Here is a 72,089-nt window from a genome sequence, read left to right as displayed (position 1 = left end):
AGAGATTGAGGAGGAGGTAGGCCGGTTGAAAAACAACAGAGCCGCTGGAGCAGATCAACTACCAAGCGAGCTTCTAAAATACGGTGGAAAAACACTGGTGAGAGCACTACACTGGGTCATTAGCAAGATTTGGGTGGAGGAAGTATTACCGGATAAATGGATAGAAGGTATCGTGTGTCCCATCTACAAAAAGGGCGACAAGTTGGATAACGGGAACTATCGCGCGATCACACTACTGAGCGCTGCCTACAAGATACTCTCTCAAATTTTATGCCGCCGTCTATCACCGATTGCAAGAGAGTTCGTGGGGCAATATCAGGCTGGATTCATGGGTGAAGGCGCTACAACGGACTAGTTGTTCGCCATCCGCCAGGTGTTGCAGAAATGCCGCGAATACAACGTGCCCACACATCACTTGATCATCGATTTCAAATCGGCGTACGATACAATTGATCGAGAACAGCTATGGCAGATTATGCACGAATACGGATTCCCGGATAAACTGATACGATTGATCAAGGCGACGATGGATCGAGTGATGTGCGTAATTCGAGTATCAGGGACACTCTCGAGTCCCTTCGAATCTCGCAGAGGGCTACGGCAAGGTGATGGTCTTTCGTGCTTGCTGTTCATCATTGCTTAAGAGGGTGTAATAAGGAGAGCGGGGATAAACACGAGTGGGACGATTTTCACGAAGTCCGTTCAGCTGCTTGGTTTCGCCGATGATATTGATATTATTGCTCGTAAATTTGAGACGATGGCGGAAACGTACATCCGACTAAAGAGTGAAGCCAGGCGAATCGGATTAGTCATTAATGTGTCGAAGACAAAGTACAAGATGGCAAAGGGCTCCAGGGAGGAATCACCGCGCCCGCCACCCCGAATTCATATCGACGGTGATGAAATCGAGGCGGTTGAAGAATTCGTGTACTTGGGCTCACTGGTGACCGCCTACAACGACACCAGCAGAGAAATTCCGAGGCGCATTGTGGCAGGAAATCGTTCTTACTTTGGACTCCGCAGAACTCTACGATCGAATAAAGTTCGCCGTAACACGAAGTTAACCATCTACAAAACGTTGATTAGACCGGTCGTCCTCTATGGGCACGAAACATGGACCCTACGTGCAGAGGACCAACGCGCCCTTGGAGTTTTCGAACGGAAGGTGTTGCGTAACATCTACGGCGGAGTGCAGATGGAGGACGGGACTTGGAGAAGGCGAATGAACCACGAGCTGCATCAGCTGCTGAGAGAACCAACCATCGTCCATACCGCGAAAATCGGGAGGCTACGGTGGGCGGGTCACGTCATCAGGATGTCGGATAGCAACTCTACTAAAATGGTTCTCGAGAGTCATCCGACCGGTACAAGAAGAAGTGGAGCGCAGCGAGCTTGGTGGGTCGACCAAGTGGAGGACCCTACGCAGAGTGCGGAACTCTCGTCGTGCGGCTCCGTGGTCGTGTGGCTAGGGTCACCAAACTCTTAGTCGCATCGTGCTGAGGAGCGCGGGTTAGATTCCCGCCGCAGCTGTCAGGAAAAGTTTTCGGCTGTGCCACTGGGCGTTGCATGCTAGTCCGTTGTCTAGTGTCGTGCTTCCTTCAAAGAGCGAAAAGCTCACTGGAAGCATTGAACGTGTCCGTGTCTTTTTAAAAAAAAAAAAAAACTGGAGACAAACAGCCATGGACCGAGTGAATGGAAGCGGCTACTATGTACAGCAGAGGCCACCCCGGTCTTAGCCTGATCGGTAAAGTAAGTCCTTACGAAAGATTCTATTAAGGAATCCCAGGAGGAATTATTGAAGAAACCCGTGTACCTTCTGACGGAATCTCTGAAGAAATCTCTGGAGAAACAGTCGTTTAAATAAATTGACAGGAATTATTGGTGAAATATTATAACCCTAGTCGTGCATTGGGGCCATAAAAGCCCAGAAAGGCACGCTGGGCGTGCACTGTGTCAGCGGGATGTAGTTCAGCTAATCCACGAAGAGGATTAAGGAAATCCTGTAAGCATATTCTTTCTATGTAAATTCCGAAAAAAAGAGATAAATTCTTTATCGAAATAATAATGAATGAAATATTAATAATTCATTGAAAGGTATGTATCCCCGGAATAGTTCCTAATAAGGCGCAATATTGAAGCAATTTCCATTTATTTTTAATCAAATTTTCAATTTTTTTTTTCAGATTCCTAAAAAAAAGCATTCACCGATAATTTGTAAAAATGATTCTTGAGGGAAAAATCTGTGATGAAACAAAGTTTCATAATTTGATTCAGGTACATTGTATTAAAAATTCTACTGCAAAGGCGAAGATGGTGGCTCCCATAATAACTTTCTTATTCCCTATTGGCCAGTTAAACACAATGATGAGTGAAATGATTTCAGCAAAATTCCCGTAGCTGCTATGTCATTTGTTATCACAAACTGGACATGTATGGTAATGTGAAGTTGATAGCACTTTTCTCATATTGCATAAAGTTTGTCATGGGAGTGTCGTCCCTGTCGGATGAACTTCATCAATACACCATTTCTTTAGTACAACACTATTACCAGCAAAAATCCAGCTGGTTCAAGTGCGTATTCTACGACGTGTCAGCTGGAACCGATGACGGTTGGTTCGGAAACCTGCTCTCGTCGCCTCAACTGGAAAATGTCACTAAATTCGTTTTAGATCAATACTATTACTTGGGAGCATTCAAAGCAGACCTGACGGTTGTCTACGTGGGAGATCGTGACCTAAGTCCTTCAAAATGCCCGTTTTTAGTGCAGGATTTTTTTGCTACTTTGCATACCAATTCTCCCTTATTAGTACTACTTAATACTTTGAGCTATAAAGTTTTCCAGAGTATCGGATATATGCTGACCGCTCATCAGTTCGACAAGGTAACCTACGTCGGAACGAGGGAGAAAATAATAGTTCAAATGGGACTTTTTGGAATTCCAATGCAAATAATGGTGAAATTTCCCCACCCAAAAGATTTGATTCGAAGCAATATTCGCGATTCGCACGGAAGGCCCATTATATTCACATGTATTGCCCATCCATGGAAGCCAGCACAAGATTGGATATATGAAACTGCCTTTTTCTTAAACACTAGCCTAATGTTAGGAGAACAAGTCTGTACAACAGCGACGCCGCCAGATAAATGTTTAATAAGCTTATTTTCGTCCGGTAACATTGATATAGCAATTGATCAAAGGGATGCATCAAGGCTTCTGTATACAAGAACGATCTTTAGTGTCTTTCCTATTTCTGGTGTTATATTGGTGCCTCAAGCCAGACAGTTCAATGCAATTGAAATGTTCACAAAGCCCTTCACGTGGGGAACGTGGGTTCTGTTTTTGATAACGTTTACGCTGATCGCAACCATAAGTTTTATCTTTCCTACACTGTTCAAAAATGATCCAATCCTGCTAGTAGTATGTGGCTTTCAAAGGTATAATTTACATCACGCCTCTGCGAAAGAAAAGATGTTGTTGCTTCCGATGATTATTTTCTTTTTTCTGATGTTCAATGCATATGGAACAAAAATGATCGCATTCATGACGAGCAAACCATCTATTGGAAATATCAAAACCCTGGATGAGTTGGCCAAGTCGGGTTTAAAAATAACAGCTGACCTCCTAATCGATAGGAATTTGGTAGAGGATAGCTTGTTGGGATCACAGATGATTCACAAACCGATTGGTCCTGACAACGTAAATCTAGATGGTGTTAATGCACATTATACTAATGACTTCGAGGCTTCTATATTGGTATCGATGAGTAGAAATTATGACTTTGAATTTGACCGACCCAAATATGCAATCATTGATCAGAAGACAGCAACTTACATTGTCGGTTATTGGGTTGGAATGAAGAGCCCTCTCGCTGAGATATTGTACTATACGCAGAAAGTGTTTTTTGAATCAGGACTCTTTAATCTTTGGCAAATAGATCTAAGGGACTTGTGTTTGGATCACGATAGAATCGAGTATACAAGGAATGACGAGGACGATTCCAGAATGTTATCGTTCGATGATCTCATTTCAACGTGGATGGTGTTGATTATTGGGATACTGGTCAGTGCGGCCATCCTTGGTCTTGAGTTACTAATGAAATATTTCATGAGTGGTGAATAAACTTACAAGCGTCTTCTGCATCAGTGCTTGTGATTAGAGATGTAAAGCAAAACATTTTAAAATCAAGACAAGAATGAGAGAAAATAAATGGTTACCGTTTGTTCGATGCGTTGTGTTTGATGGGTTTTCTTTTTTTATAATTTAAATAGATCAAACCAGCTATTAATAAACCAAATCGTAAGACAGTACTATATTTAAAAAAAAAATAAATAAAATAAAGCACGAGTAAATCAGTGTGAAACTCACAATAAGTAAATTTGTTTGCTATCCCATTTCTTGATCATCTGAAATCTGTATTCGATTGTGTATGCACAGTAGTGTAGATTTTGGTTCGGAACCAGGTTTATGGGCCCCATGAAAATAAGCAAAGCAAAGCAAAGATAACCGTACACAGTTGCTACTCCGTGAACAATCGAAGCTGCACAGAGATCAAATGAATGGAGCTACACACTCTCAATGTGCACAATTCGAGAGTTCAATATTTTAAAGTCAATAACGGCGCCGGCCACGTCCTTATGGTCATCGGGAAAAGGGAAGGAATGTTAGTTCGACAACCGTTGTTACTAGAAACCGTGGAATCCACAGCATCCCTCGGGAAGGAGTATTTGTTAGTAGGGTAGGGTAAGGTGTGGAACTTGGAGCCACCTTTGGTAGGTGATATGATCCACTAGTTATATGAAAATACACGACACGGTCTTCATCCCGATTATGATTTATTTTGTCGCGATAGTAAGAGCAATGCACATACGTCAACGATCGATCTATATTAAACGCGTCATTGCATTGAACTTAGAGTAGGTATACGAAGAATAAACTTTCAAGCTTAGATGGCTTATTTCGAATTATGTATTTTACTAAGAGTAGACCCATGTATTACCTGTGATCGACAGCTGTTGAGGTAATTAAGCCAATTATTTTAAATTTGCTCAATGATTGTTGTGAACTGCAATCACTTCCTTCTAACATTTTATCGCTTCAATATTAGGCCTACAGCAGAGCCACAAGATGAATTAGCATGAATAACAGACTCCAGCAGTCCTCATGAAAACGCATTGACGAAATTACCCCAACTTCTTCTAGTTTGTAAAGAAAAAAACTCGGAATGATCTCACCCAGTTCCATGTCGTCGGATGACCGCAACCACTCCTTAACTCCTTCAATTTTCTGCAATACTGTTTGCTATCAAATGTGCATCCATTTTGTAAGTGTTCGCAGTAGAGTGTCCATTTCCCGGCCAATTTTCGTGTCCCGGGATTCGGGACAAAATACTTAGCTAATCCCGGGAAATCCCGGGATCCCGGGATTTTTTAAAATTTCAATAAAACCCAGAAAATTGATTTGTTTAGCTTTTGTGCAGTTGAAATATTCATTTTTTAAGTTATGGTTATTTCTGTATCCATCACAAGAAGTAATATAAAATGTCTATACAATGTACTGCACTACTACTTGATGTACAAATGTCAATAACGAAATACATATAAAAGTATCAACGTTATGTTCGCCAAGAACAGTCTGTTTTCAACTATTTAATAGTTAATTTATTGCAAGTAATTTTCTACCAATATCTAAAAGTTTAAGAGAAATAATTATCATAATCTGTATTATATCGCTACGGAAGATGTTTGTATTGTTGATATGTATCGTAAAAATCGCACTTCAATATAACTTTAGAGTACCTTTTGAACTCTTGGTTTCCGAATATTTCAATACAAAAGGTTGGACTCTTTTTGCAATTGCGGTTTTCCATAATTTTAAAACTTTTGTACTTGTTATTGAGATTCATTAATTCTCTTCTGAAAAATTCAAATTATTTACATAATATAGGAAAAGTTTGGTCTCACATTTCCAAAATTACAATGTAATATGGTATGTGGGCTATGTCCAGTTTGTTCTTGCTGCTACTGAATAAACCAATAAATAGAAAAAGATGAATGAAATGCATAACATGATACCAAGTTTATCATTAATGATTGATTTTTTTTTTTTCAAGTATGACCTATTGCCCAAAGCCCGATGGTGGTGTGTGAGAAAACCGCTCATATTTCGAAAACGAAAATGGCCAGATAAAGTTTTTGCCTTGGTATTTGGCAGTTTTATCTACAAATTGTCTTCATCCCGGGATTCCCAGGATTGTCGGGATTTCTGAAATGATATCCCGGGATTCGGGAAATCCCGAAATCACTCAAATCCCGGGAATTCTTGTCCCGGGATGTCCCGGGAAGGACACTCTAGTTCGCAGTTCAGTGTGGAGTGTTTTTGAGATTTTGTATGAATTGGAACCGTGTATTGTATAAAAAGTGTAGGAAGTGTTCGTATATGTTGTGTAGTTTTCTCCGTTAGCTAGATGTCTGCTAGACCGTAGTTGAACAGTCTACCATACTACGCCACCAGTTTCCAAAACCCACCACCAGAGGGACAAGCAAATCCTGTTGGTAGCCTGGAAGGAATGGACGAAGAAACAAAGATGGACGGGCTAACGGACACGATGATGAGAGAGGGACACGACTGATCTAGGTCGCTGGCCGAGTATAAAGGACAGTGACCCATTTGTACTCCATGATTCTTGAAAGATTGCCAAACGAACCGTCAACTTAAGAGGTTGTAGTGAACAATCGTGCGGAAGGTTGTACCCGCATTGAAAGAGTTAAAGATATAGACGGAAAAGCAAGTGAAGCGTAGAAAGACAGCAGGTAATTGGTTCTTCCTCCAGCAAACCTATATGATCCTAACACGTTTACCCGGATCCATCGAACCCCGCTATTTTTGGTTAGAACTTCGGTTCTGGCTGCTGAAGGATACCATCCCCACCCCTATGTTGAGGCAGTTCCGGCAAATCGTAATCGTCGTAACCGAGTCCGTCAACATACTCGGCAGCCCGAGACTACAAGGGCCTTTGAAAGTCGCCATCGCTACCCCGAAGGATGCCGAAGCGCAACGTTTGGAAGGCCGCCATCGTAGAAGATCTGGTGGAAGCTGGTGGTAAAAGGTGGAAGATAGAAGGGGCCCCGATAAGAAAAGGAAAAATCAGGTTAGAGTAGATATAAGAATGTGGGAAAGAGGAAAGTGTAAGAAGAAGAAGAGACCGGAAAAGTCCGGGAATAAATGTGTAAAATGTGAAGTGACGTGAGTTTTTCTGTACGACAGTGCGAATATTCCCTGCCCGCGAATAACTGGTCGAGAAGCATGCCGACCCTGAGGTGTTGTTTCAGGGAGTCTCAGGAAGGCTCCCCTCTTGAGCTAGTCGGCAGTTACAATTTTTATCACTTCACGAAGAAGGACAATGTGCATCTGTCCCAAACGCGTGTCGCTTTTCAATTTTTCCTTCTAACAGTGCAACGCGACCAAGATTTTCATCGCAACTGCCACAAACACGCGTCACTTTTCGTTTTTTTTCCGCCGAACAATGCAATCCGATCGCGATCTCCATCGCAACTGCCCCAAACATGCGTTATTTTCCACTTTTGCCTTCGAGCCTCAAAATCAACGCAAAGAGCTAAAATAAAGCTTCTCCTTCTGGAGGAGTAGCAGATCAGCCTGTCTTGCTGTGCCGAACAGAGCGGATGAATCTTCGTGAACCACCGGGCTCGGAGTAGTAGACCAGTCCATCTTTGACTTGATTTGTAAAAATGACACTTGAGGGAAAACTCTGTAATGAAACAAAGTTTCATCATTTGTTGCAGGTACATCGTATTAAAAATTCTACTGCAAAGGCGAAGATGGTGGCTCCCGTAATATCTTTCCTTATTCCCTGTTGGCCAATTAAACACAATGATGAGTGAAATGATTTCAGCCAAATTCCCGTAGCTGCTATGTCATTTGTTATCACAAACTGGACATGTATGGTAATGTGAAGTTGATAGCACTTTTCTCATATTGCATAAAGTTTGCCACGGGAGCGTACCTGTCGGATGAACTTCATCAATACACCATATCTGTAATACAACACTATTACCAGCATAAATCCAGCTGGTTCAAGTGCGTATTCTACGACGTGTCAGCTGGAACCGATGACGGTTGGTACAGAAACCTGCTCTCGTCGCCTCAACTGGAAAATGTCACTAAATTCATTTTCGATCAAAACTATGACTTGGGAGCATTCAATGATAGCTTACTATTCAAAGCAGATTTGACAATTGTCTATGTGGGAGATCGCGACCTAAGTCCTTCAAAATGTCCGTTTCTAGTGCATGATTTTTTTGCTACTTCGCATACCAATTCTCCCTTATTAGTACTACTTAATACTTTGAGCTATAAAGTTTTCCAGAGTATCGGATACATGCTGACCGCTCACCAGTTCGACAAGGTAACCTACGTCGGAACGAAAGAGAAAATAATAGTTCAAATGGGACTGTTTGGAATTCCAATGCAAATAATGGTGAAATTTCCCCACCCAAAAGATTTGATTCGAAGCAATATTCGCGATTCGCACGGAAGGCCCATTAGGTATACATATATAGCCCATCCATGGGAGCCAGCACAAACTTGGATAAACGAAACGGCCATTTTCCTAAACACTAGCGTAGTGTTCGAACCACAAGTCTGTACATCGGCGACGTCGCCAGACAGATGTTTAATGAACTTATTTTTAACCAGTTACATTGATATAGCAATTGATCACAGGGATGTATCAGTGCTCCTGGAAATCTACATAAGAATGCTCATTTGTGTTTTTTCTACTTCTCGTATTGTTTTGGTACCTCAAGCCAGACCGTTCAATGCAATTGAAATGTTTACGAAGCCCTTCACGTGGGGAACCTGGCTTCTCTTTTTAATGACGTTTGTGCTGATCGCAACAATAAGTTTTATCTTTCCTTCGCTGTTTAAAAATGATCCAATCCTGCTAGTAGTATGTGGCTTTCAAAGATATAATTTGCATTACGCCCATGCAAAAGAAAAGATGTTGTTGTTTCCGTTGATAATTTTCTTTTTTCTGATGTTCAATGCGTATGGAACAAAAATGATCGCATTCATGACGAACAAACCATCTATTGGAAATATCAAAACTCTAGATGAGCTGGCAAAGTCAGGTTTAAAAATCACAGCGGACCTCCTACTCGATAGGAGTTTGGTAGAGGATAGCTTGTTGGGATCACAGATGATTCACAAACCGATTGGTCCTGACAACGTAAATCTAGATGGTGTTAATGCACATTATACCAATGACTTCGAGGCTTCTATATTTGTATCGATGAGTAGAAATTATGACTTTGAATTTAACCGACCCAAATATGCAATTATTGATCAGAAGACAGCAACTTACATTGTCGGTTATTGGGTTGGAATGAAGAGCCCTCTCGCTGAAATATTGCACTATACGCAGAAAGTGTTTTTTGAATCAGGACTCTTCAATCTTTGGCAAATAGATCTAAGGGACTTGTGTTTGGATCACGATAGAATCGAGTATACAAGGAATGACGAGGACGATTCCAGAATGCTATCGTTCGATGATCTCATTTCAACGTGGATGGTGTTGACTATTGGAATGCTGATCAGTGCGGCCATCCTTGGTCTTGAGTTACTAATGAAATATTTCATGAGTGGTGAATAAACTTAGAAGCGTCTTCTGCATCAGTGCTCATGATGAGAGATGTAAAGCAAAACATTTAAAAATCAAGACAAGAATGAGAGAAAATAAATGGTTACCGTTCGTTCGATGCGCGTTGTGTTTGATGGGTTTTCTTTTTTATAATTTAAAAAGATCAAACCAGCTATTAATAAACCAAATCGTAAGACAGTACTATATTAAAAAAATAAAATAAAATAAAGCACGAGTAAATCAGTGTGAAACTCACAATAAGTAAATTTGTTTTCTATACCAATTATTGATCATCTGAAACCTGTATTCGATTGTGTAAGCACAGTGGTGTAGCTTTTGATTCGGAACCAGGTTTATGGGCCCCATGAAAATGAGCAAAGCAAAGCAAAGATAACCGTACACATCGTAGTTGCTACTCCGTGATTGACCAGAACAATCGAAGTTGCACAGAGATCCAATAAATGTTGCTTGAGACTAGCTTTTTTTCCTTCTAAACCATAGGGGGATAATCTGCTCAACAGACACCCTAACAAAAGGTTAGGGTAGTGTAGGTCTGACAGGCCGTCTTCTACAACAAAAGTAAAATCCAGGACTACTCTCTCCTCGTACCCACTAAACCATTCCTATGGTCGCCAAACCCTACGTCTCTCCGGAACCACCAAGAAGGTATTGCTTCAGAGAGGGGCTAGTGCACATCGCACCCTCAAGGTTAGCTGCGTAGCCTAGCAGCAACGACAGTGGTGTCATCGTGGTTACTCCAAGTTACTCTATGAGTAACCAGCTTTTGAAGTAACAAACATATATTTTTAAACTCCCAGTATGAGCGCTCTCGCAAAAATAAGAAACACATATAACAAATTGCTTCTTGGTGAAACTAGGAATTGTTTCCGCCCTACTGTAGATAAAAAACGGTTTTTTCGATAGTTTTGCGCCCTGTCGTGTACAGAAAAGGCCGTATTTTCAGTAAAAGGTAGAGCGGCGCCTAATATTTTGAACTAAGGTAGTGGGAGGGGTAAATCCCCCAAAAGGGTTGAGTACGAGCTTAGAAAGCCTTTTATAGGCGCCAACTTGTGACGTAGTTGGAAAGGGGGCGAAGCTCTGAAAAGTTGGACAAAATGGAACTTTTTTCAGCCTAATGCTTTAATTTTCACTTAATATGACATGTATGCGCCCTCCCCTCATATATCTAAGAAAAAAAATGCTGTAGTTTCAGCGCCCCCGTTGGTGTAAAGAAAGTTCTTTTATAGATTGGGGAATTCGGAATGTTTTCTTCCCCTTTTCTAGGTATGAGAATATCACCTCTATGGTTTTGCTTTTGATATGGTAGCGCCCACAAAATAAAATTTTCCTTTTTGATATTTAAGCTTATGTTAGCGCTCCCATTCTCTAAGCAGGGGACGTCTACGGCCAAAGTCTACGCTCCATACAAATTTCGAAAATTTTGTATGGGCAAAAGTCTACGAGGGGGAGGGGGGTCTGAGATGGCCAAAAAATTGAATATTTCGATAAAGTAAGTTATCCTTGTGAGTTTTACCCTTTTTGTGCTCATACATGGATTCCTTCAGAAATCTTTTCAAATATGTACAACAAATGCTTCGGAGATTCTTTCCAGCATTTCTTCAGAAATCTATTCACGAATTACCTCACAAACTTCTCAATAAGCTCACTAAAAAATCTATCGAAGAGTCATTCGTAATTGTTTCTTAAAACTCTTACAGGGATTAATTAAGATATTTCCCTCGTTATTTCTACGAAATGTACCAAAATATTATATTTTGCAACTCCGCACTATAATATCTTTTTTTATACTTGCCTTTTTGGTATCGTAACGGCCTACTTTTCTTCACTAAATCAAAGAGTTGCATTATGGTTCATAATGCAACTTATTTCGGTTGCATTATGAATCATAATGCGATTGTTTGATTGGAAACCAGAATTATAGCACGGCTTGCTTGATTCAAATTTCGTAGAATGGAACGCATGGACGCTGACATTCAGTCATGGGGAAGCACGATGGTACTGTTTAAATGAATTATATTCTACCATTTTTTATTTGTCATTTAAATTACTATTAGAAAACTAGCATGGATTGCTTTAAAAATTATTACATATTTTTTTTCGGAAATTCTTTAGTGATTCCTTCACAAATTCATTGAGAGATTCCTCCAGAAAATTATCGAACGATTTAATTTAACCCTCGAGCAGTCGCGTCTTTGACTACCTGCAGCGACGCCGCGCTCACGCTGTGTACCACATGCGCGCATTTTTCATGGTGCGTGTACTCAGTACACGACGCGACCGCTCCCGGGTTAAAATCATTAATGGATAATAAAAAAATCTGCCTGAAATGACTTTGGAAATGATTTTAGAAATCCTTCAGGGATCGATCAATCTACGGTCTTTAACATGGTGACAGCAGAGGAGTTATGTCAAACACACAACGCAACGGTGGCACTATCTGTTCAATTCATAGCGGCCATTTTATTGTTTTTCATGATCTATTATTCTATTGATTCCTTTGGAAAACTCATAGAATTTGCTCCAAAGTTAAAGGTTTCCTCAGAAATAATTTGGGGAGCTTAAAAGAACTTCCTTGGATTACTTCCGATATTGTTCCATAGACTTCTTCACAAAATCCTCCAGGATTTTTTTTTTCGGAGAGTCTAAGGAACCCTCAGAAATTTATCTAAAAATTACTGTAGAGAAGGTTTCCTTAACCTTCCTATTGCATCACGTTGGGAACAGCTCGCTGGCATCGTGTACGTTTTGGGCCAAAATTGACTCTAATGCCGAAAAAGAGTTGAACATTCCTCAATAGTTTTTTGCGAAAAAAATGTACGAGATTTTTTTTTCAGGAAATCGCCCATGGATCCCTTCAGAAATGTATTCAGCGACTCTTTAAGACAAACAAAAGTTCCTCCACAAATATCTCCAAGGATAACTTTAGAAACTCTCCCACAGACGCCTTCAGGAATTATTACAAATATTTCTTTAGAAAATCTTCAAGAAATTCTTTTAGAAATTTTCGTGCAGATTATTTAGAAAATTCCAAATAAGATAACTACATAAATTTGTTCAAGGATTCCAAATCCAAGGTAAACTTTTATGGGTTTCTTCGAAAATAAATTCATGGATTCCATTTAAAATTACTCGTGGAATTCGTTCCTAAAATCTACAAAGGCTTTTTTCAGAATTTCTTCCAGGGATTCCTTAATGAATTCCTCCAGCGCTTCCTTCAGATATTCCCACATGAATTCCATCAGATTTTTTTTCAAGATTTTATTTAGGTAGATTTCTTTCTTAAACTTACAGAAATTGTCTTCTCCATTTTGAAAAGGATTAATTTGAAAATCATCGGACAATTCTCCTGGGATGACTTCAAAATTTTCTATGTGAATTCCTATAGAAACTTTTCCAAGGATTCTTTCATGAATTCTTCCAATGGTTTCTTTAGAAAATTGTCTAGGTATTCTTTAAGAAACTCGTTCACGTATTTCTTCAGGAAGATCAGCAGAGATTTGTTCAGGAACTGCTCTAGGGATTCCATTGCAAATTCCCTCATTAAAGTATCCAGAAATTTCTTCAAAGATTCATTCAGAAAATCCTGCAGGAATTCCTCCAAAAATTTCTGCAGGAGTTCATTCTAAGATTCTATAAGAATTCCACCAGATATTCTTCCCTGTATTATCACAGGAAATTATCCGGAATTTCTTCTTGGGATAGCCTCAATAACTTCTTCATGGATTCTTCAAGAAATTTATTCAGAAATATTTTCTAGAAATTTCTATGAAAATTTTATTAGAAATATCTCAAGATTTTTTGTTATTTTTGCAGACGCATAAATATGCGATTCACCAGTTATTTCCACAGATTTTTTTCAAGAATTCGTTCACTGATTTCTCCAGGAACATTTCAATAAAATCATCAATGAATTCTATAAACCATTTCCCGGGAAATTTCTCCAAGTACTTCTCAACTAAATTTTTTTCAGTAATTCCTTCAGGAAAAAAAGGAAAGATTTCCTTGAAGAAATATTTTTATCTTCAGAAACTTCTTTAAAATTTTAGGCATTTCTTCTGAAACTTTGACAAAGGATTTCTTCAACAGTTCTTCCATGGAGTTTTTGCTCAGATGTTCCTCTAGCGTTTTTTCGAAAGCTCTTCAAGAAATTACATAAAAATAACTGGAGGATTATTTAAAGAATCCTGCTGAATGAATTTTCTTTAAAAACTTTCGGGGATACCTTTGACAACTCCTAAACAAATTTTGTAATTTTTTTAGGAGGATTCCTAAAAAATCTTGCAGCAATTCCTGATGTAATTTCTGAAGCAACTCTTAAAGAACTCCAGTGATAATACCCAGGAGAATACATGGGTACCTTAAAATAGGCACTTAATTCATAGAAAAAAGTCATTAGAAAAGTCTTAAGAAACTCTGCAAATAATTACAAGAAAAAAAAATGCTTGGGCAATTTCTGGAGGAATTCCTGGAGGAATTCATAAAGGAATTTCTGAAGTAATCTTTTAAAACATGCTTGCAGAAATCACAATCTAAGGTACTGGTAGAATCGTCGAAGAAATTCCTTTATAAGTTTGTGAGGGATCACTGGAAGATTTTATAAAGAAATCCTTGGAAGAACTCCTGAAGGAATTGTCAGAAAATTTTTTTATGCAATTTCTGAAAAGATTTGAGGAAGAAAAGCTAAGAAATAGAATTTAGAGCAATTTCTGCAGGAGTTGTTGACAGGATCTTTGAAAAAAAAAAATCTGAAATAATTCCAAAAGAAAGTTTTGAATTAGTCCAAATTAATGCCTGGGGAATACCTGAAAGAACCATTGGAGAAACCTATGAAAAAACTATTTTAAAAATCATTAATAGTAAGAAAAAAAAACCCAAATTAATTCACCTAGAGGTGATAGTGCCTTTCTCGTCGTATATGTTCTCACGATCTCTCCGTCGACGTAAGTCAAAGTGTTCCTGAATCCTGATATTTTTTAAGAAAAGCAAGCATTTTATCAAAGCCATCATTGAATTGACTTAAACTTATTGATGGTACATACTCCGACGTTGTGTTCAGCGTAAAAGCAGAGCTGAATAATATCAGATTTCTCAGTTGACTGCTTGAGTACCTTCACTAACATTGGGAGCTGATCAATATCAAGACGATTCTAACAAGCTAAGATATACCTTTTTACACAATCACAGATCACTTTGCGGTCTTCGATAAAGTTTTTTTCTGCACATTCTAGGTTATATTTCATTGACCGTTGGAAACAAGAACGTAGTGAGTATAGTGAGACATCTGTTTGTATGTAGGTTTAATATGTCAAGATTTTGTTCTCTTACACATATTTATCGCTTGCATTGATTTTATTTACTTTCTTAGTCCCGCCGAAGCATCAAACGCTGGTTGTGCAACCCTAGCGGTAATCTCTAATGTGGTATGAGCCTATTTTCTAGTTAATCGTTCCTGAGGTTATTAAAAAGTCGTGATGTGATGTGTCGCATGGTACATTTGGATACTTTCCGGAACAGGTTCCGGAGCACCACCGGGTCTCCCAAATATAGTCTGAGGCAATATCATTGCTAACGTACATCAGGTTACCTAAAACAAACCACGATTTGATTTATCTTATGCATGGGTACAAATCACTTTTACATTTGACCACTTCCAGTGGGACACCCAGAACTAGTTTCGGGACACTACCGGTTGTCTAAAATATGGTCTGAGGCTATGTTCTTACGAATCGATCATCGTGTTATAAAAAAAGGGTCTTCAGTTGGCCTAGTGGTTAAGGCTATGAATCGTCAATCCGGAAACGGCGAGTTTGATTCCCGTTCCGGTCGGGAACATTTTCTCGACTTCCTGAGCATAGTGTATCATTGAACTTGCCTCACAATATACAAATTCATGCAATGGCGGGCAAAGAAAACCCTTCAATTATTAACTGTGGAAGTGCTCTAAAGAACACTAAGTAGAAGAGAGGCAGGCCAAGTTCCAATGCGAACGTCGAGCTATAAAGAAGAAGAAGAAGTTATCAAAAAAGCTGCTATTTGATGTACTGTCAAACCCCGCGTATTCATTACTCTTTAATAAGACACTTTTTAACTTGTACCCCGCTCATTCGAAATTTGTTGAATTAAAAAAATGATCAAATGTCTCAGTGTAATACACTGTAAATACGAATGATACGATATTCTGATGTTACTTACACCCGCAGCGGCTCCTCGTGCAGCTGCTACTTCCGAAAGTTCTAATTTGATGCATTCCGACACCTGATCCGTTTGGTGATCAACCGCAGTGAACCTCGGAAGCCAACAATCGTAAAATGTACAAGCTATCAATTCGTACCACCACAATATCTGTAAGATTTGTGTTCAAAAACAAATCATACAATCTAAACAAAACTAAAATAGAGTTAGTTTATCGAATTGAAAGTTTACACAGGTAATTTAACAGGAATCATTGTCGAATCAGCGTGGTTTTATGGTACGACACGCATGGATTTGATTCAATTTCACATTTACAACTTTCGGTTCACATTTTACCACTTACCGATTGTCCCTGATGTGGTCTTAGACTAGTTTCATGCAAATTCTTAATCAGTTCTCCTAAAAAGTCGGAAATTGATGTAATGCATGTATGGGTTTGGTTCATTCGTGCATTTCGCCAGTTCCGGTGAGGCACTCGAATCTGGTTCCGGAACACTACTGACCTTGCTGACCGTTCTTCGCATTATCGAAGAAGCCGTTATTTAGTGTGCTGCGTGTATGCGTTTGGTTTTTTTTTCTACATTTGACCACTTCCGTCGGGGCACCTGGAACCGGTTCCGGCACACTAATGGTTTTCCAAAGTATGGTCTATGATTTGTTTTGTTAACCGTTCATCAGCTTACCTAAAAAGTAATTAAATGTGTCGAATTTATGGGTTTGGTTCTGCTTTACATTTGACCACTTCCGGGGCAACCGTAATCGGTTGCGGAACACTACCGGTTGTCCCCAATATGGCCGGAAACTTTTTTTTTTGTTAAATCAAGATGCCTTAACATCCGCGATTTGATGTGTCGCTTGCATGGGTATGGTTCCCTTTTATATTTGGCCATTTCCGGCGGAACACCCGGAACCGGTTCTGGATCACAACCGATTCATATATGTTCTGAAAATATTTTCCTGCTTACTGTTCATCAGGATACCAAAAAAGCCACGGTTTGATATGTCCCTTGCATGGGTTTAATTAACTTTTATACTATGCCACCTCCGGCGGAACATCTGGAACCGGTTCCGATATGGTCTTTTTTTTTATAGAATGAGAAAATCTGCAACAGATACCCAAGAGGTGGTTCCTCGGGTGATGTGGGGATCGACCCACTAAAAACTCATTCTCTCTCTTCCTTACCTTCGCGGTACGCCCGTTAGGGATGACTTCGAGAAGGGGGGGACCGTACATGAGTACACTCTAATAGTAAGCGTTCCACCAGCTACCGCCTTAAGTTGTTCACTCTCCCCTGGAGGCTCGGGTCCTGGCTAGTACTTAGACTACCCGTTGAACTCAAGCTCCTGGATGGGGAAGGGGGGCCAACTCAACTAGCTGTTGTTCGGCTCGCCATTTACTCTGTAGTTCAAGTACGATTCGAGAAACCGTGGAAGTAACGGAGTCCCACTTGTCCGCCCCCATACACATCCTTTCAACAATGTTGTCAGGCGTGATATCTCTACCGCATACCTCCTGCATACTCGACCTTTGCTCCACGAAACGTGGACATTCAAAGAGCACATGCTCCGCGGTCTCGTCGCAGTCTGCACACTCCGGACATGCGGGGGAGCCTGCGTGTCCGAATCTGTGCAGATACCACCTAAAACACCCATGGCCTGACAGAAATTGAGTCAAGTGAAAATTCACCTCGCCATGGGGCCTGCTCGTCCACTTGGACACGCTCGGTATGAGCCTGTGTGTCCATCTACCCTTGCTGTTTCGGTTAACCACTAGCGCCTTCGACCATGCAGCGGCGCCATACCGTAGTATGGAGACCGCTACTGCCGCGAGCAGCTTACGCTTACTCGAGACTATTGCCGAGCTGTTTGACATTATCTTTGACAATGCCATTATCGCCATGCTTGCCCTTTTGCAGGCATATTCTACGTGACTTCCGAATTTCAGCTTATCGTCGATCATGACCCCCAACTGCTTCAGTGAGCGCTTAGAGTTGATCGTGCATCCACCTGTGGTGACCACTGCCTGCTGTTCAGACTTGCGGTTGTTTACCACCACCACCTCCGTTTTGTGGTGCGCGAGTGCCAAATGTCTCGACCTCATCCAATCCCCCACTATGCCAATTGCGTGAGTTGCTGTCAGTTCCACTTCCTCTATCGACTCGCCGTATACCACGAAAGTAATATCATCGGCGAAGCCGACCAGCTTTACGCCCGGTGGAAGTTTGAGCCTCAATACGCCATCATACGCCGCGTTCCATAGTACCGGGCCCAAGATGGACCCCTGCGGTACCCCTGCGGTGATTTTGTAGCTCCTCTCGCCTTCCTCGGTGTCATAAATTAGCACTCTATTCTGGAAGTAGCTCTCCAATATCCGGCATAGGCTAACCGGGACTCCAAGGTGGTGTATTGCGCACTCAATGGCGGTCCAGCTGACGCTGTTGAACGCATTCTTAACGTCCAGCGTGACGACCGCGCAATAGCGGATTCCTGTTCGCTTCTTTTGGAGCGCTATTTCGGCCGTTTTGGTTACAGCCCTAATAGCGTCCACCGTCGATCGACCCTTCCGGAAGCCGAACTGGTTATCCGAGAGACCGTTCCAACAGTTTTCCGGCGGTGTCCAGCAGGCAGATAGGTCTATATGCCGACGGGTCGCCAGGTGGCTTCCCGGGTTTGGGCAGTAGAACCAATCTTTGCCATTTCCACCTCTCCGGAAATTCGCCTCTGTCTAGGCACATCTGCATAGCCATTCTGAACATGTCAGGCTTAGCCTCGATGGCCGTCTTGATGGCTAATGTCGGGATACCATCCGGACCCGGAGCCTTGTTCAACTTAAGCGACTTTGCTATTGCAATGATTCCGTCGTTCGTCACCGGGGCTACCTCGCTATGGCCGGTTTGGCTATAGGGAACGGGGGTCCATGGTCTTGTATCGTGGCGCGGGAACAGCGTTTCCACGATCTTCTGCAGCATCTCTGGGGAGCGTTCTTGGGGTGCTGACGCGCCCTTCGTTTTGGCCATGACTACTCTGTAGGCATCACCCCATGGGGTCGTGTTGGCTGCCTGGCAGAGATTTTCAAAGCACGCTCGCTTACGAGTCTTAATCTCTTTATTCAGTGCCAGTTTAGCCGCCCTGTAGGCCTCGCTTCGTTCAATTCTATTCTCATCGGTACGAGCCCTTTGCATCCTCCTTCTAGCTCTTAAACAGGATGCGCGGAGTTCTGCGATTTCTGGACACCACCAGTACACCGGTTTGCGTCCATTTCTGGGTAGGGATCGCCTTGGCATAGCGGCGTCACATGCACGGCTTAGGGTTCCGACTAGATCATCGCTGGATAGATCGTCGGTGTTACTCTCCATAAACAATCGCTCCATAAATGCCGGCTTATCGAATCGCGAGGTCAGCCATCCCCGATGACGGTCGATGACCTTCGGCTGTGGCCGTCTTCCTCTGTGTTCCACTCTGTATCGAATCGCCAGATGGTCACTATGCGTGTATCCATCGTCGACCCTCCAGTCCGAGCTAGGGTTTAGACCCGAGCTCCAGAAGGTCACATCAATGATGGACTCTGCACCATTCCTACTGAAGGTTTTTTTGTCGCCTACGTTCGCGACATCCACGTTTAGTCTAGCCATAGCTTCGAGTAAGGCCCAACCTCTCGCGTTAGTCAAGCGGCTACCCCACTCAATCGCCCAGGCGTTGAAGTCTCCACCGATGACCACGGGACTCAATCCCACCATTGCGCTTGTTAACGATTCCAGCATAGACGAGAACTGGTCTATCGTCCACCTGGGAGGGGCATAACAACTGCAGTAGTATACCCCGTTGATCTTCGCTATTACGAAGCCCTCGTGCGATGTGGAAACTATTTCCTGGACCGGAAAACGACCGGTTGTACAGATCGCCGCTAGCTTGGCCTTATCCGCTACCCAGTTTCCGTTATCGGGAGGGATGCGGTATGGGTCCGATAGTAGTGCGATGTCTGTACTTGACTCCGAGACTGACTGCCATAGCAACTCTTGTGCGGCTTCACAGTGGTTCAGGTTTAGTTGTGTAACCTGCATTATCGTTTGGAATTTCGACCTCCTCGCGTGCCTGGACATTTAGGCCCGCCCGTCGTGTGGCCCTTGTTCGCCGTGCAAATCAGGCATTTTGGTGCAGAGTTGCACTCCCTGGCGATATGGCCTTCTACTCCACACTTCCTGCAGAGCTTACTCCTGTCTGGGCCTTTGCATGCCCAGGACTTATGCCCTTGCTCAAAGCACTTGAAGCACGCCACTGGCGGCTCGTATATGCTGAGCGGGCACACTGACCAAGCTACCTTGATCTTCCCGACTGAAATCGCCTTATTCGCATCCCCTACGGGGAGTTTGAACGCGGCAATCTGCGTGCCAGCCGTACCCTTACGCAGGCGGATCGATGCACTTGGTACATCTATCTCACACTGCTGTTTGAGTGCGGCTGCGAGCTCCTCTGCGTCGGTAATCTCGTCCAGGTTTTTACACTGGAGAATTGCCTCCGCCGGCACGGTAAAGGCTGGGTATGCTGCGCAAGTCAGATCCCATTGTGATCCACTAGCCTCTGCCCAGCAACTCCTATCCCTACCTCCACGCGGTACCGGCCGGAAACTATGAGCAACCTTAGGGAAGATCGGGTAACCAACCCCGGTGGGAACTTTGGTCGTAGGCTGACAGGGAAGGGGGGGTTCGCTTCGGCAAACCTGAGCGTCTGTTCTCCAGGAGGAGCGGCTCACAACAGCGTCTGATCCCCATGTCAGGGGCGGCTGATCTACGTCCGAGTGCCAGGGAAGGACTCTAAGCTCAACTGTGCACTATGGTCCTCCGGAAAGTAGGGGGTTGGTGTCAGGCCCTACGAGCCAGCCGTAAAAAACCATTGTAACGGAAAATCAGCAACAGAACAACAAAGCAGCTGGTAAGGATGGTATCGCAGCTGAACTCATCAAGATGGGCCCAGAAAAGTTGGCCACCTGTCTGCATCGGCTGATAGTCAGGATCTGGGAAACCGAACAGCTACCGGAGGAGTGGAAGGAAGGGGTAATCTGCCCCATTCACAAGAAAGGCGACCATTTGGAATGTGAGAACTTCAGGGCGATCACTATTTTGAATGCTGCCTACAAAGTGCTATCCCAGATCATCTTCCGTCGTCTGTCACCTAAAACAAATGAGTTCGTGGGAAGTTATCAAGCCGGCTTCATCGACGGCCGGTCGACAACGGACCAGATCTTTACCGTACGGCAAATCCTCCAGAAATGCCGTGAATACCAGGTCCCAACGCACCACCTGTTCATCGACTTCAAAGCGGCATACGATAGTATCGACCGCGCAGAGCTATGGAGAATCATGGACGAAAACGGCTTTCCTGGGAAGCTGACTAGACTGATTAAAGCAACGATGGACGGTGTGCAAAACTGCGTAAGGGTTTCGGGTGAACTATCCAGTTCATTCGTATCTCGCCGGGGACTGCGACAAGGTGACGGACTCTCATGTCTACTCTTCAACATCGCTCTGGAAGGTGTGATGCGACGAGCCGGGCTCAACAGCCGGGGAACGATTTTCACAAAATCCGGACAATTTGTGTGCTTTGCGGACGACATGGACATTATTGCCAGAACATTTGGAACGGTGGCAGAGCTGTACACCCGCCTGAAACGCGAAGCAGCAAAGGCCGGACTGGTGGTGAATGCCCCAAAAACAAAGGCGCGACCGAGGATGGAGAGCGGCAGCCACGAACCGTGTATTATGGAGAAATATTGTTGATTCAGTTTTATCTTGAATTTGATGTAATACTAAATAAATGAAATGAAATGAGTTGCCTCCGCCGTTAGGGCTCTTACCTGCACCTTTTCGCCAAGTACCTCTTGGGCTAGTGCTTTGTAGGAAGTACCTTTATTGGCTGCTTCCTTCTTCAGCACTAGCATCATCTCTCCCGTCCTGGTGCGCCGGATGCTTTTTACATCCGCGCCCAACGGTGAGAGACGATTCTCGCCTCGCATGGCCTTCAGCACCTCGGCGTATGTGTCTGCCTCGGTTTTGAAGACCAGCGCGTCACTTCTCGCTCGTTTGCGGGCTGGTTTCGTAGTTCTCACCTTCTTCTTTTTTCCTACTGTAATCCAAGGGTTCTCCTTCCCTTGATCCGGTTGGCCTCCGTTCTTCCTCTTGTTGGCTTGCTGGAGCTTGGTTTCCCTGCCCCTTGTGCGCTTCGCACCCGGCTTAGCAACCTGGTTACCTACGCTGGTCTTCACCTTCTCTTTCTTCGGCTTTGCACCCGACTCTGCCGGGCGCTTCTTGGGCCGCGTCTCCTCAGCAGGTTCAGAAGGCTCAGCAAGGAGGAAGTTGTCCGTTTGGGTGGACCGCTCTTCCCTGCTCGCATCAGCAGCACTTCGCTCTTCCACCAGGAGGTCGTACTCCTTCTTGGCCAGAGCCAGTGATTTGCGGAGCTTCAGCAGGCCCTGTTTCAGGTCCTTGCTGATGGTTGTCCGCCCGCTCGTGTAGCCGATCAGCTCATCCAGCTGTTCGGCAACTACCAACATCTTTGGTAGCCCGCTCCTGTTGCGGTTCAGCGCCCGCGTGAGATCCGCACCGGTCATCTGTGCTTCCTCCGTCGGCGCTGTACCGCTTCGTGCACCACTTGCTCCACTTGAACTTCCTGCCGCTGGTTCGCTGGTGAGTGCACCAGCCCCTCGGAGTGGCGATCTAGCCAAGCCTCCTCGCGCGAACGGGTTCAATGCCGCTCCCTCAGTTACTCCACACTCGACCACGTTGTTACAGTTGTTACAGTTGTTACGATATGGTCTGAGAATGCTTTCCTGCTAACTGTTCATCAGGTTATCGAAAAAGCTGTGGTTTGATATGTCACATGCATGATTTTATTTCAATTTTATATTTGGCCACTTCCGACGGGACACCCGGAACCGGTTCCGGAACACAACCGGTTCAGATATGGTCTGAGAATATTATCCTGCATACTGTTCATCAGGATATAAAAAAAGACACTAGTTGATATGTCGCATGCATGGATTTGGTTAACTTTAATACTTGGCCACTTCCGGCGGGACATTTGCAACCGGTGCCGGAACACTACCGGTTCCGATATGGTCTGAGAATGTTTTCCTGCTTACTGTTCACCACGTTATCGAAAAAGCCGCGGTTTGATATGTCGCATGCATGAGTTTAGTTCACTTTTATGTTTGGTCACTTCCGGCGGGACACCCGGAACCGGTTCCGGGACACTACCGGTTCAGATATGGTCTGAGACTATTTTTCTGCTTACCATTCATCAGATTATCGAAAATGCCGTAGTTTGATGTGCCGCATGGATGGGTTTGTAGCGTTTTCATATCCGGCCCCTTCCTGGGATACCGGTCCGGAACACCTAAATGGCCATAACTCCGGAACGGCTGGACCGATCTGAACCATTTTCAATAGGAAACAATGGGACCAGATTCCGCGTCGAATGAACCGTCGGTCAATAAAATCGGTTGAGGTTTACTGCCAAAAAGTGATGTGAGTTTTTTTGTACACACACATACACACACACACATACACACACACACACATACTCACACACAGACATCACCTCAATTCGTCGAGCTGAGTCGATTGGTATATAAGACTTGACCCCTCCGGAGGCTCTATCAAATTTTCGTTTTTGGAGTGAACATATAGCCTTTCAGTACACCTTGGTGTACGAGAAAGGCAAAAACTGTTAAAATAATCAGAAGAATCTTTTGAGAATTTTCTAGGGGAGTTTCCAACTAAATTTCCAAGAAATTCGATTAAATGGAGCAATACCTCTGGAGAAATTCAAGTAATAATAACTGAAAATTTTCTTGATAAATTTCTGAAATCATAGAGAAAGACCCTTGAGCAGCGTCTGATAGAATCTTCGAATCTGCGAAAAAAAAAATGCCCTGCAATTGCATATTTTTGAGAAATGTTTGGAGAAATTCCTGTTGAAATTCCTAGAAAAAGTACTTGAGAAATTTTTATATCCTAGAAAAATTCTGATAACATTTCTAAACGAATTCCTTCAGAAATGTTAAACATTAAAGAATAAAGCATGAATTTATGTAGCATTTCTTAAACGAACATCCAATGTAATTTTTTGAAGAAACCTAGTTGGAATTAAGGAAGGAATTCCTGAGGAAAAGTTTTAAGATTAGGCTTAAACCTTTTATGAGAAACTCTTAAACATGTCCCAAGGAAAGTGCCTTGGGGAATCCCCAAAAGAATCCCTGGAGGTATTTCTGGAGAAATTCTAAGGAATCTAATGAAGAAATACTGAAAGGAATCTTACGAGGAGTTCTTGCTAAAATCATTTAAAAAACCCCTAATTAATCCACCTAGCGGTGATGGCGCCTTTCTCGTGCCTTTGAAACCCCATTTCAATCAAAATCAAGCGAAATGTTGATGTATATCGCACTTCCATACAATTAACAGAAATCCATTTCATGATAGCAGAAATCATATCGTTTATCTGGCTTTTAATGTTTAAGCCTCAAACTCTTAAGAAAAAGACGCTATCTTGAATTTGAAGCTGCCATTTATAATTTAAGATTGCCATCTTGGATGTTCTGGTCGCCAGTTTTGGCGTCCAGACATCTTCCCTACGAAAAATATACTTCATTAAACAGCCGCCATCTTGATTTTGGACCAAAATCTTGGATGTTCAAGTCGCCATTTTTGGAATCCAGAAATCATCCCCATACCAAATATACCAAAAATGCATTGTTTTAGGCCCTAAAACTCCATTAAAGAGCCGCGATTTTGAATTCGGAGCCGCCATCTTAAGTTTTAGTGGAGCTTCTGGTCTCCAGTGTTGATTTCCGCACAAAACTCGCCAACCATGATGTATCGCATGATGGGGCTAGTTCAGTTTTATATACGTCCAGTTCTACCAGTGCTGGTCCGGATCACTGAAATGGCCATAACTTCGGAACGCCTTGGCCGATCTGGACCATTTTTAATAGCAAACAATTCCAGTTAGATTCAAGCTATGATCCGAAAAATCGGCCAATGGGAAGTGCCTTAAAAGTGAGTGAACTTATTTTACGCACATACATACATACATGCATACATACATACATACATACATACATACACACATACAGACATAATCTTAATTCGTTGAACTGAGTTGATTGATATATGCCACTTGATCCTCCGAGCCTTTTTTCGAAAAATCGGTTTTTGAGTGGGCATATAGTTTTTTATTACACTAAGTGTATGAGAAAGGGAAAACATTACTTTCGAGCTTTTTAGCTTTAGTTATCTAACTAAACAAATAGATTCCAAGATCTTTTTTGGTATCAAATTTAATAATCTTTCAAATGCGATAAGTTTGACCATTTTCAAGTTATAGCCAGTTTGAGACAAGCAAAGTCAAAAACATGTGAAGTTCAATTACTACGTAACGGATGAGATATGACCATATGCGTAAAACATTTTTTTCGCCGGTCTGAACCTGTTTGCTTGCTAACGTTCATAAGGTTATCAAAAAATCCTAGCTTTGCTCTGTCGCATATATTCAGCCGCTTTCGGAGGGGCACCCGGAACTGGTTACGGCATTACCGGCTGTCCCTAATGTGGTCCTAACCTATTTCTTTGATAACCAGTCAACAGGTTATCAGAAAAGCCGTTATTTGTTGTATCGCATGCATGGGTTTGGTACTCTTTTATATTTGGCCACATCCGTCGAGACCCCCGGAACCGGTTCCGGACAACTACCGTTTCAGACATGGTCTGATACTATTTTCCTGCTAACCGTTCATCAGGTTATCGAAAATGCAGCTGTTTGATGTGTCGCATGCATGGTGTTAGGGACGCAACTTCTTGGAAAGAATGAAACCTTTTGACAGCAGCTCTTACTGTATCGGCAGCTTCAAAACTGCAAGGAATTCAAGATTTATTTACATAAATTACAACGAAATCAGCACAATCTTACATTTCAGTAACATTACAAATCTCCCAAGATGCGTTTCTCCTAATCTTAATTCTCAATTCATAAAGGTATCATAGAAGTATACCGGCACTTATAAGACTAATTGAAAAAGCTAACTAATTCACTCCTGTGCACATATTTGTAAACGATCCTGCCAGTAAACATTCTCAACTGATCACATCTGGGTTCAGCTGCCAGAGAGTGAGAGAATGGCAAACGTTGATATGTACGGCATGCAGAACTCGGGACTCACAAAGCACTGGAGGAAATCATTGTACTATTTCCAACACATGGGTTTGGCACTCTTTTAACCCTTAAAAGCGCAATGTTGTTTTAAAACAACATACCTAAAAACGCTGCAAAATAATTGACCTTCACTTTTATTATTAATTATTAATTTATTTTTTAAATCAGTTTTTATTGTCGTGCGCCTTTAAGGGCTAAATTTGGCCACTTCCGGTGGGACATCCGGAACACTTCCGGTTCAGATATGGTCTGATACTGTTTTCCTGCTTACCGTTTCTCAGGTTATCGAAAATGCCGCTGTTTGATGTGTCGCATGCATGGGTTTGGTTCACTTTTATATTTGACCATTTCCGGCGCGACACCCGGAACTGGTTCCGGAATACAACCGGCTGTCTGTAATGTGTTCCTAACCTATTTCTTTGATAACCAGTCATTAGGTTATCAGAAAAGCCGTTATTTGTTGTATCGCATGCATGGGTTAGGTACACTTTTTTATTTGGCCACATCCGCCGGGACCCCCGGAACCGGTTCCGGAACACTACTGGTTCAGATATGGACTAATATTGTTTTCCTGCTAACCGTTCATCAGGTTATCGAAAATGCCACTGTTTGATGTGTCGCATGCATGGGTTTGGTACTCTTTTATATTTGGCCACTTCCGGTGGGACATCCGGAAGCGGTTCCGGAACATTACTGGTTCAGATGTGGTCTGATACTGTTTTCCTGCTAACTGTTCATCAGATTATCGAAAAAGCCGCTGTTTGATGTGTCGCATGCATGAGTTATGTTAAATTTGATATTTGGCCACTTCCGGCGGGACAACCAGAACCGGTTCCGGAACATTACCGGTTCAGATATGGTCTAAGACTATTTTTCTGCTCACCGTTCTTCAGATAATCGTAAATGCCGTGGTTTAATGGGTCGCATGCATGGGTTTGGTGCATGTTCATGTTTGTCCCCTTCCAGGGGCACCGATCCGGAACACCTAAATGGCCATAACTCCGCAACGGCTGGACCGATCCGAACCATTTTCAATAGGAAACAATGGGACCAGATTCTGCGTCGAATAAGCCGTTGATCGTTAAAATCGGTTGATATTTACTGTCTAAAAGTGAGGTGACCTTTTTTTGTACACATACACACACACATACATACACACACACACACATACACACACACAGACATCATCTCAACTCGTCGAGCTGAGTCGATTGGTATATGAAACTTGCCCCTCCGGGGGCTCTATCAGAATTTCATTTTTGGAGTGAACATATAGCCTTTCGGTACACCTTGGTGTACGAGAAAGGCAAAAATGGCAATAATCTTCTTTTTGTAAACATTCCATAACTTTTTGATAAATCCTGAAAAAGTATTCAAAGGAATTTCTGGCGAAGTCCTTGGAGGTAATACTGAATTATTTTTTCTAAAATTTTCAGGAAGAATTTTTGTTACCCGAGCAGAAGAGAATAACAACAGCACAACAAATTGCGTTATTTTGGCACAATAACTGCATAATGAAATTAGTAATTTTTATGTTATTAACATAACATATTGAGTTATAAACTTGTCTGTCATAAGCGGCAAAATAACAAGTTACATAACAAAAATTTGTTCCTGGAAAATCAATTCAATAACATGTTTTGTTAGTGTCAATAACAACTTAATAACAGTGAATTCGGGAAATGTTGCAATAATAAATTTTGATATTAAAGAGTTATTGATAACATTCAGAAAGCAAAATTAGTTATGATATCAAACGATCGCATTTGCTGTTGAATATGATCCAAAGTGAAGGCGATATGCATACACTTTACTCTTGGTTAAATGGAAGCAAGTACGCATATGTCCTCCACTTTAGCATCCTATTCTACAATTCTACATCATATTTGACTTCGTGATGGCTAAGAATATTATACATATTTATACCAACATGTGAGAAGGGCGGAACAATCATTGCGAACTTCGGTTTCTCTCTTCCCCCATAGGCGCGTTTTCAACTATTCGTGTAATTTTTTACCACAAATAGGTGAATCTTTTGGAACGACAGGTAAAGATGTGAATAAAAAAACAAAAACATTTCTGAAAAATCCCATTCAAAACCATCTACAATTTTGGATTCAGCTGTCTGTATTAGATTCGTTCAAACAAGTTTACTCAATAAGTTTGACATTTTTATCATTGAAATTCTCATGTCAAAGATGGAATCTGGAACGTCCCTTTCAAATCGCACTTTGCATATCGTCTGCTATTCTCGGTTTGATGTATGTAGGGTACTTTTCAGCTACAACTCAGTCAATTTCAAACCTCGCACGGCCCAGCAGGAACTTGGTTTTGTACACATTACAGCACCTCCATGACACGTAATACACCACACCTCTTATCAAATGTGATACTGTAAGCGTAACATACTTTGCGCACCTAGGGCCCAACTTTGCACATTTTTCATAAAATCGTTCCAAAATTTTGCTGGTGCATTATGCAAACTTTTTCCCACGGAATACTATCACTAGCTAGTATTCCGTGGGAAAAGTTTGCTTGTACTCTGTCTCAGTTTGGATGTAATAAAAAATGGAAGAGGAAGACAAATTGATGAGAGAATATGCAGTTGTTCCCCTCACTCACAAAATGCTGCAAATAACGTTACATAATGACGTAGGTTTTATTTCAAAACTTGTTTCAGCTTTGATAGCAATAGCATAAAGTATTTGTACACTCTTTATTATACAATAATAACTGAACTTGTTCCACAACAAAATGTAATATTGAAATGTTGTTTAATTGCTGTATACCAATAGCTTGGTCATAACAAAATAAGATTGTCCAACAAAACATGTTATGGAAACGTAATGCCTTGATAATTCAATAATAACACAACAAGATATAAAAACAGGTTTTGTGATTTTGTAATTATTAATTTGATATTCCCCTCTGCTCAAATAAACTCATAAAAGCAATTCCTTCCACAATTGTCACGGAAAAAAACGTAAAATAATTTTGCATGGAGTAGTTTTTCCAGAATAATTCTAAATTGGGCGCGATAGTGAAATCATTTTCTTGGGGGCGTACCAGTATAAGGGGCGCTGAATATTTGAAAACCTTGAGTAACCAGCTCTGATTTTAGCATGACAGCACTGAGTAACGAACATCGATGACTCGCTCTGGAGAGTCCATCACGATAGCATGCTGGCGCTTAGCCAGTTTCCCGAGTGGTCCTCGCCACTCCCTTTGTCCTCGGAAGGCAGGCAGGATCAACCCCGCCCGCGCCCAACTGCTCTGCAGACATCAAGAACTGATGCGCACGTGCAACCCGATCTGATCTGCTGAAGGCAAGGGTATCACTACCCTTCAGGCCCTATCAGCTGCACCAGAAGGTTGCTGACAGCAGGGTCTCCACCTGCTCCGACCCTTGCCGGGGACCCCTTTCCAACCGCGGGCTCGGATAAAACCCAGTAGACCGACGCCACGACAGCATCGCTACCGGGACTTCCTCTCCGCGGCCACTTAATCGCTGTAAGGGTCGATCTCGACCGCAGGGCACCGGTATGACCTACGAAGCTGACTCCGAACCCCTGGACCACCTCTTGTACTGCATCTGAACTAGCCATTCTCCGAGTCCACGCGCCACCTCCTTTGTAGCTCCCAGACGATATGGGTGATAGCCGTTGAAACGGCGTTCCAGCCAAACTCATCCCCACACATCCTCTGGACCAAGTTGTCCGGGTTTGTGTCCTCCCCGCATGTGGCAAGCATGCGGTCACGCATTGTGCGAAAACGCGGGCACACAAACAAAACGTGTTCCGCCGTTTCCTCTAAACCATTGCACACTGGGCATTCGGGAGAATCCGCATGCCCGAAACGGTGTAGATACTGTCGGAAGCAACCATGACCTGTAAGGACCTGTGTCAGGTGGAATGTAACTTCCCCATGGCGCCTATTAATCCAACTATCTACCCTCGGTATCAACCTATGGGTCCACCTTCCTTTGGTGGAACTGTCCCACGCGCGCTGCCATTTGACCATAGAGGCCATCCTGACAGTCTTGCGTATGCCTCTTGTGCCGCGCATTTCGAAGCACCCCGACTAGATGGACATAACAAAATTATAACAAGCTGTGTTATTTTGTTACAATAAATTTTTATAACAAGGGTTGTTATAAAACATGTACCGTTAGTAGTTAAAATAACAAAAATTCTAACAAAGCTCCCATATGCAAAGAACAAAAATATAATAACTTTTGTTATGAACATAACGAAAATATTACAAAACCTGTTCCATGAAATATGGTAGAATTTAACAAAATTATAACAAATTGTGTTATAATTCCTTGGCAACCTTTTAGGGTAAAAACTAATTTTTATACTCATTTTTTGAGTAAATTTTTTTAAGTGTGTTATTCTATTTTTAGAAACACTAGCCAACATAAAAAAAAGTTTCCAGTACGTTATAAAATTTTCAGAGCCGAACGGGATTTGAACCAAGACACCCAACATCGGTAGCAATCTGACGCCTCTGCCAATGAGACCATCACAACACTTGAAGAGGGCGATGATAGAAGCTCTACTGGTTCTACGTATTGCCAGTTTTCTCATTCAAGTCCTTTTTTGTCAGACGCACATGAGCGGTGTAGTATGACGTCACATTGAGCTCGGTGACGTATAATAGACTTGATTTGTGGTGATTTTGTTTTAATCCATCACAATTATATCATAAGCAGATATGATAACAGCTGTAGATATAATTTAGTTATATTTCACTTTTTTTCATTTTAAGCAATGAAATGGAATCTATCACATCCATTAAGTTTATCATCACGTTTGGAGGAGGTAGGGAGGGTTGAAAATTTCCAATTTTAGCGTGACGTACTTAATAGATGTTCCCCAAGGTTGAAGCAAAATAGTAGAATAAACAAATTCCATTTTATAATTATTTAGTTCCAGTTTTGCTTTCTCCATGTTTACATTTACATTCATTACTTGCTATACTTTTTGGCGAAATTAGAACAGCAGTACTGTTTTGGTATTTATTGTAATCGATCTAAATCGATCGCGTGTAGAGATACGTCGTTTGTGTAAAGTTCAACTCAAAAGTATTGCAAGGCAAACAAAACGTAGTTCCATGTATCGGAAACATTGCTCGTCCGGTCGCAAATTGCAGCACATGTCTACGTGTCGCATCCTATCCTAGGATCAAAGGCCTTTCATAATATATGTCAAACATATAAAACTGGACGGTCCACAATTCAATTTAAAATTTGCATACGATCACCAGATGCATATATCTGATGAATTAAGAAATCGAAAAACTATAGGGAATTTGTTTTATATTTTTGCTCACTTACACAAAGGAACAAAACAAAACAAAAAAGACAACATTGGGTTCATCGCTACTCGAATGTTTAAGATAAGTGATCTTGAAACACGAGTAGATGTTGAACTCGGACATTATGGATGCCATTTTTCGTGAATTTGATGCCTAAAATACGGTCATAGTCAAATCACATTTAAAACGCAAAACAAAAAAACACCCTCTCCAAATTTTGTTAAAATGCAGTTTTTGTCATACTAGATCCGGTGGTGGGAGAAAATTAAAGATTCACTTGCGCCTTTTTCAAATGTTACGCTAGAAAAATTGGCTTAAAAAAGTACAAAAATACTTATATCTTTTGATAGAAACATCGTACAGCTTTGATGTCTTCTGACGAAATGTGTATTTTGGCAATATGTACAATTGCTCTGAACATAGTAGGCTTGAAAAAATGATAGTTTTTGACATATGACAAAAACCCGATTTCGGACTTTTTATTTCTTCAATAAGTTATATCTCCTCAGATTGAAGAGATAGAAAAAACTGCTTTTCGAGAAAGTTGTCGGGGTTTTTGCCTTCTTCAACTTTGCAGAACATTTTATTTCGATATCTTTTGAAATAAAAAAGTTAGGTGCTGAAATATGAAGTATTTTAAGATTTGGCGTTTAGGACACTTTTGCATATAACGCGGCTTGGACTCACGAGCAAATGTCTAGAAGACATGAAGACTCTATCTTGGATGGTTTTTGAGTTATTATTTTTTTCCACTTAATGTTGGTCCTCGGACCATTGTGCAATGAACAGACGTTCACTTAACGTCAGTTGATGGTTTGTTTATACTGTCAGGCGTTCCAGTTATCTTATTTTTGTTCGCTAAGTGAAACGTTAACATGTTGCAGTTATAAAACGTCTACTGTATCTTTGACCTCCTACCAAAATTTAAAAACGGTCTGATAAAAAGTTGCAAACCTTTTTTCATGTTGTTTACCCGACTTGGGTAAACGCTCCCTTAATGGAGGTAGTACCAATAGTGGTGGTAGTGGCAATTTAGCACTATTTCGACCAATAAGCTCACAAATTACATTTTTAATAGATGCATTATACTCAATTAATGACATTAATTCAGTTTTGTGTTCAGGAATTGCCCGAAAACCTATTATAAACTTGATTATTAACAATTTTCCTTAAATTGTTTGCTCCTTTGCACCTATAGTGGTGGTAGTGTTCCTATAGTAGTGGGTCCCATAAGAATTCAATGGGATGCGCCACTATAGGAACTGTTGCGGCGTGTTGCAGTGGACTGTAAAACTGCTTTTCTTCTTCAGGCTGCCTTGATTGCAGCGCGCCCACCGGTCTCACCGATTCCCCAAGTGGATTCGGTGTATGGAAACTGCCATGCAGCGACCGACGGACCAGCGGCGAACTCCATAGGGTGGGAATACTATCTCCAATAACTCTAGCCCTGAAAAGGACTCAACCGGACACGCAGGCGACTGCCGGACCAAGGGAATTTCCGGCTCAGAGACAAACGACACACACACACTGGTTTTTGTACTAATTCATTTTAATTTCCTAATTACACTATGTACATAACTTTTACTATGGCCGTCATCGGCCCACACTTTTCTTCTGCCGGGCTTGGCTCACCGGCTTGACTTCTCTACTTTTCTTAGGTTGCTGCGATCCAATCACTTCGAGATACGTATCGAAATTGATGCTCGCGCCACCAAGTAGCGCTTCTTTTGCTCTCGTCTTCGACGGCCGTCGCCGACGACGAGGATGGTTTTTCCTCCTTCTCAGCGTGGCGATTGGCTCCTTATTGGGGGGTTTCCTTCATGCGAAGATTGCGTGCTTCTACCTCGGTTTGCTTGCTCTTTCTTCACGTGAACGATACGTGCTCCTTCTTTAGTTCGCAGCGTTGCGGACTGAACAGGAACCAATGTTAAATTTTACCACCATAATAGGAACCGTGTACCTATAGTTGGTGCAAGTGATTTATTAGACAAAACTGAAATAAACGATGGTTTTTACATTTTTTCTAGCAAATTTAAATGAAAAACTACCGATTAACGTTTTCAAACTTTTTATTTTGGGGTACCTATTATCAATTTTAATCAATTATTTTACCACACGGACCTACTAATAGCACCACTATTGGTACATTTACCCTATCTATCGCGTAAGAAAACAAAACTAAGGTTAACAGAGAAGAAAGAAAAGCTAATGGTCTGATGAAGGGGAAGTTTGTCAATGTTTACTTGTTGTGTTTCACACCAGACAAGACATTACAACTGTGCCACAAAACTAACCCAACATCATCTTGAAAATACTGTGCTGTTGCGTCAACAGGTTCTTCGCCACAGCTTCCAGCAGGAAGAATGTTCTTTAAAACGCTTCAAAGCGCTGCAACAGTATCAAAACGTACCAAACGTACTCTATGGAAGCAGCAAGGGGTAGTCACTCTACACACTTCATTTGTGCCAACGTTTTTTTTTATTGTGCCTACCAGTGTGCACTGGTGTGCCCTAGTGTGCCGAGGTGCTGAGGTGCCAAGGCTCCATAATGTATTATGGTGACTGCTATAAAAATGCCAGAAATATTCTCAGCAAACCATGACTATCAGAACGTTTTTATCTGTCATCTGAAAAAAAAACTGTTGTCCTTGGATTTGCAAAGGTGTTCTTAATTGCATGATTCTTCGCTTTATCATCAATTTCATCCATCTTGTTAATTTTTTTTTTAATTTTAGGATTAATCCCGAAGGACTTAGATGGTGGGACTGGAAAATCATAAAAACTTAATAGTCATGCAGACAACAACGCTATTGGCGTCCAACCTTTGGCTCTCACAATTACAGATGTCAACCATTCCATTGCAAAAGTTTCACAATTTATCGTTAAAATGAGCCTTTGGATGTCCCTACAATACGGCGTTTTTTCGTTTAACGAATTGGTGCACAGTACACTAGTGTCGGCGTGTGGAAAACCAAATTTTTAACACGAAAAAGTCGATTTCACTCCAAATTCAAAAATAGAACATAACGTCGGACCCAGCGCCCTGTGTTTTACGTATAGCACCCCCATTTGATTCTGACGAATGTATTAGGATAAACCCAAGATAAACCTATTTCCGAGAGTCTGTTATATCGACAATAAATACTTTTGAAAATTCCATAGAAAACTTCTTCAAGGATTTCTTAAAAGTTGTCACCTGAAGATTTCAATAATTTTGCAATCATTTGTATAAGTTTCTCCAACTATGTATTCCAAAAGTAATTTATTCAAGACAGTTTTTCAAAGAAAATCACCATATCACCTAGCATATCACCATGATTTTTTTCAAAACTTTCACAAAAAATACTTAAGTAAGAATATCGGAAGTGGTTTCATGGATCTCATTAGGAAATACTTGTAGAATTGCGATTGGGGCTTGTTCCCTAACTTCGTCAGAAACTCACATTTCGCAGAAGATCATAAACCATCAGAAGCTTCCTTAAAGATTTTTGGAGTGCTAAACATTCAATGAATTGGATCCAGCCTCGTTGTTGAACTGGTCGTGACACTGCAAAATCATTTTTATCAGGCTTCATCTGAAGACAAAACCTAAAATGTAATATCAAATATGATAATAAGATTATAATAATAAAATTATAATGGAACATTGATACAAATTTATGCAAATCTTCGTTTTTCTTGGATGGCAGATAAACAATTTATTTTGGTCGTCAAGGTGTCAAGGTGTGTTGTGAGAATGTTTTCTTCGAATTTCAGTTCAGTGCTGCAAGTTTTATAGCAGACGCCATTATGGCGAGCGTGCAAAGCTGGGTGCCACGCGGTGCCACTGGTGTGCCCGGTGTGCCCAAGGCACACTGTGTAGAGTGACTACCCCTTGGGAAGCAGCTATTTTGTTGGTGAGGATTCTTATTCGATTGGCACATTACCGGGAACTATTCCGGTTTTGGATTAGAGTGCAATAAAAGAACCCCAAAAAAATAGAAAAAAAAGATAGCTGTAAAGTATTTGATTTCCAGCTATATTCCAGCTTACAGTTAGTATTGATAATAATGTTTACATCCGACAAGCTATGGTGATATCCCAACAGTTTTTTTTTATTACACCTTCCAGCTGTAATGACATCGCATAGCGATAGTAGCTTTAAAGCACTGCTCTGCCCATAACTGCATAACAGTCACATTCGACAAAAGTAGGCATGGGAGAAAATGGAGCCCAAAGTTTGCAATTTGCGTTAGTATGGAAAAGGATCAAAATTTCAAAAATTTGCCAAAAATTCAAAATTAATCTTTATGAAATGAAATCTACTACAGCTCTTCTTTTATGCTGGGCGAATAGTTGAAAAAATAATTAGACCAAAATATGATTGGCGGTACGCTATGAGACCAGTGTGTATTCCCAGTGTGACTGTTATGCGGTTACATTCGTGAATATTTGATAATGAGACAAAACGACTTGGTATTTTTTTCACATTTCGTAGAACAAACTTGTCAAGTTCATTTGGGTAAATGAAAGTAATGATGATTTGGAGATGATCCCCGGTATTAACTCAATATTGACAAAAACTGCAAATGTTACAAATATGCAGTTATGGGCAGTGCTGGTTTGGGAAGAATTTGGTAGATTATAACTCCTAAATGTTAACAAGTTGTTCCGTTTCTTTTTTTTTTTAACAAATATGACGCCGTTCCCAAATTACGCGTCGCTCAAGGGAGAGGGGAAAGTACAACAAAGTGTTACGGTTCATACAAAAAATCTAGGACTTTCATACAAAAAAGCGTAACGGAAGAGGAGGGGGTTTTAACATGACGATTTAAGCGTTTCGTTCTAAATGAATGCTATAAGTTTTGTTTAATGGCTTTTGGTTCGAGTGATCAATATTAAAAAAATTATCGCGTCAATACAAAAAACCCAACAAATTTTGAAATTATTTTGTTACTAAAAATGTAGCAAAAACTACAATAAATATGTTACGAAATTTTGTTATAGGCAATTATTTTAATATGCATAATGTAACAAATGCTGTTATGTATCTGTTTGAATAAATAATACAAGTTTTGTTATAGTTTTGTGACTGAAATAATAACAAATTTTGTTTCAATTTTGTTATGGTTATTCACATATACGAATCCTTACAACAAAATTATATCAAATTGTGTTATTTCTAACAACGGTTGTTATAATTTTGTTATGATCTTGTTAGGAGCTTCTGGTCGGGGTCCTCACTGATAAGAATGCTGATGGGCACCATACCAGTAATGACACAGAGAGCGTCGTGTGACACGGTACGGTACGCGCATGCAACCCTCAGACACATAAGCCTGTAAGTACTTTCCAGCTTCCGTCGGTAGCATTCAGTACTTAGCGCGGTACCCCACGCCGGGCCGCCATACCTAAGTATGGACGTAGCAACACTAGCCAGAAGCTTGCGCTAACTGGCGTACACCGCAGAGCTATTGGACATCATCCGGGACAGTGCCGCAATAGCTGTGGAGGCTCTTCTACAGGCATAATCGACGTGGTTACCGAAAGTAAGCTTATCGGCTACTGTTCCGGAGAACAAGAAGCTCTGGGCCGTTTCTTTCAGCAGCTCGCAACTCGATTAGGTTGGTGCGAAAACAGCTTTTAGCTGGAAATATATTTGTTGTATTCACAATTCTACCATGTCTTATAATACTCACAATTTTCGGTTTCGAGCGTTTTAGTTCTTCGCTTTTGCCTCAACGTTCTGTCCTTTGTGTAGTTGGTGTGTTTGTCACAATCTGTGTTATAATTCTAGGTTAAGTCGATGTAACTAGTTTTAAGGAACAACTTACTGTGATATATTTGTGATACAATAGTTTTAGTTTTATGTGTAGTTCAATTTAACGATAATCTTGAATCCAAATTTTAGCTACAATACAAATTTTAGATTAAGTTCAACAAATTTAGTTTTAATAGGTTTAGCAAATCCAATTTCACCTTGCACGTTTCTTTCCGCTGCTTGTCAATGCGACAATAGATTTTGACAAGCTTCTCCCTAATGACAGCTGTCAAAGGGCCTGCCGAAAAGATCAAGGGGCCAGTGATGCCAGTTGGTAACAGCTACCATCACCCCCAAGTGTTTGACGAAGCGCTTTGACAGGATAGTTCACTCTCCTACACTGATCTCCGTCTGCTGCTCCGACTTCAGGTTGTTAACAACCGTCACCTCTGTCTTGTGGTGAGCCAGCTCCAGTTTCCTGGACCGCATCCATGCCTCCACAACCTTGATCGAGTGGTTGGTAGTCAACTTTACCTCCTCGATCGTTTCACCGTAGACTTCGAGCGTAATGTCGGCGCAAATCCGACAATCACCACTCCCACTGGGTACTCTAACCTCAACACCTCGTCGTACATGACATTCCATAACACCGGACCCGGAATGGAACCTTGCGGGACTCCTGAGGTTATGTGAAAGCACTTCCGACCCACCTCCGTGTCGTAGACTAGTACACGATTCTGAAAGTAACTTCCGAGAATCTTGTACAGGTACTCCGGTATCCCCAGACACAAGAGCGCATCGGCAATAGCAGACCAGCTGGCGCTGTTAAATGCATTCCTTATATCCAGAGTCACTACCGCGCAAAAGCGAATTCTCCTCCTCTTAGGCTCGAGTGCTTTCTCGGCGGTTTTTGTAACCGACAAGATAGCGTCTACGGTGGACCTCCCCTTCCGGAAGCCGTACTGGTTGCTCGAAAGACTATTTTCGCCCTCGGTGAACCTCAACATTCTATTGAGGATGATCTTTTCGAGCACCTTCCCCGCCGTGTCAATCAATCATATTGGTCTATATGCCGACGGGTCTCCGGGTGGTTTCCCCGCCTTTGGCAATAGTACCAGGCTCTGCCTCTTTCAAGCTTCTAAGAAAACTCCCTCGTCCAGGCATTTCTGCATAGCAGACCTGAACATCTCGGGAGCCTCTGCAATAGCTACTTTTAAGGCCAGGTTCGGAACTCCGTCCGGACCTGGGGCCTTACCTACGCTAAGGGACTTAGCTATCCCCGCAAGTTCCACATCGGTGACCCTCTCCTCATCGCCAGCCCCAGTCCCCGGCTGTCCTACAAAAGGAGGCCAAGGACTAGGATCATGACGCGGAAAAAGTCCTCCAATGATCCCCTCCAACATCTCTGGAGATTGCTCTGTAGGAGCCATCATACCTCTCGTCTTGGCCATAACGATCCTGTAGGCGTCACCCCACGGGTTCGTATTGGCACTCTGACAGAGACCCTCAAAGCATGCCTTTTTGCTTGCTCTTATCTCGGTCTTAAGCGCGGCTTTTGCAGCGGCGAACACCACCCACCGTTCGTTTCGCTCTTCCTCTGATTGTGCTCGCTGCATCCGCTGCATAGCCCGTAGGCAGGTGGGGCGGGTCCGCAATCGCGTCGGTCCACCAGTAAGCCGGTGGCCTCCCATTTCTAGGGTGGACTCGCCTAGACATGGTCGCATCACACGCACGTGAGAGCACCGCTACCAGCTCGTCGCCGTCTAAACCGAATAAGTTTCGCTCACGGCAGAGCGCCTCCCTAAATACCCCTTCGTCGAAGTATGATGTCTTCCACCTGCGAGGGCTTGGCCTTGGCCTAGCCGCCTCTTCTTCTATACGCTGTCTGCTGTTGTTGTAGTCGATACTGTAGCGAACCGCCAGGTGATCGCTGTGAGTGTAGCCATCATCTACTCTCCAGTTCGAACTATTTGTTAGGCCAGGACTACAAAAGGTTACGTCAATAATTGACTCCGCTCCGTTTCGACTATAGGTACTCTTGGTACCGACATTAGCCAAGTCGATATCTAAGATGGCCAGTGTTTCTAGCAGGATCTGACCCCGCTGGTTCGTGAAACAGCTTCCCCATTCTACGGCCCAGGCATAAAAGTCACCCGCTATTACCACCAGCCTTTGCCCTGTTAGCACGGTCGTTATGCGGTCCAGCATTTGCGTGAACTGCTCGATCGGCCACCGCGGAGGCGCATAACAGCTACAGAAGAAGACCCCGTTTATTTTGGCGACCACAAAGCCCTCATAGGTAGTAGACACCAACTCCTGAACGGGGTATTTACCCGTCGTCCATATCGCCGCCATTTTTCTGGTCCCATCCGCGACCCAGTTGCCGTTGCCGGCGGGTACTCGGTATGGGTCCGATATGATGGCGATATCCGTCTCCCACTCAAAAACCGCCTGACAAAGCAGTTGCTGAGCCGCATCACAGTGGTTCAGGTTCAGCTGCGTTACCTGCACTGTGATTTGTTGTTCACTGCGGCTTTCTTGAAGGCCGGGCACCTTGGACCACCCATCGGATGTCTGTTGTTCAAGGATTTCCCGGTACAGATCATGCAGATGGGCGGACTCGTGCAGCTTTGGGCCTTATGACCTTCAACGCCGCATCGCCTGCACAGTTTGCGCCTGTCGGGGCCTTTGCAGTCCCACGACTTGTGTCCTGGTTCCAGACACTTGAAGCAAATCTCTGGAGGCTCGTGAAATGTCAGGTGACATACACACCAACCCACCTTTATGTTCCCTACTTTAACGGACTTTTTGACGTCCGCCACAGGTAGCTGAACCAAGGCTATCTGTGTCCCTGCTGGCCCTTTCCGTAGCTTAACGGCTGCGGCGGCCACCTGTACATCGCACTGTTGCCGTAGTGCCGTGACGAGCTCTTCCACTTCGGTGATCTCATCAATGTCCTTGACCTTCGGAGTCGCCTCATGTGTCAGAGCCCTCACCTGCACACCCTCACCAAAGACCTCTTCTGCCAGCCTCTCATAGGCGGCGCCCTTGTGCTCTTTCTGGCGCTTCAGCTCCAGGATCATCTCGCCCGTACGAGTACGTCTAATACTGCGTACGTCGGTTCCAAGACCCTCAAGCTTGGCGTCGCTTCGCATCGTCTTCAAGACGTCCGAGTACTTGGACTGTTCCGTCTTGATGACGATCGCATCGCCTTTCTCGCGCTTGGCACCTGCTCTCCTACGCCTTGGCTTGGCGTCCTGCGCTACTACCTGCGGATTCGCCTTCTTCCTCTTCCGCTCTAGCTTCGTCCAAGGGGGTTCCTCCCCTTGGATCACCCTGCTCTGTGGCTGTTGAGGGCCCACCAGCGGTCGCAACCCCTTGTTCCCATCGTTCCGGGACGGGCCAGCCTTTTCAGGTCCACCTTCCCAGCTTTCCGGGAACCCTGACTGGGGTCCGACCTTCCGGCATTATTACCGACTTTCGGGGTAATGATTCGCCTGGCCTTGCGGGCACCGCCAGACAGCTCCTCGCCTGACGGTTGCCTCGCCAGCTTCTGCGATTGCTTGCCCCGTTTGTCGTGAGCAGTCGCTTCCGCCTTATTCGGAATTCCTGCGAAGGAGAAGGCCTCCGTTTGGGTAAACTTCGGCACTTTCTCAATTGCAGGCTCTGCCTTCTGCAGCAGTCAGCAACGCGAGTGCCGCGTGCTCCTGCTTGGCATCGTCGATCGACGCCCTAAGTCGAAGCAAGGCCGTTTTCAGGTCCTTGCTTATGTTCGACTTAGTGGACGCAAAGTCGATGATTTTGCCAAGCTGCTGCTCAGCCACCTCTATTGCGGACCGTCCTTTGGATTCTCGGTTGACGGCCCTCAACAACCACGCTCCGTCCATAACCTCCACCGGCTGGCTTGCCGGGAAGTGGACTGGAGCACTCACGCTTGAGCTGCGTACGCAGCTCCCAGCGCCTATCTCCTCACTTCTCCTAGTCGGAGACCTCATCAACCCGCTTCTTGCGAATGGGTTGATCCCACCACTACTTCCACCTGAATTTTGATTATTTTTGTTCGATTTCATGTTTAAATCCCACGAGTCGCACGAGAAAGAATGTCCACCACGCCAGAGCCCTGCATTAACGCGGTAAGGGACAGCTTACTGTGGGGGGTGCCCAGGTACCCCACAGGCTCCGTTAAAGATCGAGCATTTTTTCACCCCCTTGATCACTCATTCCTCAGCACGGGTCGCTTGACACCTTGAATTGGGGTTGGTAGTCCTATTCTTAGCCGGGTACTACGCGGCTGACTCGCAAGCGGGGGGGTGCGTCAGGCCCCGGGACTACAGGGTGCGGCAGGAAAAAATACGAAAAGTTCAAGGCACTATTACACGCTAAATATGGGATATATATGACTATTTTTTCATGACAGTGTGTCAGTCAATGTCTATATTCTAGCACTGAAAAATAAAAATGAACACATTTGATGTTTAACATGTGATAATGTAGGTCTAATAAGCGGATATCAATAAACTGCGCGCCCAATGGTCATTAAACAAAATGACTATAACAGTAACAAAATTAGCTCAAATTCGATGAACAACCAGACCACACTGATCGAGAGCCATGTAATTTCACATACCAGATGAAATAAGTACATATATTTGATGATATTGTAGAGAAAATCAAAAATTTTGTTTTATCAGATGCGAAATTTAGCGACCTGTGCGATTTTCTGCGGTTTGAAAATTCTGGTTGTCTTTATCTTCAGGCGCCGCCCTGTAAAGGTTAGTGACCAAAATGGGAAATTTTTAATTAACTTTTCAGAAAACTAGCCTATTATAGATCATGGATCGTTGAAACATAGATTGGTTAATGTCAAATGGACGAAAATGAGGTTTGAAGTTGAAAAACACTTTCGCATTTTTTCCTGCCGCATACTGTAGCTTCACACTCCCAATGTGCACAAATTGAGTGTTCAATATTTTAAAGTCAATAACGGAGCCGGCCACGTCCTTATGGTCATCGGGAAAGGGGAAGGAATGTTAGTTCGACAACCGTTGTAACTAGAATCCGTGGAATCCACAGCATCCCGACAGTTGTCCCGGGAAGGAGTACTTGTTAGTAGGGTAGGGTAAGGTGTGGATCTTGGAGTCACCTTTGGTAGGTGATATGATCCACTAGTTATATGAAAATACACGACACGGTCTTCATCCCGATTATGATTTATTTGGTCGCGCTAGTAAGGGCAATGCACATACGTCAACGATCGATCTATATTAAACGCGTCATTGCATTGAACTTAGAGTAGGTATACGAAGAATAAACTTTCAAGCTTAGATGGCTTATTTCGAATTATGTATTTTACTAAGAGTAGACCCATGTATTACCTGTGATCGACAGCCGTTGAGGTAATTAAGCCAATTATTTTAAATTTGCTCAATGATTGTTGTGAACTGCAATCACTTCCTTCTAACATTTTATCGCTTCAATATTAGGCCTGCAGCAGAGCCACAAGATGAATTAGCAGTATAACAGACTCCAGCAGTCCTCATGAAAACGCATTGGCGAAATTACCCCAACTTCTTCTAGTTTGTAAAGAAAAAAAAAAACTCGGAATGATCTCACCCAGTTCTATGTCGTCGGATGACCGCAACCACTCCTTACCTCCTTCAATTTTCTGCAATACTGTTTACTACCAAGTGTGCATCCATTTTTATCACTTCACGAGGAAGGACAATGTGCACCTGCCCCAAACGCGTGTCGCTTTTCACTTTTTCCTTCAAACAGTGCAACGCGACCGGGCTCGGAGTAGTAGACCAGTCCATCTTTGACTTGATTTGTAAAAATGACTCTTGAGGGAAAACTCTGTGATGAAACAAAGTTTCATAATTTGTTGCAGGTACATCGTATTAAAAATTTTACTGCAAAGGCGAAGATGGTGGCTCCAATAATAACTTTCCTTATTCCCTGTTGGCTAGTTACACAATGATGAGTGAAATGATTTCAGCAAAATTCCCGTAACTGCTATGTCATTTGTTATCACAAACTGGACATGTATGGTAAAGTGAAGTTGATTGCACTTTTCTCATATTGCATAAAGTTGGCCACGGGAGCGTACCTGTCGGATGAACTTCATCAATACACCATTTCTGTAATACAGCACTATTACCAGCAAAAACCCAGCTGGTTCAAGTGCGTATTCTACGACGTGTCAGCTGGAACCGATAACGGTTTGTACAGAAACCTGCTCTCGTCGCCTCAACTGGAAAATGTCACTAAATTCGTTTTCGATCAAAACTATGACTTGGGAGCATTCAATGATAGCTTACTATTCAAAGCAGATTTGACAATTGTCTACGTGGGAGATCGCGACCTAAGTCCTTCAAAATGTCCGTTTCTAGTGCATGATTTTTTTGCTACTTCGCATACCAATTCTCCCTTATTAGTACTACTTAATACTTTGAGCTTTAAAGTTTTCCAGAGTATCGGATACATGCTGACCGCTCATCAGTTCGACAAGGTAACCTACGTCGGAACGAGGGAGAAAATAATTGTTCAAATGGGACTGTTCGGAATTCCAATGCAGATAATGGTGAAATATCCTCACCCAAAAGACTTGATTCGAAGCAATATTCGCGATTCGCACGGAAGGCCCATTAGATATACATATATTGCCCATCCATGGGAGCCAGCACAAACTTGGATAAACGAAACGGCCATTTTCCTAAACACTAGCGTAGTGTTCGAACCACAAGTCTGTACATCGGCGACGTCGCCAGACAGATGTTTAATGAACTTATTTTTGACCAATCACATTGATATAACAATTGATCACAGGGATGCATCAGTGCTCCTGCAAATCTACATAAGAATGCTCATTTGTGTTTTTTCTACTTCTCGTATTGTTTTGGTGCCTCAAGCCAGACCGTTCAATGCAATTGAAATGTTTACGAAGCCCTTCACGTGGGGAACCTGGCTTCTCTTTTTAATGACGTTTGTGCTGATCGCAACAATAAGTTTTATCTTTCCTTCGCTGTTTAAAAATGATCCAATCCTGCTAGTAGTATGTGGCTTTCAAAGATATAATTTGCATTACGCCCATGCAAAAGAAAAGATGTTGCTGTTTCCGTTGATTATTTTCTTTTTTCTGATGTTCAATGCGTATGGAACAAAAATGATCGCATTCATGACGAACAAACCATCTATTGGAAATATCAAAACCCTGGATGAGCTGGCAAAGTCGGGTTTAAAAATCACAGCGGACCTCCTACTTGATAGGAGTTTGGTAGAGGATAGCTTGTTGGGATCACAGATGATTCACAAACCGATTGGTCCTGACAACGTAAATCTGGATGGAGTGAATGCGCATTGTACCACTGACTTCGAAGCTTCCACTTTGGTATCGATGAGTAGAAATTATGACTTTAAATTGAACCGACCCAAATATGCAATCATTGACGAGAAGATATCAACTGTCCTCATCGGTTACTGGGTTGGCATAAAGAGCCCTCTCGCTGAGATATTGTACTATACGCAGAAAGTGTTTTTTGAATCTGGGCTATTCAATGTTTGGCAAAAAGATCTAAGTGACTTGTGTTTGAATGAGGACAGAATCGAGTACACTGGGAACGACGTGGAAGATTCCAGAATGCTATCGTTCGATGATCTCATTTCAACGTGGATGGTGTTGACTATTGGATTATTGGCCAGTGCAGCCATTTTTGGCCTTGAACACCTGATGAAATATTTCAGCAGCGACTGAAATATTTCATGAGCGCCGAGAAAACTTACAATAGAAGTCTGCCACAATGTTCGTGATGAGAACATTTACACAGCACAACAGCAAATCGGCAACAATATTTTTTGTTTCAAAATGACAAGAATGAGAGAGAATAAATAATTACGCTTGATCCTAAGATGGGTTTTCTTATTTTTATACTTTTTATAATAGATCAGACCTAGAGTTAAAAAACCAAATGGCAAGTACAGTATGAATACCATAACGATTGCGAGTTTTTCTTCAAGTCGAGCACTCGACACTGAAGAAGTCTGTAAGTCGCAGACGAAATAGCCCAAGTAACAAAATTAGTTTTATACAGCTTTTGAAGTATTCTTCAACATCTGTGCTTTAAAACCATGCATAAACCAAATTGCTCTGCAAAACGACATCAACTCAACCATAAACCCGCCATAAGACCAAAGAGGCCCATCCTAAGATGCTCTTGGAGAGTTGTTTTTAAATTTCCCAAGTTGTCCTCAAGGCGAATTGCTCCCTCCTTCTAGAATTCTACAAGTGCACGATAAAACGATAATAAATTTGTCAGTGTTGTTGCTGATGCAGCTTTTATGTCGACAGGAAAGTTTGATGAATAAATTGAAAAAAAAAACACAATGAAAATGACACATTATTGTAATTGGGATTAATTTATTACACACATTGGAAATATTTCCGTGGTGTAACAAGCATTCCAAATGCCAAGCAAAATTCTTCGTATATATGTTGTAAGATAAAGCCTGTATCCGCAATATTCGGGACACAGAAATACACCTGTAACTCTGCAATAGATACATTAAAAATGCTCAAATTTGACCTAATAACATCTTGAGATGTGTTCATTTCACCTACAAAATTTCAAGTGAATCGTTGCAGTACTTTTTGTTGTAGCAACGAAAGAGTAGAATGTGCGCCATTGAATTTTGTACAGACCCTAGTTTTGCTTGTCAGCGCTGTAACTTTTGAATTTGGCAAAGAAAATGGCTGAAATTTTGAACACAAATCTACATTCGTTGCATAGGCAAAATTTCAAAAAAATTGATGCACTATGAACAACTTTATAACCAAAACATGTATTAGGACTGAACGTGATTTTAGCCCCTCAGACAGCAATTAGTCAGCACCCCTTATTGTTTCGATTGTACTATTGAAAGTACTATATCAATAATCATCCAATTTTGCAGACATAATATACACATAATCATCTATCTTCAGTAAAAATTTCATGAAAATTGGCAGAGAAATTCAACATTTATGAATAGGCAAACATCGCACATGAAAAACATGTGAAAATTTTACTAAAACTTCCCCCTATCAGCACCAGTAACTTTCAAATCAATTGATCAAAGTTGATGAAATTTTGCAAGAAAATGTCTCTATAAGTTTCAGAACTGCTTACGAAATTTCATTATTATCATCACAGAACTTTGAACTGTAGCGTAAAAGAACCATCTATTATGAAAATTGGTCATGATTGTACAAAATGCTAAAACCACGTCTGTTTGTTTTTCATCCACAGTTAAAAGTAATGCACCGATTTTTATGAAATTTGGCACACATAACAAACATACACCGAAGAGTTCTCGGTCAATTATTTGGCCAATTTTACCGATTCATTACAGTGCTACAGCCGTACTTCTGTGTCCCGATTATTGCGGATACAGGCTTTACCTCCAAAAATTGCAACGCGCTTCCATTATATTGCAATAATAAAATATTTAAACATATTATTTCTGGTCATGAGAACATTGTTCATGAGTTTTCTCAACATGGCTTCCATTGAAATCTAGGCCGGTGGTCGGTCCATTATCGATGGTTTTAATCAATATCACCATAAGATCGTCTTAAACTTCATTCAACTCATGAAAGAGCTAAAAGCATAACTCAAGAATATGTACTAGGATTTATAACGTTCTCAATGAAGCCTGGTTGGCCTCTATCAAGAACGTCTTAAATTTATTTCATCTTAAGCAAGGGTGAGAAGTATTTCTCAAAAGTACTCAGATTTATAACGTTCTTGATGTATGTTTATGCAAACTCCGCCGAGAACGTAATAAATCATGTACGCCAAATTGTAAACAAACAATAAATTATCGCACCGCGGTGGATTTTGTGAATCTCGTCCGATTAATTTTACCGCTGCCAACCAGGCAGACCTTTTTCGATTTTTTGCCTTGATGCGGTACAGTGCCTCATTCCTCCGTTCAGCATTTCCAACAGGTAAGTAGTTGTTGATTTCAAAGATCGATGATTGGAACCCGAATTGCACGGGAATCTACGTCCTGGATGACCAAACCCACCTCATTTCGGATGCTGCAATCGGAGGAACTTGGCACAGCACCACACCGCGTCGTGGTTGGGTTTCCGGGTAAGTGTTCTTGATTGGAAGCAATAATGGAACGATGAAAATCAAAATCTGATGCTTGAGTTTTTTATTGTATTTTTCATGTACAAAAACTGTTCTTATGCGAGAACAGTTGCTCTTGATCAAGAACGGATGATTGAAGTTAACTACAAGAGCCTTCCTCTCCTCTCTTCTTCTTCTTGGCGTAACGTCCTCACTGGGACAAAGCCTGCTTCTCAGCTTAGTGTTCTATGAGCACTTCCACAGTTATTAACTGAAAAACTTCCTCTGCCAATGACCATTTTGCATGCGTATATCGTGTGGCAGGCACGAAGATACTCTATGCCCAAGGAAGTCAAGGAAATTTCCTTTACGAAAAGATCCTGGACCGACCGGGAATCGAACCCGTCACCCTCAGCATGGTCATGCTGAATACCCGTGCGTTTACCGCCTCGGCTATATGGGCCCCAAGAGCCTTATAAAACTGAAAATAAGTTCAACAGTTCTTGTTGTGTTTATGGTTTTATGAACACAACCTCAAGTATTCTTGGAGGTGTTTTTAAAACCACATATTGACGAAGAATAGTTGTGCTCAGCTGAATCTCCGATAAGATCAACTAGAATATGCAATGTTCCGATAAAACAATCATAAAAACAAATAAAACCAAATAGAATCAAGATTGTTACTTGGGAGGCCTATTTGTTCGAAGACAAACAGAGCAGTGAAATTAAAAAGAATTTGCTCGTCCTTTTCTAGTTTTTTTTTTAAGAGATTCATTTTTAATCACAAAACGCGACGCGAGATAAGATACGACACTTATGATTCTTACAACCGCAAAAATAATATAAAAAAAATCTACCTTAATGCCGACCGGTTTCGGGCTCGATGCAGCCCATCTACGAGACAATGTCCGACTGATTGTGCTGTTAAAAGTTGGGAGAGAGAGAATGCTACTACTGCTGGTGGTTCGTGTGGACGAGATCGAATAGAGACGACATGATGGGAGAGCATCGTCTTCATCCATCACTATCAGCGGTTTTTGGGCAACGCTGATAAACATTGACTCCCAAGCGTTTAAGTGGGAAGCTTTCCCCACAGTTTTAACGAGCTTCGCACTCCCCAATCTATTTCGTGGACGCTTTTCGCCGTATGAGCCGCCTCGAACACCGCGGCGTTCTAGTGTTCCCTTATGCAGACTTTGACTTTCCGGCGGGTTTGTCCAATGCAAACCGCCGGACAGTCTTTGCAGGGAATCTGCTATATGCCAGACTGCTCGTCAAGTGGAACCTTACATACATACATTTATTTGTTCAACATCATTAAGACAAGACATAATCAACAATAGTACGCCACAATACTCGGTTTGTGGCTGCCGCTCTTTATCCTCGGTCGCGCCCAATGCTCGCCATGTCACGCTCTACCTGGTCCGCCCATCGTGCTCTCTGCGCTCCACGCCTTCTTGTGCCAACCAATAGAAATACACTAGAACGCCAATGGCGCTGTACTCAGTTTTCCTATTTAATTATTTTAATAACCTTAGTTGTAATAATTGATTATTTCCAGGTGCCCATCTTGAAGAGGACCTTTTGTTTTGGTAAACAAAATTTATTTGACACTTATAGTACTGCTACTGACGCTGTAAGGGCGAGGCAAACTAGATGTTAGTCACACGAACAGTCCCTTCGGAAGGGAAATAAAGCGTGGGTCCCGAGATGAACTAGCCTAGGGCTAAAAATCTCGTTAATACAGATAGAAAAAAAAAAAAAATTCTGTGGCTGGTTATTCTAATTGCCAACCGGATCAGTAGCAAACACCAGCTTTGCAGGGTTGTTGTCCGGCATTCTTGCAACATGCCCTGCCCACCGTATCCTTCCAGCTTTGGCCACCTGGATGCTGGGTCCGCCGTAAAGTGCAACGAGCTCGTGGTTCATCCTACTGCGCTCGCCACCGACGCCACCGAAGCGAATCAGGTGAGAAACAAATAGAGTGCGAAATAAATCAGCTTGCATCGGTGTATACGACAAGAACGTTCGCTCTCTCAACTACCGAGTGCCATTCAGCTGATTGAATCAAAACGCACTCACTGATTCAATTCCCAGTACTGAATGCTTCCACTGAACGCCAAATGAACGTTCCAAAATGAATGCTCTCGCACCCGACTCAGAACGCAAACATTCGTTCAATCTTGGTTCGTTCGCCTTCGGCACTCAGATTCGGTAGCGATTCATTCGGCCGTCGTTGCTTGCGCCGCTCGGTGCTCGGCGATTGGAAGGGATGGGCAATGAAAGAGGAAAGATTTTGCTTGGCTGGGGGAGAAGCACACTCGCATCAGATTGTGCGTGGATGTGAGTGAGGGATACGCAATAAATTAATGATTTTTTCCCATCCTTGGTGTACAGCTCTGCCACCGTTCCAGCCGTCCGCAAAGCACACAAATTGACCGGATTTTGTGAAAATCGTTCCCCGGCTGTTGAGCCCGGCTCGTCGCATCACACCTTCCAGAGCGATGTTGAAGAGTAGGCATGAGAGTCCGTCACCTTGTCGCAGTCCCCGGCGAGATTCGAATGAACTGGATAGTTCACCAGAAACCCTTACACAATTTTGCACACCGTCCATCGTTGCTTTAATCCAGGGCTGCCCAACGTACGGCCCGCGGGCCGCATTCGACCCGCGAGGACATTTCATGCGGCCCGCGGCACGAATGGAGAAAAGTTATGACTTTTGGCTGGTGGAGCAATAATTTTGAATGTTTCCCTTTTTCCAATGAATTATATTTTCAAAACAAGTTTGACATATATTTTTAGGTAAATTTTCAAAGATTTTAAATCAGTTATTTTGAGTTCTGTAAGAATTTCGGCCAGGAGAGGCCTCAAATTTTCACAATGAACTTCGAAAAGTTTGCAAAATTTTGAGAATTCTGGCTGACATTGCAATTTAAAAAAAAACAAACATGTCAGCGTAACCTCAGAGTAATTCTACTCATTTTCAGAATTTCGGTTCAAAACTTCAGCTTATTGTGCGTAATGGCTTAATTTTCTCCAACAGCAGAAGGAAAAAAAAATCTTAAAATTCATAGAAGATTCAATAACAATTCTTGTGTACTTTTGAGATCTTAATTATGTGGCTATAATCTCAAAATTCCGGCAAGTTCTGGGACAACACAAAAAATACGAATCTTCTTTTATGAAGACAATTTTTTACAATATCGTCACCAACTCCAAAATTCTTCCAGAATTTGCACGAATTTGGATTTATAGGAATTAGCCATAGCCTTGGAAAGAAATGCTCAGAAAAGTTTCAAGAAAACGTATGGATTATAAAATTTCAATTCTGGCCCGTCAACTGGTGTGGAGTGTAAACTATGGCCCGCGATCGTTAAAGGTTGGGCAGGCCTGCTTTAATCAGTCTAGTCAGCTTCCCAGGAAAGCCGTTTTCATCCATGATTCTCCATAGCTCTGCGCGGTCGATACTGTCGTATGCCGCTTTGAAGTCGATGAACAGGTGATGCGTTGGGACCTGGTTTTTACGGCTTTTCTGGAGGATTTGCCGTACGGTAAAGATCTGGTCCGTTGTCGACCAGCCGTCGATGAAGCCAGCCTGATAACTTCCCACGAACTCATTCGTTTTAGGTGACAGACGACGGAAGATGATCTGGGATAGCTCTTTGTAGGCAGCATTCAAAATAGTGATCGCCCTGAAGTTCTCACATTCCAAATGGACGCCTTTCTTGTGAATAGGGCAGATAACCCCTTCCTTCCACTCCTCCGGTAGCTGTTCGGTATCCCAGATCCTGACTATCAACCGATGCAGACAGGTGGCCAACTTTTCTGGGCCCATCTTGATGAGTTCAGCTGCGATACCATCCTTACCAGCAGCTATGTTGGTTTTAAGCTGGAGAATGGCATCCTTAACTTCCCTCATCGTGGGAATTGGTTCATTTCCGTCCTCCGCTGCACTGGCGTCGTCCGTTGCCGTGGTCTCTCATGCCTGCGTTCTCCACACCATTCAGGTGCTGATCGAAGTGCTGCTTCCACCTTTAAATCACCTCACGTCCGTCCGTCAAGAGGCCCCCGTCTTTATCCCTGCATATTTCGGCTCGCGGCACGAAGTCCTTGCGGGATGCGTTGAGCTTCTGGTAGAACTTCCGTGCTTCTTGGGAACGGCACAGCAGTTCCATTTCTGCACACTCCGCTTCTTCCAGGCAGCGCTTTTTCTTCCGAAAGAGGCGGGTCTGCTGTTTCCGCTTCTGTTTGTAACGTTCCACGTTCTGTCGAGTCACTTGCTGCAGCATTACTGCCCTCGCTGCGTTCTTCTCCTCCAAAACCGTTCTGCACTCTTCGTCGAACCATTCGTTCCGTCGATTCCGTTCCACGTACCCGATGGTGCTCTCTGCTGCGTCGTTGATGGCTGCTTTCACTGTACTCCAGCAGTTCTGCAGAGGGGCCTCATCGAGCTCGCCCTCATCTGGCAACGCGGCTTCGAGATTCTGCGCGTATGCTGAGGCGACACCCGATTGCTTCAGTCGCTCTAGGTTGTACCGTGGTGGTCGCCGGTACCGTACATTGTTGATGACGAAGAGTTTTGGGCGCAGTTTGACCTTCACCAGATAGTGGTCAGAGTCGATGTTGGCGCCACGATAGGTCCTGAGATCGATAATGTCGGAGAAGTGCCGTTCGTCAATCAGAACGTGGTCGATTTGAGATTCCGTCTGCTGTGGTGATCTCCAGGTGTAACGATAAGGGAGGCTGTGTTGGAAAAAGGTGCTACCTACGTATGGCCATATTTTTGGAGGCGGCGAAATCAATGAGTCGTGGGTCGTTTTTGTTCGTTTGCTGGTGGGCGCTGAACTTACCAATTGTCGGTCTGAATTCCTCCTCCTGGTCTACCTGAGCGTTCAAATCTTCTATGATGATCTTGACGTCGTGGCTTGGGCAGCGATCGTACTCGCGGCCACCAACCGATCACGCGCCTCTGCATATCACCCATCACGATGAAAGCTGTTCCCAGCTCGCGTGTGTTGCCGCAGCTCTGGTAGATGCTATGATTACCTATAAACGTTCGCACCATGGATCCTATCCAATACACCTCCTGCAGCGCCACGATGCCGAACCAGCGGTCCTTCAGTAGATCGGCGAGTATGCGGGTGCTCCCAATGAAGTTGAGAGATCGGCAGTTCCACGTACCGAGTTTCCAATCGCAAGTCGTGTTATTCTGTTGCTGATTTTCCGTTACAATAGTTTTTACGGCTGGCTTGTAGGGCCTGACACCAACCCCATACTTACCGGAGGACCATAGTGCACAGTTAAGTTTAGAGTCCTTCCCTGGCACACGGACGTAGATCAGCCGCCCCTAACATGGGGATCAGACGCTGTTGTGAGCCGCTCCTCCTGGAGAACAGACGCTCAGGTTTGCCGAAGCAAGCCTCCCCCCCCCCTCTCTGTCAGCCTACGACCAAAGTTCCCACCGGGGTTGGTTACCCGATCTTCCCTAAGATTGCTCATAGTTTCCGACTGGTACCGCGTGGAGGTAGGGTTAGGAGTTGCTTGGCAGAGGCTAGTGGATCACAATGGGATCTGAATTGTGCAGCATACCCAGCCTTTACCGTGCCAGGTGGAACCTTGTCTTTGAGGTTGCAAAGCAGGTCACGCAGAGTGTTCTCACTTTTGTGAACAACGTGTAACCCTTGTCAGGGCCCATATAGCCGAGGCGGTAAACGCACGGGTATTCAGCATGACCATGCTGAGGGTGACGGGTTCGATTCCCGGTCGGTCCAGGATCTTTTCGTAAAGGAAATTTCCTTGACATCCTTGGGCATAGAGTATCTTCGTGCCTGCCACACGATATACACATGCAAAATGGTCATTGGCAGAGGAAGCTCTCAGTTAAAAACTGTGGAAGTGCTCATTGAACACTAAGCTGAGAAGCAGGCTTTGTCCCAGTGAGGACGTTACGCCAACAAGAGGAGAGGAGAGGAGTGTAACCCTTGTCGGTGAAGTGTGGTTTTATGGGGTTCGTTATTTTAGGGGAGAATAGCAGACTGACTCTTTTGACTTCTTTGTGTCCGGCAGTAGGGAAGTTATACTGTCACGCTGTTGTAGTAAACCGTGGAGCCGCAGTTTCGGGACGAACCGCGCTTATTTGATCCAGACTTCCGAATCGATGAAGTACGCCGAAACAATCAGCGACGCGTTGAGGAAGGAACAGGGTATTCAGCAACGGGACGACGGGAGCAGCGATCTCTTGATGGACTGACGGGGTTTTGGACGGATGGAGTTACACTGCCAGAATCGGGTGGGTGATCAGAGACGGGGCGGCGGGAGGAACGATACCTGGACTGGCTGACGGAAGGGCTTGGGCTGCCGGAATCGGACGGACAATCGTGGACGGGTCCTCTTGATACACGGCACTTGAGTTGCAGAACGGGATTGTCTTCCGATAATTCGGACGGACTATCCGGGACGGGTCCTCGGGAAGTACAGTGCTTTGATGGATCAGGGGGACGTCTAACGGGTAAATCAAAGTCCACCGAAGTCTGGTTGCTTTCGTAGAACATTTTTAAAACACATCCGTTGGAGTTGAAATATCTCACAAGACTAATTTATTATTTCAAAATCTTATTCATTGCCTACTCTGAGTAATGCCTTTGTTATGCCTACTCCGATAAATTTATTATAACAAACTATAAACGTCTATTTACTACAGCTGTGTTTTTCGCTTATGTTTTCGGATGATTTTATCCACAAAAGACCTGCCGTACATTCACTTCGTCTGCTGAATAAATACGGCCTTGCTATTCTTCAAACTCTTTCTTCGCCATGGGTACGTCGGACAGCCGGTGTACCATAGAGTGGAAAGCGGCTTGCTTCTGGGCGCCGAAGTGATTGGAGTCCGAAGTGATGAACCTGTCGGTGGGAGGTAGGCTTGCGGTAGATTCCAAATTTCAAATGTGTTGTCTTCTTTTCTACTGATCGACAGATCGAGAAAGGGGAGTCTCCCTTCTATTTCCTTCTCCACAGTAAATTTTATCATATTGTGTTGGGAGTTTAACATGATCAACGTTTGATCCAGGTATCTTTCCTTAACCGGAGCAAAAATATAATCAACGCCAGCAGATCCTGGGAAACAACTTCTGATGATATTTTCTTCTACGATGATTTTGGCATCGTGACTTGAGAAGCAGCCGTACTCTTGCCTTTGTCATCATCAGTACTTCGTTAAGTAAGTTAAAGAATCGGCCTATGACCTACGCATTCTTTCGACGATCGATCACCAACCGATCACGTGCCTTTGAATATTGCACATCACAGCTTTTCTCAGCTCGCGTGTGTTTCCGAAGCTCTGGTAGATGGTATGATTACCTAGCTCTACAGCATCATGGATAAGTTCGCGATATGTCACTTGAGTTTTGTGAAAAGCTATAGTTAAGGCACCGTCCTAGTACCTCAAACTTCAACGGGTCACGGGTCGATGACAAATACCGCCAGCTAAGAGTTGTTCGCTTATATGGTAGAGCACACAAGGCACCAGCGTGAAGGCACAGCAAAATGAAATGTCGGAGAGGATGAAGTTACATGATTTTATCACCGGCTTGTATCTACTGCTACCAGGCCCGGATTAAGGATTGTGGGGGCCCGGGGCCCGAGCGGATGAGGAGGCCCCTCGGAGAGATGACCAAAAATGTTTTTCCTTATTTTCGAACAGTACTTGAGCAATATGAAAAATAAAGTTAATGTTAGCAAATTTAAAAAATGTTTTTGTGGGGCCCCCTTCCCTTAGATCCGGCCCTGACTGCTGCTGAATGTTCTACAGACAGGAAAACCCGAGGATCATGAGCATTCAACGCTAGCATTTGGAAGCACTGGAAGGAGGCCATCACAAGCGAGCTGGAATCGTTGCGGAAAAACGAAACATGGGAGCTTGTTCCGAAACTATCTGGCAAGAACATCGTCGACTGCAAGTTGGTTTTCAATGTCAAGAGAGTTGAATCCGGTAACATCGACTAGACAAATCCCGCCTGGTCGCCATGATTCACATAACTCTGCTACAATTGTGCTAAGTAAACTCTTAAGCCTATAATCAAAGTTCCCATGGATTTGTTGAAATAATATTTTTAAGGGTTTTCTTCCGGTCATAACAACCTTGCACTTCTTGTTTATTAATATTCTCCATTATCCAATGTGCTAAATGGAAGTATAGTTACCTGTACATTCAACGTAAATCAGTACAATTAATTCCGAATTTCATCCACATTGTCATGACCTGCAGACTGAAAACTTTCTTCACGAGCGCGTTTAATGATTAATGTTTTCCAATAGTGCTAATAACACTTATTATCATCAAAAGTGTCCCACCCCGATGAGCGGTATAACGTGAAACTCAGCATTCCCGAAGCTGCTAGGTATGCCGTTTATTATATCGGGTTGGAAACGAATGCCAATATGAAGTTAGTGGTACTATTTTCATGTTTCATCCATTTTACCACGGGAGTATCTCTGTCGGAAGAACTACATCAATACACAATTTCTACAATACAACACTATTACCAGCAAAAATCCAGTTGGTTCAAGTGCATACTCTACGACGTTTCGGCTGGAACCGACGACGGTTGGTTCGGGAAACTACTCTCGTCACCTCAGTTGGAAAAAATCGCCAAATTCGTTTTCAATGAAAGCTTTTACTTGGCATTCAACGACAGTTTATGTTCGAAAACAGACTTGACAATTGTCTACGTTGGAGATCGTGATTTAGGTCCTTCAAACCACCCTCGGTTTGTGAATATTTTTTTCGCCATTTTGCACACCAACTCTCCTCTATTAGTACTAGTGAATACTTTGATTTCCAAAGTCTTTCAGGGTGTCAGATCCATGCTGGCCACTGGGCAGTTTGATAAGATAACCTACATGGGAACGAAGGAGAAAGTTATAGTTCAAATGGGGCTTTTTGGGAAGCCAAAAGCGGCTCTGGAGCAGTTTCCTCACCCAAAAGACTTGATTCGAAGCAATATTCGCGATTCGCACGGAAGACCCATTACATTCGCTCACACGATCGATCCATGGTTACCAGCAAAAGTTTGGATATATCAAACGGCTGTTTTCTTGAACACTAGCCTGACATTTAAAAGGAACGTTTGTTCCAAAGCGATGCCGCTACATGAATGTTTTGTAAAGCTGGCTGAAGATGATCACTTTGATATTGTATTAGACCAAGTATTAGACCAATGTGATGCAGTAGTGTTTGTTGAAACTAGCTTGAAATTGATTTTTGGAGTTTTTCCCATTTCTCTTGTTTTTTTGGTACCTCAAGCTAGAACTCTCAACGTTTTTGAAATGTTTACGAAACCTTTCACGCTAGAAGCTTAGGTCCTACTTTTTGTGATGCTTGTGCTGATCGCATCACTGAGTTTCATATTTCCTGCGCTATTCAAAAATGATCCGATTTTGCTGGTAGTAGTGTAAGTGTGCCCATCGTTGTGGTATTAAGGTAAATTCATTTTAAAAACAATGATCGTACCATCTAATGAAGGGTTGTAAAACGTTAGTTGGTAGTTTTCTATCCAAATTTGCTTGGAAAAATATAAAAACTATCGTTTCTCTCTGTTTTCGATCATAAATCGCTTACCACAACAATAGGCACACTGTTCCTATTATGGAGGTAAAATTTAATTTTGGTTCCTATTGTTGCGGTATCCCATTGAAATCATATGGGATACCGCAACAATAGGAACACTACCGCAACAATAGGAACACACCAGCAAAAAATTTAAGGAAAATATTTTTTTTAAATAGGTTTTCGTGCAAATCTTAAGCACACAAATGGTGCAATCTCATAATTTAAGCATAATACATCTATTAAAAATGCCTTTTGGTAGCATTTCAGTCGAAAAAGTGCTCAATTGCCACTACCGCAACATTAGGTACTACCACAACGAAGGGAACAATTACCCTATGTGGATTTCAAGAATACAGTCTACATCGCGTCACTACTAGAGAAAAGGTGTTATTGTTTCCGATGGTTGTTTTCTTTTTTTCTGATATTGACCGCATATGGCACAAAAATGATGGCATTCATGACGAACAAACCGTCTATCGGAAACATCAAAACCCTGGAGGAACTGGCTAATTCGGAACTCAAAATCACAGCTGACATCTTAATCGATAAAGAATTGGCAAACGATAAGTTGCTGGGATCACTGGTGATTCACAAATCGATTGGCGCCGACAACGTAAACCTGGATGGAGTTAATGCACATTACACCCATGACCTCGAGGCTGTTACTCTAGTGTTGATGCGCCGAAATTATGACTTTAAGTTGAATCGACCCAACTATGCGATCCTTGATGAGAGGAAAGCAAACGTTGTTATCGCCTATTGGGTCGGACTGAAAAGCCCACTCGTTGAGATATTGGACTATACACAGAAGGTGTTTTTCGAATCAGGATTGTTGAATCTTTGGCAGATGGATGTGGGAGATCTATGTTTGAACAACGATAGAAGGAAATATGTCAGGTACGAAGGCGGTGATTTTGGCATGCAGTCTTTGGATGATCTCGTTTCAACATGGATGGTATTAACAATTGGATTGTTGGCCAGTCTGGTCATATTTGGTATTGAATGCCTGCTGAAATACTGTAAATTTTGTACAACGAGTATTGTTTTACTCTTCGTCCTTTCCAAAATTCCTGGTAAAAGACTTTAAGCGCCAGTTTGCAAAATAACATGAATAAGATACAAGTTGATTGCCCTCAGCGATCAGTGTTGCCATTTTGTTAAATTGTTCAACAATATCATATATACCTTTCTTTGCAAAATCTGACACAATTGAGAATTAGAATGTATTGCTGTTAAACAATAAGCACAACTGCTTGTGGAGTATAAAAAAAAGTTTTTGACTGAATTATGAATATTATCCAAATAAAAATACATATAAACATTTCAAGACCAACAACTGAAAAGGCCGCAACAACATTTTGTAAACAAACATGTTTCTATCGACTTGAGGCCTTTTGAACTCCACCCACACATCTCACCACCACTAACAGAAAGCGCAAACAACAAGCTTTCTGATAGTGGTGGTGAGATGCGTGGGTGGATTTCAGAAGGCCTCAAGTCGACAGAAACGTGTTTGTTTACACAATGTTGATGTGGCCTTTTCAATTGTTGGTCTTGATTTGTCCTGTTATATGGAAATTTTCACTGAACCGGGTCTTGGTCCAATCACCTTCAGTCTCCTTAGCTCAGAAAGAGCTTTCAGGTCCTGCTTTTTTTTTATTCAATTAAATTAGAATTACAGAGTAGGATACAGAGTTCGTTCATTCTTAATGCTAATTTTACATTTTACATTTAGTCGATCCCTGGATTCCAATTCCAACTACGGTCAACAAATATTTAAACATGTTCCAAATTCTGTCTTAAACGCGGCTCGGTTATTCCATCTCAACTTTCTTATTCCCTTCTTGAAAATAAACAAAGATTGTCCCTGCGCTACCACATTGATTGAAATTGCTCGAACAGTTAACCATAAGGCCGCTTTAAATTCTTTTTTGTTGTTTTGGATCGGAAATTGCAGAATATCCTCCATGTCTTTAAATTTTAATTTCAAACGATTACGAATAATATCGCTACGCCAAGCCCATATTTTTTTGGCCTCCAAGCAGGATTTTATACGATGGAAATTAGAGTCTATTAAACCACAATTTACACAATTCGATGATGCCAGGTTTCCAATATTGTACGCCAGTAACTTTTCTTTATTACTAATGATATCATTTAAAAATGATCGGTTCGCATTCTTCTCTTGTTGATTTTCCGGTGCTAGTCTTTTTTACGGCTGGCTCGCAGGGCCTGACACCAACCCACTAACCCAGGGAGCTGGGCTTACCTTCCCGGAAGCCTACGGGTTCTGCATTGGCATTTCCTCCAACTACAGTGCTAAATAGCTAGGCTCGAGCGCCAGTCTTCGCCGGGGGTGGTGTTTTTAATGGGCGCCCAGGAGATAATATTTTACCTGAGCTTCCACCCCGGCGGCGTGCAGGAGAACGGTGTGTGGCGGAGAAGGATGAACCACGAGCTCGCTGCACTTTATGGCGAACCCAGCATCCAGAAGGTAGCCAAAGCCGGAAGGATACGGTGGGCAGGGCATGTTGCAAGAATGCCGGACAACAACCCTGCAAAGTTGGTGTTTGCTAACCATCCGGTTGGTACAAGAAGGCGTGGAGCGCAGAGAGCACGATGGGCGGACCAGGTGGAGCGTGATCTGGCGAGTGTTGGGCGTGACCGACGTTGAAGAGCTGCAGCTGCAAATCGAGTATTATGGCGGCAAATTGTTGATTCAGTATTATCATGAATTTGATGTTCACTAAATAAATGAAATGAATCATTTAAAAATAAGTACACGTTTGATCTGTCCACTAATGTGAGAAAGTTTTTACTTAAGTTTTCCCAAATTATGCTCCAATCAGCAGCATAATCTGCTTCAACCTTTGGAGGCTGATGTATTTCGTCTATGAAATAATCGTACAACAGTTTAGTAGTACACAAATTGAAATTGTTCTTTAAATGTTTGCTTATTTCTATCCACTCTCTCGCGTTTCGTGACAATCTTTGTGGTTGATTTAACGTTAACAAAAAGGTTTCTTCGGTCATATCACCATTGACATCTACATTATACAAGATATTTTTAAAAGACAAGGCATTGCATTTGGACTCAGGATCCACCAGCCTGAGACCTCCTTTTAGATAGTCGAGGTAAAGTTGATTTCTATTAATCTTGAACACTTGTCCGAACCAAAGAAACTTTCCGCATGCCGCTTTAATTTGGCCTATATACGTATTCGATGGTGGAAATATTTGAGCAACATACCATAGTTTCGAAAGAATGAAAATGTTCAATACTTGACATCTCTCAATTATACTCAATTTCCTCACATAGTTCCGCTGTAAGGTAGCTTTTAGGCTTGCAATTAGTTTTTTGTAGTTTGAATCTACAGAGCTGCTCCAGTTTTTCTTGAAGTCAACTCCTAAAACTCTGAGGCAATCAGTTTCCTGAACCAATTAAGGCCCTACTTTAGCCTGGTTTAGTCGAAGAAAAAAAGATTTACTGTAATTGATTTTAATTTTCGCAAATAATGAAAAATTTTCAAAAATACTAAGCAACAGATCAAATTCTATATCATTTCTAATCAACAAGATAATGTCGTCTGCAAAAGCTAAAATACTGACAAACTTGTCATAAACAAGTATGCCAGGAATGCTGTTTGCAATATTCCTAAGCAGTGGCTCAATATAAAGCACGATGAGGATCATGCGTAAGGGACACCCTTGTCGGACCGAGCAGTTAATGTTGATTTCTGGCGTGAGAAAGCCATTAACCAAGACCCTCGAAGTAGCGTTACAATACAATGTTTTGATACAATCAATAATGTTAGACGGAAAACCGAACTTCACTAAAATTTTCCATAGATACTCATGATTTACACGATCGAACGCTTTGTTCAAATCGACACTTATCAGGCACGCTTTGAAATTCTTCACTCTTAAAAAATTAGGAATTTACACGTGACGTAAAACATCAACGTGCGTAAACATTTCATGACTGAATGGCAAATTTGACTCAATTTTACATCCATCATGTAAGTTTGAGTTAGTTGCACAAGATGTCAACAAACCTATCTGACCAGATAGGTAGAAACAGTTTTACATTTATCGTTTGTCTCCCAACTCGGTGCTACAGCCTAGAGATATAGTACGTGCCTCTCACTCAGCGGACCAGAGTTCGAATCCAGTTCATTATTTTACTTTTACATATGTTTTATCTCTCGTTTCGGCTCTAGCGATTGCTAGCTCGACTTTATTTGTGATAAAAGACGTAAATGTCTATCAAACGGGCCGCTCCTTATATGTGCATCCAAGTGAACTTAAATTTACATGACTTTTTCTAAGAGTGTTGGATTCACATGATTTGGCTAAAACTCTTCGAACATCTTTCAGGTTATCCACACTAGACATGTTCGGCAGGCAAGCTTTCTGCCCCTCTCCAATCAATTTATTCAACATCGGTTTAATCCTCTCAGCAATAATTTTAGTAAAAAGCTTGTAATCGCAGTTTAATAAACTTATAGGGCGATAATCGTTCAAAGAAAGACTATTGCCTCCTTTCTTCGGAATGAGAGTGACTATTCCCTCGCTAAAGCTTTTAGGAGGCCTAAAAGAACCGCTAAGATGCTAGTCAACGAAAACATCGCATTGCACAATCGTCCGAGAGCAAACTAAAGTTTCAGCGAGCCAGTATGGAGTATCGTAGTTTGAATACTGCTTTGTACAAAGCGCACGTTATGAGAGTCCAGACTAGCCTCCGGCTGAATCCGAAACGCTTTTGGAAGTTCGTAAACAGTAAAAGGAAAGATTCGTCTATTCCTAACAATGTTGTTTTTGATGGTGTGGAGACAAAATCTACCGCTGAACGCTGCGAAATTTTTGCCAATTTTTTTGCATCTGTGTTTGATCAAGCTCCTGCCTCCGAAATTGAATCCGAGACTGCCTCCTTGAGCGTACCATTGGATTTCATTGATCTGACGACTTTTGCTGTTACACCAGTGATGGTCATCGCTGCCGCTAAAAAGTTGAAAAGCTCGTTATCACCAGGTCCCGATGGCATTCCGTCAGTACTTTTCTGCCGCTGTGCTGTTGTTCTGGCTGAACCACTCTCTGTCATTTTTACACGGTCTCTCGCTGATGGCGTATTTCCAGAAATTTGGAAGCAGTCGTTTATGTTTCCCGTTTTCAAAAATGGTGATAGGAGAAATGTTAAAAATTACCGAGGAATTACGAGTTTGTCAGCAACATCGAAATTGTTTGAGATCATCGTTAGCGATGCAATTCTCAGTCAGTCGAAGCATTACATCTCAAGCGATCAGCACGGCTTCATGCCCGGTAGATCAGTGACAACGAATCTGCTCTGCTTCACCAATACTTGTATAAGTGCTATGGAGGACAGAGCGCAAGTTGATGTCATTTACACTGACCTGAAAGCGGCTTTTGATAGAATTGACCACAACATGCTGTTAGCTAAGCTTAAGCGGTTAGGAGCATCGAACACGTTCACATCATGGCTCAGTTCCTATCTAAATGGATGGCAACTCCGAGTCAAAATCGATTCCTGCGTTTCGTCGACGTTCTGTAGCTCATCTGGAGTGCCCCAAGGGAGCAATTTGGGTCCGCTTTTGTTTGTACTTTATTTCAACGACGTGGCTGCGAGACTAGGTTTGAACTGTAAAATGATCTATGCCGACGACCTTAAAATTTATTTGGTAATACGATCAGTAGAAGACTGCCACCGTCTACAAAGTTTGCTTGATCAGTTCGTTGATTGGTGCCAACGGAATAAATTGATTATCAGTGTTCCAAAGTGCTCTGTTATGACGTTTCACCGCTTAAAGAAGCCAATATTGTTTGACTACGAAATCAATGGATCAACACTGCAAAGAGTTCTAGAAATAACCGATCTCGGAGTAGTATTAGACCCGGAGCTGACGTTTAAAAACCACTATGCCTCTGTAATCGCCAAGGCCAATCGACAATTGGGATTCATTTCGAAAGTTTGTTGCAAGTTTCCCGGTAGGGTAGAGCGGAACCACCGAAGCGAATAACCAAATTGTGCAAACACTGAGGGGCTATGTGCACCAACAAAAACTCACAAAACCAAAAGTAGTTTTAATTACATATATTGATAGCCATCATGACCGCCTGCTCCCTATCTCTAGCTGCTTGTAGCTTAATCTATGTTTTGTCCCCCTTACAATGATTGGCTTAACCTAGGATAGTACTCACGGCCCCGCTTCCCGGCGCCATTGCCAGATTCACGCGCCGGATTGGCACCTCTTCCTGCCAGCGCATTGTTGTTAATCACTCCCGGTCTGGGGAACCACTGCATGGAAGCTGTTGCCCAGCACCTACGCGCACCGTCGGTACCGTCGCCGTGGCTGCCACCTCCACCGCGACCTTGGCCGATGCCACACGGATTACCACCGGTCTGGTCTCGCCGGCCTCCCTGATGCAGAGCTCCAACTCCAACTTCTCTCTTTTCTGCCGACAGGGCACGAACACTTCGTTCCAAAGTCGCACCAACCCACGGTACGGCGGTAGGAGATGCCAAAAACGGTGGGCGACGCGAGCCGCAAGCGACGCAGCAAAGATGGCGATGAAGGTGTCGACCCGGTTGCCGACTCGTTAAAAACTGCGTAGATCTGCCAAAAAAGGCCCTGGGAAATGCAGAAATGCATTCAGTCGGATGCGCTTTTAGAAGATTCATTTCAACTCACCCTTGCAGGGGCCTTTCGATGGTATTTTGCTGCCCAAGCTTCGATCCGACCGCTTTCTGCGTCACCCTCGTGTCCGCCAAGTTGCTGCAATTATCACACGTGTTAATGCTAACCTCGTGGGCCGCCATCTTGTAGGACTCACCTATTCCGGCCTTCTTGAGGTCCCAACGCCAGCTGCTAGGCGGATTTATCTCGAACAAACCCGAGTTCCTGCTCGATGCTTTCCGTACTCCAACTTGTATCGGATTATTTCGGTCCGATGACCACCAGAATAGCAGACACGTGGCGTCTAATCCGACTCGGATCTCTTCCTCCCAATTGTTCGCAGCCGTGTCCTAATGAAATGAAATCGACGCTATGAAAAGTGTCCTCGGAAAAGGCATCACAAATTAGCATTACCGGCACCAATCGCACATTTAGTCACAATCGATTTTGCTTATTCGCACTCGTCCCTCCTGGGAGATGGAAACTAAATTTCACGGTTTGCTTGCTTGCAATAGAACTTGCGGCGATGAATGTGCGCGACGGGATCTTTGCGATCTTGACGCCGGACCGTGCTGAGGCGAACTGAAATTGGTTTTCACTTTTCGGCTCCAGTGCTCTCCCACCGACAGCTTGTGCCGATGTATGCGTCGTCATCCGTATTGTGATATTGTCGTCGCGGTTGAAACCCGAAGTTTCCCCACACCCGACAATCGATTTTTCTCAAAATCCATACGTCAAACCTAACGTCGGACGTAGAGCGCTGGACAGCGGACCTGGCCCTCTATCCAGCGCACTGTGTCCGACGTACGTCCGACACATGGTTTAGGAGAAACATCGATTTTCGCGTGTCAAAAATTCCGATTTTCAACTGCACGAACAATATGCTGTAGCTGCAATGTTTCTCTTTCCTTCTCTCGCTTGTCTCGTGCCATCAACGCATACGGTGTTTTGGTGTGGGTTGGCTCGAAGGCGGGCAAGATTTCGTTGTCGGTTGCAGACACTCTCACTCATGTGGATCGCGTGTTCGTATTGACTTGTGTGTGAGGTGAGGTTCGGGCGAGGCTTGCCGCATTGACCCGATCGAGGGCGATCGACGAACGGAATTAATTTAGCTCTCTGGCAGGGGTGACTAACTGTTTGCGCGCGGTACAGCTTATGTATTGCATTTCTCGTGTAATTACAATTTCATCTTACAGGCTAATCGTCTAACACAAATGGTGCTTAATCGGCAAATCAAAACTAAACGTAACAAGTTGCTAAAGATTTTACTGACCCCTACTGTTTAAAATCTTTGTACTGCGCACTAGTTCGTCCAATTCTGGAGACTGCTGCTATTGTTTGGACGCCGAATGATATTTCCTGGACACTGAGGATTGAAAGGGTACAACGGAGGTTCATCCGTCTAGCTCTTCGTCATTTACCGTGGCGTGATCCGTTGAATCTTCCGGAATATTCTGCTCGTTGCCAATTGCTTGGAATAGACACCCTACAGAAAAGGCGTAAAGTTCAGCAAGCGATGTTTGTGGCCAAATTGCTAAGGAATGAAGTTGACTCTCCTGATCTCCTCTCCATGATGAACATCCGTGCTATTCAGCGACCTCTCCGGCAACGCGCATTACTGTCGGCCAGGTTTCACCGAACAACATATGGTTTTAATGATCCGATGTCGAAGATGATACGAACATTCACGTTGGTTGAGGATCTTTTTGAATTCGAAGAATCGTCGCAAAGCTTTAAAAATAAGATTAATCGTTCGTCCATATTGTAAATGTTATTGTGTTTAGTTATGTTGTTTTTATTCATTAAGACTTTCAGGTCAGATGGATTATATGTAAATAAATAAATAAATAAATAAATAAATACCCACGCCCACGGCAAATCATCTCATCTTTACTCATTGTTAATTTCATCATTATGGCACAATGGTCCGAAAAAGGCACAGCAATAGTTTCAAAACTCTTCACTTGTTTAACAAAATCCGGCGGTCCATAAAATCGGTCAATTCTCGATTTACTTTCGTTTCTAATAAAGGTAAAAACGTTCTTTTTAAGTTCTAGAGCTATGTCCTTCCACCTAAATAACTGAATAAGTTTACTAAGGCCTGTCGAATAATTTTTGTTAGAACCTGCAGCATCAAATCCTTGTAAAATGCAGTTGAAATCCCCTCCGGCCACATTAAAAATGGCTCCTGCTTTGTTGAGATGTATAGCGATGTTATCCATAAAAAGCTTATCGCGCTCCTTTTTCTTGTTGCTACCGGAGTAGGCATAAATATTAACGTAGTTGATATTGTTCACCATAACAGAGGAGATTCTGCCATTTGGATCTAGTAACGGCTGGCTATATTCAAAGGTCCTTCGAATCAATATGGCAGTTCCGGAACTACCTCCAGCCACATTAACAATCGCATTGTGAGACGGAATAATCGAGAAATTATCGAAGCAGAGCTCCTGGATAAAAAGAATATCAATTTCATGATTTGTAACAAAATCCTTCAAAAGAAATTTGTTGACCGCAGTACTTGAACTGTTGAAATTTACAGAACCAATCTTGAAAACGTAATCCATTATTCAATTACTAAATAACTTCATTGAAATAAAAAAAAAAAAATAATAGAAAAGCTACACTTCATTTTTCACTGTTCTTTTGGCTTAACTTGGGTTGTTTGAATCGACTTCTTGTTTTCACTGTTTGTTGTTGCGATAAGATGTTCGTTTTTGGAATTTCATGTGTACCCTCTTCCCTTTCACTCGATTCTGCTGATGTATTTGAGCTAGATTGCTCCCCACGTTTTCCCTTCGTAAGCTTCCTTCCCCTTTTCGTACCTTTTATCCAATCCTCCCCAGTGTTTCTGGTTGCCTTCATCTGCTCGGTGTTCGTGACGTCAGCAATAGCCTGGCTGTTACCATCCACCGACGAAATTTCTCCCACGGCGCTAGAACCACCGACGAACCGACGTGACAGTGGTGTTTCAAAACTGTCCCCCCCAAATTTAACGGTCGACCAGCAAAGCGAGCGAATGCTTCTGTCAAATCAGTGCAGACACAAACCGTTTCCTATATGAACACACGGGGGTTCGGGATCAAGCTATCAAAACAACGCGAACCGTTATAGGGGTGGCGGTACACGCTAAGAAAATGTTACTCTAAAATGAGTAAGATTCACACAAAACTGAGCTAAACTGGGACAGCACAAAAAATGAGTAAATTGTATTTCCAGCGAAAGCGCTGGCCCAAGTGCAAAAATCCAACTGGTTTAAGACGTATAATATTCTTCGCATCATCAAGAATATTATACGGCTTAAACTGATGAGATTTTCGCACTTGGGCCAGCGCTATCGCTGGAAATAAAATTTACTCAATTTTGAGTTGTCCCACTTTAGCTCGAAAATGAGTGAATTTTCTGACCGTGTAGTGTTCGGCTATTTTCCATCATGGCGTCGGGGACATCAAATTTGAATTTAATTGTTCTAACTGACACGTCGGTTCGTCGGTGCTAGAACTGCTTTTCTCCGGGCTACTCGCTTCTGATGTGGACACTACCACATCGTCAACCGTAGATTGATCATCTACAGCAACCGCTACTTTCCCTCTTTCCATTGTTTTGGTATTCGTATCTTTCGCAATGTTTTCTGCTTCCACTATCACATCCATCGACGATGCCCTATCCGCCGCAATTGTTTCCTCCACTGCTCGACCTTCCGCTTCCGCACCATCATCCGCATTATTCGATCCACACATTGAATCGTCCGTCCTTGGTTTAGAAAACAACTGGTTAAGGTTAACCATTGTTCCCTGTTCCGCGATTTCTCCTGATGCGTTCGATTTCGTCCAGTTGCCCATTAACGCTCCGCTGTACGTACCATGATTTCGTACGTCGTTTTGATCTCGTTTTAGTCGATCGTTTACTGATGACCGGTTTGGACATTCAGCTTTCAAGTGGCTTGCATTTCCGCATTGGAAGCACTTGTTAACGAGGCCATCGTGATATACTCGGGCGCGTTGATTGCGTACGAGTATCGTTGCCGGTAATTCGCATCCTTCTTTGAGCTCGATGTAAACTCCACGGACAGAGTTCCAAATAGGAAATCCTGTGCTCTCCACATACTTCTCTCGAATCGTCCTTTGAATTTTCCCGTATCTGGATAAAACCGTCCAGATGTCTCGGTCGTCCACTTCCGGCGGGAGGTTGAAGATGTGCACATATCGTACAATTGCGCTAGCTGCAGATACCTGCACAGTTGTGCTTTGGTATTTGTTGTAGGCAAATTCCATGGATCCCGGTAGGCGAAGTAGTGTTTCCTTGAGGTCATCTTCAGTCCTGAACTTGATGATGATCGATTGTTCCGGTTTCTCTATGTACATGGAGAGCAGGTTATTGCTCTTCAGTCCCATTTTTCCCTTCATAAAGGCAAAGATTTCTGCATCAGTCGGTTCCGGTTGACCTCGCTCAAATCGCAAACGTAGTGAGTTTGCACGAAGAACTGATTCCGCCATTGTTCCGTTTCACTTAAGCTATTGTTATAACGAATAATAGGTGCCCGTAGGCAAATTTGCTATAGAAAAGAAAACACTTTCAGAGCTTCATTCGAACACGTCTGTCTCTCTTGAAATCCGAGAACGAACTCATACGGTAAAAATCCGTGAGCAGTGACCAGTCAAAAGAAGCACGTCATTATTAGGCAAGACAATATCTCCCATCTTACCTGATGTACCGATATGAATGCGAATGGTAGTGCCCGTACCCGGATCAACGGAAGGCAACGGATACATCGCTGCAAGGAACGGTGGCATGGAGATAGCGTCATTGCTGAAATGATCGAAGTGATATGTGAAAGTTTTATACAACTGCAAATAACGCATGGTAGATAGCACTAGTTCGGCAAGTCTCTTTGATTTCGCAGGATGTGACAGGATAATCAACGACGCATTACATCCCCGCAACTTCGACATCGTGGCGTTTCAGGAACTTTGTTGGGCTGGACAGAAAGTGTGGAAAAGCGGGCATCAAGCGGCTACCATTTAACAAACCTGTGGCACCACCAAAACTGAGCTGAGAATACGATTTATAGTGTTGGGCAAGATGCGACATCGTGTAATCGTGTGGTAGTCGATCAACGCAAGGATGTGCATGTTGAGAGTTAAGGGCCGTTTCTTCAACTACAGCATCATCAACGTCCACTGCCCACACGAAGGGAGACCTGATGACGAGTTAGAGCAAACATACGTTGGTTGCTCGCCGCGTGACGTGAAAATCGTTGTCGGCGACATGAACGCGCAAGTAGGAATGGAGGAAATGTACAGACCGGTAATCGGGCGAAACAGCCTGCACGCCGTATCGAATGATAACGGCCAGCGATGCGTAAACTTTGCAGCCTCCCGTGGTATGGTAGTCCGAAGCACCTTCTTCCCCCGCAAAGATATCCACAAAGCCACCTAGAGATCACCCGACCACCAAACAGAAAACTAAATCGACCACGTTCTAATCGACGCGACGGTATATTATTCTCGGATATAATCAATGTTCGCACATACAGCAGTGCGAATAAAGTTTCGGATCACTACTTAGTCGCTGTATGCATGCGCTCAAAACTTTCGACAGTTATCACCACGCGTCGAAGTCGAACGCCGCGGCTCAACATCGAGCAACTTCGTAACGTAGAAGTGGCTCAAGACTATGCGCAGCAGTTAGCAGTGGCCCTACCAACGGAAGAGCAGCTTGGCGCAGCTACACTTGAAAATGGCTGGAGGGACATCCGATCCGCCATAGGTAGTACCTCGGTTACAGCACTAGGCTTCGCGACTCCGAATCACAGAAACGACTGGTACGACGGCGAATGTGAACAGTTGAAAAACGAGAAGAATACAGCATAGGCGACAATGCTGTAACACCGTAAGAGAGCGAATAAGGCACGTTATAGGCAGACACGGAACAAGCAGAACTCAGCCTTCCGGAGGAAGAAGCGCCAGCAGGAAGAACGAGATCGCGAAGCGATGGAAGAGCTGTACCGCGCTAACACACGAAAGTTCTACGAGAAGCTGAACCGCTCGCGCAGAGGCTTTGTGCCACAAGCCGACATGTGCCGAGATAAACACGGAAATATTCTCACGAGCGAGCGTGAGGTGGTCGAGAGGTAGCGGCAGCATTACAACGATGAGCACCTCAATGGCGACATTGCATCTCCGAGGGTGTCGTGGTAACAGATCTAGGAGTATGTGCACAGGACGAAAGACTTCCGGCCCCTAACCACCATGAGATTGAGGAGGAGGTTGGGCGGTTGAAAAACAACAAAGCCGCAGGAGCAGACCAACTACCAAGCGAGCTTCTAAAATACGATGGAGAAGCACTGGTGAGAGCACTACACTGGGTCATTACCAAGATTTGGTGGAGAAAGTATTGCCCGAGGAATGGATGGAAGGTATCGTGTGTCCCATTTTCAAAAAGGGCGACAAGTTGGATGGCGGGAACTATCGCGCGATCACACTACTGAGCGCTGCCTACAAGATACTACACTGAAACCTCCATTTAAGTCGATGCATGGCTGATCGAAAATAATTTTTACCGTGCAGGCAATGACAAAACTATAGACTTTTATATTTTTTAACACTTCGCATGACAAAGGAGATTTGTCAAAAAATATAAAACTGTATAGTTTAGTTATTGCCTGCACGGTAAAAATTATTTTCGATCAGCCATGCATCGACTTAAATGGAGGTTTCAGTGTATCTAAAATTTTATGCAGCCGTCTATCACCGATTGCAAGAGAGTTAGTGGGGCAATATCAGGCTGGATTCAGGGGTGAACGCGCTACAACGGACCAGATGTTCGCCATCCGCCAGGTGTTGCAGAAATGCCGCGAATACAACGTGCCCACACATCACCTGTTCATCGATTTCAAATCGGCGTATGATACAATCGATCGAGAACAGCTATGGCAGATTATGCACGAATACGGATTCCCGGCTAAACTGATACCGTTGATCAAGGCGACGATGGATCGAGTGATGGAACGCGTAGTTCGAGTATCAGGGACACTCTCGAGCCCCTTCGAATCTCGCAGAGGGTTACGGCAAGGTGATGGTCATTCGTGCTTGCTGTTCATCATTGCTTTAGAAGATGTAATAAGGAGAGCGGAGATAAACACGAGTGAAACGATTTTCACGAAGTCTGTGCAGCTGCTTGGTTTCGCTAATGGTATTGATATTATAGCTCGTAAATTTGAGACGATGGCGGAAACGCAAATCCGATTAAAAAGTGAAGCCAGGCGAATCGGATTAGTCATTAAAGTCTCGAAGACAAAGTACATGATGGGAAAGGGCTCCAGGGAGGAATCGTCGCGCCCACCACCCCGAGTTTCTATCGACGGCGATGAAATCGGGGCGGTTGAAAATTTCGAGTATACGGGCTCACTGGTAACCGCGGGCAAGAGCACCAGCAGAGAATTTCAGAGACGCATTTTGGCAGAAAATCGATCTTACTTTGGACTCCGCAGAACTCTACGATCGAATAAAGTTCGTTGTAACACGAAGTAAACCATCTACAAAACGCTGATTAGACCGGTCGTCCTCTATGGGCACGAAACATGGACCCTAGGTGCAGAGGACCAACGCGCCCTTGGAGTTTTTGAGCGGAAGGTACTGCGTACTATCTACGGCGAAGTGCATATGAAAGACATGAATTGGAGAAGGCGAATGAACCATGAACTGCATCAGCTGCTGAGAGAACCAACCATCGTCCATACCGCGAAAATCGGGAGGCTACGGTGGGCGGCTCACGTCGTCAGGATGTTGAATATCAACCTGACTAAAATGGTTCTCGAGAGTCATCCAGCCGGCACAAGAATTTATTATTTATTTTCACGAGTCGTTCTTCTGCTACAACTCAGTAAATTTTCAACCAATTCACATGAATATTTAGACACAGAGAGTCAGTAGGTTCAAAACTGACTGAGTTCTCGTGGAAAAACGAAACGTGCAAAAAAGAATCTGGTGTAACTTATATCTTTGCACGAAATCAAAAATCAAACATATTCATGAGACACAGCAAAATCAATGATTGCTACCTTTATAGTCCCTTTACAGACTGTACGACTAAGCAGAAGATAAAGTAGTAAATAAATATTTTTGAATTCCCAAATGGCCACAAAAATTACACTCTTGAATGCAATACTCCCAGTAGCATTTTGGAATACGACGCCATTTGTTGAATCGAACTAATAATCGTCGTATCATGAAGTTAGTAGTCCTTTTCTCATATTGCATCCAGTTTTCCATGGGCATTTCTTTGGTGGAAGAATTACATCAATACACCGTTTCGTTAGTACAACACTACCGTCAACGAAAATCCGGAAGGTTCAAATGCATATTTTACGACTTGTCTGCTGGTACTGATAACGGTTGGTTTGGAAAACTACTGTCATCATCTCAGCTGGAGAATGTCGCCAAATACGTTTTCGATCACAACTATGAATTGGCGCTCAGTGACAGCTTACGCTTGAAAACAGACTTGACAATTGTCTACGTTGGCGATCGTGATTTAAGTCCAGCGAAGT

The 72,089-nt window shown here is 43.0% G+C and overlaps 1 protein-coding gene and 1 long non-coding RNA gene across 4 annotated transcripts; one reads left to right on the top strand and one right to left on the bottom strand.

Annotated features, from left to right (window-relative positions):
• The first annotated feature begins 33,911 nt into the window (after positions 1-33,911).
• On the top strand, positions 33,912-34,556 carry LOC134292060 (uncharacterized). The gene is made up of 2 exons (XR_009999434.1): positions 33,912-34,052; positions 34,126-34,556. It is a non-coding gene; the product is annotated as an uncharacterized LOC134292060 (long non-coding RNA).
• Positions 34,557-62,903: 28,347 nt separating this feature from the next.
• Positions 62,904-64,200, bottom strand: LOC115267350 (uncharacterized). Of its 3 annotated transcripts, XR_003897757.2 has the most exons (4): positions 63,953-64,200; positions 63,696-63,888; positions 63,554-63,637; positions 62,906-63,493 (listed from the first exon to the last, which is right to left on the bottom strand). XR_003897757.2 is itself a non-coding variant. In XM_062858443.1 (3 exons), exons 2-3 carry the CDS (start codon positions 63,679-63,681, stop codon positions 63,028-63,030), a joined length of 594 nt encoding a protein of 197 aa, XP_062714427.1. In that variant the 5' UTR covers positions 63,682-63,888; positions 63,953-64,200; the 3' UTR covers positions 62,904-63,027. The 3 variants fall into 3 exon arrangements, 1 of the variants encoding a protein (XP_062714427.1); XM_062858443.1 differs by having other exon boundaries at positions 62,904-63,493; positions 63,554-63,888; XR_009998916.1 differs by having other exon boundaries at positions 62,906-63,637.
• Between the last annotated feature and the right edge of the window lie 7,889 nt (positions 64,201-72,089).

This window comes from Aedes albopictus, chromosome 3 (genome assembly GCF_035046485.1).
Source record: "Aedes albopictus strain Foshan chromosome 3, AalbF5, whole genome shotgun sequence".
NCBI lineage: Eukaryota > Metazoa > Arthropoda > Insecta > Diptera > Culicidae > Aedes > Aedes albopictus.
The sequence above is the reverse complement of the archived record's forward strand: the minus strand, read 5'-3'. Positions and strand labels throughout refer to the sequence as shown.

Bases quoted from the DNA above. Each gene is read 5' to 3' on its own strand.
- LOC115267350 (XM_062858443.1), bottom strand. From the start codon at position 63,681: ATGGCGGCCCACGAGGTTAGCATTAACACGTGTGATAATTGCAGCAAC. The intron at 63,494-63,553 runs GTGAGTTGAAAT...TGCATTTCCCAG, and splicing joins ATCGAAAGGCCCCTGCAAGG to GGCCTTTTTTGGCAGATCTA.